Genomic DNA, 72,089 nt, shown 5'->3' on the forward strand with positions numbered 1-72,089 from the left:
ACACCTGGGTAGAATCACCATTCCGTTAGCCAGCTTGATGGCTTCCTCACATGAAGAATTCAATACCCCGAGTGAGCATCATTATAAGGTCCTTCACCAACATTGTTCAGTAGGGGGCACTTGGCCCCTTTTAGGGGCAGCTTGATTAAAAAACAGAAATACCTTCTAACGACTTCTTCTTATGAACTGCTTGATAGATCTTCATCAAACCAGCTCTAGAGGGTCATTATAAGGTCCTTCCTCAAATTTGTTTGATTGTAGGCACTTGTAGCTAAAAAAAGAACAATCTTTAAAAGACTTCTTCTCATGAACCACTTGATGGATCTTCATCAAACTTGGCCTGTAGCATCATTAGAAGGTCCCCTCCCAATTTTATTTAAATGGTGAATAGTTGGTTCCTTTTGAGGGCCACTGGGGCTAAAAATAAAACACCTTTTAACAACTACTTCTCATTAACTGCTCAATGGATTTTCATCAAACTTGGTCTGTAGCATCATACAATCCTTAACAAAATTTGTTCAATGGGGTGCCCTTGGCCCCATCTAGGACCACCGTAGTTAAAGCTAGAAATGCCTTTTAAAGGCTTCTTCTCATGTACCACTTGATTGATCATCAAACTTGATTTGTAGCATGATAAGGTTGTTAACAAATTTTTTTCATTTGGAAACACTTGCCCCTTAGCCCATTTAAGGGGCTGTCGGAGGTTAAAATAGAAATACCTTGAACTAACTTCTTGTCATTAGCTTGTCTGTAGCATCATTATAAAGTCCTTTACCATGTTTATTCAGTTTGGGGCACTTGGCTCCTTTTTGGAGTCACTGAAGCTTAAAATAGAAATACCTTTAAAGTACTTCTTCTCTTGAACCACTTGATGGATCTTCATCAGACTTGATCTATAACATCATTATACGGTCTTATGTCAAATTTGTTCAAATGGGGGTACTTGGGTCCTTTAAGGGAGCAGTGGAGTTAAAATAGAAATACCTTTAGATGATTTCCTCGGGGAGTTATGTGTTTTTGGTGCATGACAGTTAGATATAGATTTAAAAAAAAAAAAAAAAACAACGTTTGCTATAACGAACAGCTTAAAGAATATTCACAAAAACCTAGTTAGAAGCAAAGTAAAATGGTTAAGATTTTCTTCAGGTCAGCAACTTAGGCCATTTTGGCCTCTTGTTTGTAATTCACATTGTTACATGTGTGGGTGTAGATCCCTACCAGTGGAAATTATATTTTGACAAGCCCCCTTTTTGAAACATAAAATTTTCAAATATATTCCAGTATCTCATTTCAGTAAACCACTAAAAATATGAAATAAAATGATAGACAAAATAAACCATTACAAATAATGTCCATTGCAGGTATTGGTACCTTTAAAGGGAGACCTTTTAGAAGACAGAAACACAAACACAGAAACTTACAAATTTGCTGCTGAAGAGCATAAACAGATTGTTGAGGTATGTCTTTCCTCCAAATGTATTTTCATGATACGTATTGCAGACAAGCATGGAAAGTATTGCAGACATTTAGTACTTCATCCATTGAAGCTTTGAAAGTATTGCAGACATTTAGTGTTTAATCCAGTGAAGCATGTTAAGTATTGCAGACATTTAGTGTTTTATCCAGTGAAGCATGGTAAGTATTGCAGACATTTAGAGTTTAATCCAGTGAAGCATGGTAAGTATTGCAGACATTTAGTGCTTTATCCAGTGAAGCATTGTAAGTATTGCAGACATTTAGTGTTTCATCCAGTGAAGCATGGTAAGTATTGCAGACATTTAGTGCTTCATCCAGTGAAGCATGGTAAGTATCGCAGACATTTAGTGCTTCATCCATTGAAGCTTGGAGAGTATTGCAGACATTTAGTGCTTCATCCAGTGAAGCATGGTAAGTATTGCAGACATTTAGTGTTTCATCCAATGAAGCATGGTAAGTATTGCAGACATTTAGTGTTTCATCCAGTGAAGCATGGTAAGTATTGCAGACATTTAGTGCTTCATCCAGTGAAGCATGGTAAGTATTGCAGACATTTAGTGCTTTATCCAGTGAAGCATGGTAAGTATTGCAGACATTTAGTGCTTCATCCATTGAAGCATGTAAAGTATTGCAGACATTTAGTGCTTTATCCATTAAGCTTGGTTAGTGTTGCAGGTGCAGGGATTTTTTTATGCCCCACAGGCATATTGCAATTACGGTAAACTGTCGGTCTGTTAGTCCATCTTTGGCTTTGTTCCACAGTGCATGCAAGATTTTACCGTTTCACTTACAGCCCATATTAATGACCCAGTAAAGTCCAAACTCACACCGAAGAATGTTGTCAGCTCAATAACAAGTTTAAATTGATATACTGAAATGAATCTTGGCTTGTAGATAGCTTGTAGAAAAACTGTTGTCTAGGTCAGCATAACACCCAGCCTAAATCACTGTTAAGATTACAATCAAGGTCAACATTGCACCCAGTTTAAACCCCCTCACCATCCCGCTCAAGTTCAAGGTCACATTTCTTTGAAGGACTATAACCACAGTTACATGTCGCATTTCTTTGGAAGGAATACAACCATAGTTACACGTCACATTTCTTTAGAAGGAATACAACCATAGTTACACGTCACATTTCTTTGAAAGGAATACAGCCATAGTTACACGTCACATTTCTTTGGAAGGAATACAGCCATAGTTACACGTCACATTTCTTTGAAAGGAAAACAACCATAGTTACACATCACATTTCTTTGAAAGGAATACAACCATAGTTACACATCACATTTCTTTGAAGGACTATAACCACAGTTACGTGTCACATTTCTTTGGAAGTAATATAACCATAGTTACACGTCACATTTCTTTGAAAGGAATACAACCACAGTTACACGTCACATTTCTTTGAAAGGGATACAACCACAGTTACACGTCACTTTTCTTTGAAAGGAATATAACCACAGTTACACGTCACAATTCTTTGAAAGGAATACAACCACAGTTACACGTCACAATTCTTTGGAAGGAATACAACTACAGTTACACGTCACATTTCTTTGGAAGGAATACAACCACAGTCACACGTCACATTTCTTTGAAAGGAATACAACCACAGTTACACGTCACATTTCTTTGGAAGGAATACAACCACAGTTACACGTCACATTTCTTTGAAAGGAATACAACCATAGTTACACGTCACAATTCTTTCTTTGAAAGGAATACAACCATAGTTACACATCACAATTCTTTGAAAGGAATATAACCACAGTTACACGTCACATTTCTTTGAAAGGAATACAACCACAGTTACACGTCACATTTCTTTGGAAGGAATACAACCATAGTTCCACGTCACAATTCTTTGAAAGGAATACAACAATAGTTACACGTCACAATTCTTTGAAAGGAATATAACCACGTCACATTTCTTTGAAAGGAATATAACCACAGTTACACGTCACATTTCTTTGGAAGGAATACAACCACAGTTACACGTCACATTTCTTTGGAAGGAATATAACCACAGTTACACGTCACATTTCTTTGGAAGGAATATAACCACAGTTACACATCACATTTCTTTGGAAGGAATACAACCACAGTTACATGTCACATTTCTTTGGAAGGAATACAACCATAGTTACACGTCACAATTCTTTGAAAGGAATATAACCACAGTTACACGTCACATTTCTTTGGAAGGAATACAATCACAGTTACACGTCACATTTCTTTGGAAGGAATACAACCATAGTTACACGTCACATTTCTTTGAAAGGAATATAACCACAGTTACATGTCACATTTCTTTGGAAGGAATACAACCATAGTTACACGTCACATTTCTTTGAAAGGAATATAACCACAGTTACACGTCACATTTCTTTGGAAGGAATACAACCATAGTTACATGTCACATTTCTTCGGAAAGAATATACAGTCGAGACTGTTTTAAGAGACCGACTTTGGGAAGCAGCGAAAAAGGTCACATATGACAGGGAGTCTCTTAAAACAGTCTCACTTAACAGGATGACGCTGGTTTCATATATTTTTCCAATTGAAGTACATGAATAACGGATGCTTATATATTGGCCTCTTTTAAGGTAGGAGTGGAAAATGATTAAATACTATTTCTTTAATTGCATATTGATAAAATATAAATTTCAAATAATTTGCATCATTCGTATGATGTTGATAAAACAAATTTAAGCTCATGATCTGGCATGAAAATAAAGGGGAGCAGTAAAATATAAATGTTCCATTTGAACTCTATACACACTGAGGTTTATGATCTTTATATTTTTGTGTACTAATTGTTCATTGACATTTATTTGATTATTGACTGCATCTTTAATCTGTGTTTACTTCGTCGTTTCCTGATAAATACCGCCATATTTTTGTTTTACCAGGAATAAAGTTAATTTATGCACCGACTCCGAATTCTTCAGCGACTTTATACGCTGGTTTTCTCTAATCGAGCAATTCAAGTGCCTTAACACGCTGTTCTAATGTCAAAACAGTTCTTTTTTATGTTTTTCATCAGCCATTTTTGTAAACAAATAAGTTCTCGTCTCAAACAACTCCATGCGAGATAAAGAACGGTAACTCTATCGTGTAAAATCTTGCGAGGGAGCATCTCAAAGTCGCTGAAAACGGTCTAACTATCGATTTGGGAGCCTGATTTCACAGTCGCTTGTCGCGTAAGGCAGGGAGTTGCTTAATTCAGACACTTTTAATACTAAATTGCATCCGGAGCATAAAATAGGGTCGCATATGACAGGGAGTCGCTAAATTCAGGGGGTCGTTAAGGCAGTCTCGACTGTAACCACAGTTACATGTCACATTTCTTTGGAAGGAATACAACCATAGTTACATGTCACATTTCTTCGGAAAGAATATAACCACAGTTACACGTCACATTTCTTTGGAAGGAATACAACCATAGTTACACGTCACATTTCTTTGAAAGGAATATAACCACAGTTACATGTCACATTTCTTTGGAAGGAATATAACCACAGTTACATGTCACATTTCTTTGGAAGGAATACAACCACAGTTACATGTCACATTTCTTTGAAAGGAATATAACCACAGTTACATGTCACATTTCTTTGGAAGGAATACAACCACAGTTACATGTCACATTTCTTTGGAAGGAATACAACCATAGTTACATGTCACATTTCTTTGGAAAGAATATAACCACAGTTACACGTCACATTTCTTTGGAAGGAATACAACCACAGTTACATGTCACATTTCTTTGGAGTGTGTTACATAATTACCAAAGTTACAAGCAGAAGTCCATATGATCAAATACAGAGAGGATATATGTTTATTTCAGTGTAAGATCGAGATATAGTTCACCGAGTGAACACCATAATGCAGTATTTTCATGAGTGGCACAATCATGAGTGGAAATGTAAATTATAGTGTTCATAAGTGAAATAAATTTGCAATATTTTCACAGCTTGATCAGTTAAATATCAATTTTAAATCTCTGACATATATTTCAGTATTTCAATGAAAAGCATAAAATGAATATATGTACTGTGATTTTGTGATTCTATTTTTACAAAAATATATTTATATTTCTTTCAGCAATTGACACAGAAGAATCGCCAAATTAAAGAAGTGATTGACAAAATACGAACAATCATGTGGGAAATCAATACCATGATAGTTATGAGAAAAACTTGATAGTCATTCTTGGTTATAAGACAACTTTGAAAGAGGTTTTGAGTAACGAGAAAAGCTCAGTTTTTTCTCTGAAATATGAGAAAAGTTTGATATTTATTCTGGAAAAAACTTATTTGGTAATGATTCAGTCTACTGGTGATGTCAGTTTGCAGTCATAACCCAGTCACTGCTTTGATGAAGGATTTATGAACTGCAGTGTACAGCATGTGTATGTAGGTAAAAGAAGAGTAACAGATAATGTGGTATGGATAATGCCACTGTAGTTTTCTTCTAGATGGACCAAGCTGTTTTAATGGGTATACAATCATAACATTTATTGCAAATAAATATTGTTAAACAATGAAAAAGTAATAAATAATAAGCCTGGTTTTCCTTCTGTGTTTTCTTTGGTTTCTTAATGTAGTTACTATATCTAGGGCCTCTGCTGTCGTTCGCCAATGTCGCAATTTGTGATAGATTTCAGAATTTGGCAGAGAGTTTTGATGGTTGATGAAAATGATTGATGAAAGTTTTTTTCACGTTATTGCAATGATATAAGTGGTTATAAGCGGCTTAGCTTGGTTCTCAGTTTCATTGTAAATCAGATTTACCTACAGAGAAAAATTGATATTCAGCCCAATCAAGATCACAGTTGTTTGGTATTATGTCTTTTTATGCCCCGGCATCTAGTGATGCGGGAGGCATATAGTGATTGTCATGTCAATCCGTTCGTTCGTCCGTCCGTCCGTACAAGGTTAACAAAATGGGACCGTTTCGTCTAGCATCAATACCCCTTACTAGAATGACTCGATACTAATGCAGATGTAACCTGTGACCATTCCTCATCTTCAGACATCACCTGACCTCAGTTTGACCTTGACCTCATTTTGGACTTAGGTTGCTTATCGACAAGGATGCCACCAAGGGCATCAAGCGTTTATTGAACGCAGCTTCTTGTTTTATTATTTATTTTTAGCTCAGCTATACAAAGTATATGGAGAGCTATCCTATTCACCCTGGCGTCAGCGTCTTGCCGCATCCCCACCTTGGTTAAAGTTTTTTTTTTTACACTTTCTCTTTTTTTCTCCTTATCTCTGTAATTACTTGATGGATTTGCTTTAAACTTGAAATAGTTATTTCTCATCATCACCAACATCATCTGGCACAAGGGCCATAACTCTCATTCCAATATTTCTTGAATTATCCCCCCTTTTTACCTAGAATTTCAGGTTGAAAGTTTTGATGCACTTTCACTCTATCTCAAATTATTACTGTATGGATTTCATTCAAACTCCCACATCATATGACACAAGGTGCATAACTCTGGTACCAATATTTAATGAATTATTCCCCACCTTACTAGCAATTTCAGGTTAAAGTTTCGATGCACTTTCGCTCTCTCTCAGTTATTACTGAATGGATTTGATTCAGACTTAATATAGTTGTTCAACATCATCATTCACATCATATGACACAAGAGCCAAAACTCTTGCACGAATATTTCATGAATTATCTCCCCTTTTCACTTAGAATTTCAGGTTTGATGCACTTTCACTCTAACTCAGTTATTACTAAATGGATTTGATTCAAACTTAAAATATATGCTCCATCTTATCACCAACATGAAACAAGGTGCATAACTCTGGTACTAATTTTTCATGAATTATGCCCCCTTTTAGTTAGAATTATGTCTCCCACCACACAGTGGTGTGGGAGACATATTGATTTACTCCAGTCTGTCTGTCTGTCTGTCTGTCACAAAGCTTGTCCGCACTCTAAGTCAAACATTTCTCACCCGATCTTCTCCAAACTTGAACAAAATGTGTCTGACCATAAGACCTTGGCCAAGTTCGATAACTAGCCAAATCGGCCCAGGCACTTCTGAATTATGGCCCTTGAATTACCGAAAAATCCTTGGAGCACATGCGCTTTCGTGCACCCAAATGTACCCTATACTACTTTCGTGCACCCAAACTGTACCCTATACTACTTTTATTAGTAGTATAGGGTACGTTTTGGGTGCAAGAAAGCGCATGCATAAGTAGTATAGTGTACATTTTGGGTCCAAGAAAGCGCAGACTGACTTACAGACTGACTTACTATTTAGATGATTAGGCAGTTGTACGAGACATGCGCTTTTCTCAAAAGCATCTCTAGTTTAAGGTTAATTTTGATGCATTTTCACTATATCTTAGTTATTATTAAATGGATTTGATTCAAACTTAAAGTAGTTGTTCCACATCATATGACACAAGGTGCATAACTCTTGCACCAATATGTTATGAATTATACCCCCTTTTTGCTTAGAATTAAACTTACTTAGTGTTTTGATACACCTTATCTTTTTATCTCTTATTACTTAATATTTTTGACACAGACTCGAGCTATTGTGCAATATCTTAATCCATCATTGGAGTCTTTAAACACTCCAGTGACAGCTCCAGCTTCCTCAGATATGCCCAGTTTCACTATCCAGCATCGAAATAGTCGAGCGCATTGTTTCCTGTGACAGCTCTTGTTAATTTTCTCTTTTATGACATACATACAAACTTTCAGAAGTTAACTATGAAGCAAGATGAAACAATCAATTGAACAAACATCCCAATCTGACTAAAGTACTTGATCTTCTAAACGAAGATCTGAGAACGACCCATTCACAGTCGTCTTCTGTATATTTTGGATTTCTAGTATTGCTATTTTTATTTTCGCAAATCTATTTTTATTTGAACCAGTCAGACAACTTGTTCGAATGTCTAAGAGTAAGAAAAATGTGCAGTCAATCCAGGGCTCGAACCCGGGACCTCTCGCTTACAGAGCAAGTGCCTACCGACTGCCCTACCGACTGAGCTAACCAGCTGTCTGACATCGCTCGACATAAAAATTATAGATATCAAAAGCCAAGGCTTTTTAAAGCTTGCAGAATGTTGTAAGTTAGTTTTTGATTGGCTAGCAGAAGGGTCGTCAGAACGAGGCTATCAATAGCTCGTTGTCAGATCCTATGCGTAGCGTAATAGGATATGTACTTTAGTCAGATTGACAAACATCCATGGCTTCCATTTTAAAAATTTCTCTGGCTCAGGTGGCCCCTTAGTAGTTCCAACTACATTTTGTATTTTTCATTTGGCTAAAGTCATGGCTAAAAGTCAAAGTCATGGGAGGTCCTGATATCATTGTTTAAAAAAGGTAATTTGCATTGAATAATCATCATGAAATTTTATGAAACTAATTATTTCTTTCCTTCATTTTTTAACCATTCACAATGTTTAGCCTTTGTGAATGCTCAATGTCCGTCGTGCGGTGTGCGTCGTCCGTCTATCATCAATTTCTAAAAAAATCTTAAAAACCACTGGGCAGAATTACACCAAACTTCATAGGAATGATCCTTGGGTGGTCCCCTTTCAAAATTATTCAAAGAATTGAATTCCATACAGAACTCTGGTTGCCATGGCAACCAAAAGGAAAAACTTAAAAAATCTTCTTGTCCAAAACAGCAGGTCATAGAGCTTTGATATTTGGTGTGTAGCATCTTCTAGTGGTCCTCTACCAAGATTGTTCAAATTATCCCTCTAGGATCAAATATGGCCCCGCCCTGGGGGTCACATGGTTTACATAGACTTATATAGGGAAAATTTTGAAGTGCTCAAAGGTGAGCTTTTGTGATCGCCCTGTGTCCGTCGTCCGTCGTCATCGGCGTCAACAATTTGACTGTTAACACCCTAGAGGTCACAAATTTGAGCCAATCTTAATGAAACTTGGTCAGAATGTTACCCTCAATTAAATCTTGGATGAGTTAGATATTGGGTCATCTTGGATCAAAAACTAGGTCACCAGGTCAAATCAAAGGAAAAGCTTGTTAACACTAGAGGTCACAGTTTTGGCCCAATCTTAATGAAACTTGGTCAGAATGTTACTCTCAATAAAATCTTGGATGAGTTGATATTGGGTCATCTGGGGTTAAAAACTAGGTCACCAGGTCAAATCAAAGGAAAAGCCTGTTAACACTCTAGAGGATACATTTTTGGCCCAATCTTAATGAAACTTGGTCAGAATGTTACCCTCAATAAAATCTTGGATAATTTCGATATCGGGTCATTTTGGGTCAAAAACTAGGTCACCAGGTCAAATCAAAGAAAAAGCTATTAACACTCTAGAGGTCACAATTTGGGCCCAATCTTAATGAAACTTAGTCAGAATGTTACCCTCAATAAAGTCTGGGACAAGTTTAATATTAGGTCATCTAGCATCAAAAACTAGGTCACCAGGTCAAATCAAAGGAAAAGCTTAACACTGTAGAGGCTACATTTATGACTGTATCTTAATGAAACTTGGTCAGAATGTCTTGAGGCTGTATAGGTCAAGTTTGAATCTGGGTCAGGTGGGGTCAAAAACTAAGTCACTAGATCAAATCAAGGGAAAAGCTTGTTAACACTCTAGAGGCCACATTTATTACTGTATCTTTATGAAACTTTGTCAAAATGGTAATCTTAATAATCTTTAGGTCAAGTTCGAACCTGGGTCATGTCGGGTCAAAAACTAGGTCACTGAGTCAAATCAAAGGTAAAGCTTGTTAACACTGTAGAGGCCACATTTATGACTGTATCTTTATGAAACTCAGTCAAAATGGTAATCTTGATATTCTCAAGGTCCACTAGGGTCATGTAGGATCAAAAACTAGGTCACCAGGTCAGATCAAAGGAAAAGCTAGTTTACCCTGTATAGGCCACATTTATGGCCATATCTTAATGAAACTAGGTCAGAATGTTAATCTTGATGATCTATAGGTCAGATTCAAATCTGGGTCAGGTAGGGTCAAAAACTAGGTCACTAGGTCAAATCAAAGGAAAAACTTGTTAACATTTATGACTGTATCTTCATGAAACTTAGTCAGAAAGGTAATCTTAATGATTTCAAGGTCCAGTTTGAATCTGGGTCATGTCGGGTCAAAAAATAGGTCACTAGGTCAAATTAAAAGAAAAGCTAGTTTACACTTAAGAGGCCACATTTATACCATATCTTAATGAAATTTGGTCAGAATGTTAATCTTGATGGTCTTGAGGTCAATAGGTCAGGTGAGCGATACAGGGCCTTCATGGCCCTCTTGTTCAAATTATGCCCCTTGGGTGAAAATAGGCCCTGTCCCGGGGGTCCCAAGTTTTACATAGACCTATATAGGAAAAAAACTTTTAAAATCTTCTTGCCTGAAAGTATAAGGCCTAGGCCTTTGATATTTGGTATGTAGCATTGCCTAGTGGTCCTTTACCAAGATTGTTCAAATTATACCCCTGGGTTGAAAAGAGGTCCCTCTCGGGGTTACTCGTTATATGAGTTATATAGGAAAAATACTTCAAAAATTATCTGATCATATTTCCTAGACTGTTAATTAAAATAACCTGATGACCCAAAGTAGGGGTCATTTGACTGTAACATTGACCTACTGACCTACTTTCTTGTTTTTCAAGATACAGCCTTGAAATTTGGATGACTTGTACAGTTTTGCACACCAATCTTAAAACTTCCTTTCAGTGACCATGAATGTGACCTACTGACCTACTTTTTAGCTCACCTGTCACAAAGTGACAAGGTGAGCTTTCGTGATCGCGCGGCATCTGTCGTCCATGCGTTCGTGCGTCTGTAAACTTCTGCTTGAGACCACCCAATAGGTCACATTTTTCATGGGATCTTTATGAAAGTTGGTCAGAATGTTCATCTTGATGATATTAGGTCAAGTTCAAAACTGGGTCACGTGCGGTCCAAAACTCGGTCAGTAGGTCTAACAAGAGGACCATGATGGTCCTGAATCGCTCACCTGTTCCCACATGACCCAGTTTTGAGTATGACATCATTTTTTATACGCCCGTTTGAAAAACGGGACGTATTATGGGAACGCCCCTGGCGGGCGGGCGGGCGGGCGGGTTGGCGGGCGGGCGGGCGGGCGGCGTCCACAGACCTTGTCCGGAGCATATCTTCTACATGCATGAAGGGATTTTGATGAAACTTGGCACAGTTGTTCACCATCATGAGACGGAGTGTCATGCGCAAGAACCAGGTCCCTAGGTCTAAGGTCAAGGTCACACTTGGAGGTCAAAGGTCAAATTCAAGAATGACTTTGTCCGGAGCATATCTTCTTCATGCATAGAGGGATTTTGATGAAAGTTGGCACAATTGTTCATCATCATGAGAAGGAGTGTCATGCGCAAGAACCAGGTCCCTAGGTCTAAGGTCAAGGTCACACTTAGAGGTCAAAGGATACAAGAATGAAAACTTTGTCCCGGAGCATTTCTTCTTCATGCATAGAGGGATTTTGATATAACTTGGCACAAATGTTCACCACCATGAGGCGGAGTGTCATGCGCAAGAACCAGGTCTCTAGGTCTAAGGTCAAGGTCACACTTAGAGGTCAAAGGATACAAGAATGAAAACCTTGTCCGGAGCATTTCTTCTTCATGCATAGAGGGATTTTGATATAACTTGGCACAAATGTTCACCACCATCAAGACGCAGTGTCATGCGCAAGAACCAGGTCCCTAGGTCTAAGGTCAAGGTCACACTTAGAGGCCAAAGGTCAGATACAAGAATGACTTTGTCCGAAGCATTTCTTCTTCATGCATGGAGGGATTTTGATGTAACTTGACACAATTATACACCATCATGAGACGAAGTGTCATGCGCAGTTCCCTTCTTTAGAATTACTTCCCTTTGTTGTTACTATAAATAGCTTATATTGTAACTTTTTCATACTAGTCGTAGGGAAAAATCGAGACCACTTTTCTGTAGTACAACATGCATGCTACATCCAATTTTGAGGTGTATTTTGACCAGTCTCTACCTGGTAAAGATTTTTGTGTGGACTTACAATTTTTTTTGATTTTTTTTTTTTTTTTTTTTTTTTTTTTTTTTTTTTTTTTAAGATTAACTTCCCTTAGTTGTTACTATAAATAACTTATATTGTAACTTTTTTATAATTGACCGTAGGGAAAAACCAAGACCACTTTTCTGTGGTACAACATAGATGTTACTTTCCAATTTTAGGTGTATTTTAAGGTATCTGTACCTGGTAAGGAGTTTTTTTGTGGACTTAGAAAAACAAAACACTTAGTTATTACTAAACAACCACAAAATTAAAATTCCATTTGCAAATACAGGTGCTAGAGTAAAGAAATTTGCTGTGACGGGCGTATATTGTGACATTCTTGCACTCTTGTTCTATTATTTGAAAATAGTGACCTAGTTTTTGAGCTCATGTGACCCAGTTTTGAACTTGACCTAGATATCATCTAGATAAAAATTCTGACCAATTTTCATGAAGATCCATTGAAAAATATAGCCTCTAGAGAGGTCACAAGGTTTTTCTATTATTTGACCTATTGACCTAGTTTTCGAAGATACGTGACCCTGTTTTGAACTTGACCTAGATATCATCAAGATGAACATTCTCATTAATTTTCATGAAGATCTCATGAAAAATATGGCCTCTAGAGAGGTCACAAGGTTTTTCTATTTTTATACCTACTGGCCTAGGTCAAGTTCGAAACTGGGTCACGTGCGGTCAAAAACTAGGTCAGTAGGTCTAAAAATAGAAAAACATTTGACCTCCCTAGAGGCCATATTTTTCATGAGATCTTCATTAAAATTGGTTAGAATGTTCACCTTGATGATGTCTAGGTCAAGTTAAAAACTGGGTCACATGCTAGGTCATTAGGTCAAATAATAGAAAAACCTTGTGACCTCTCTAAAGGCCATATTTTTCAATGGATCTTCATGAAAATTGGTTAGAATTTTTATCTTGATGATATCTAGGTCAAGTTTAAAACTGGGTCACATGAGCTCAAAAACTAGGTCACTATGTCAAATAATAGACTCAAAACTGGGTCATGTGGGGACAGGTGAGCGATTCAGGACCATCATGGTCCTCTTGTTATCTCTAATATTGTTTCGCATTGCCCGTCTGTCCGTTTGAAGTCGTATCTAAGACATGGTTTGGAGTACTTAAATGAAACATAGTAGAAATGTTAACAGATTGCCATAGAAAGACAAGAATTATTGCCCTTTATACAAAAAGTATCCCAGGAATAAAAGTTTGTACATGGAAAAAAGAGAACTTTTGAGAAAACTGGAAAACTTATATTTCTCACCGAAACTGTTCATAACCATATCGAAACCTTATAGCTAAAGCTTTTAGATACTGACAGTACCAAATATCCAATATTTGTTGAGTTGAAGTTATTTAAAAAATTGTAAATATGTCCATTTGCAATTATCTATTATGAAATGTTGTATCTACTGCTTACAACTTATTTACTTTCTAATTCTTGTATCCAGAATCACATAATATGCAATCTTAAAAGGTAACAATAATAATAATGTAAGTGGCAGATACGACTTTTTTCAAGACAATATTTCTAAAGCTGACTGAAAAAATGGGTTGTAACAGATACATCCATATACGATTAAGAAAATGTCACTTTCAATTTGATAAACAGGGTTGCAGTTATAATTTTTTTGTTCAAGTTATAGCCATTTCAGTTCAGTTTCCAAAAATGTATAGGTCATGACAGGTAACCGTTGGTATATTCGGTATATAGCATCATCTAGTGGTCCTCTACCAAGACTATTCAAATTATCCCCCTAGGGTCAAATATGGCCCCGTCCTGGGGGTCACATGGTTTTTATAGACTTATATAGGGAAAAGTTTCGAAAATCTTCCTGTCCAAAACCACAGGACCTAAGGCTTTGATATTTGTTATGTAGCATCATCTAGTGGTCCTCTACCAAATTTGTTCAAATTATATCACTAGCGTCAAATATGGCCCCCACCCTGGGGGTCTTGTTGCATTATAAATCTTATTTATACACAAACCTTAACTGATAAGCCATCAATAATTTATCAATAATAATTATATTTATTGAATGTCCTACCTTTGTACTCTCGTGTTTTACCTTCTGCTATGGTGATCTCGAGGTTTTAGTACGACTATGCAATACTGAACTCTACCTTACCTAGTTTTTGAATTATCTCCCTTTATTATACAAAATAAGGCTTGTCTGGAGTATAACTTGAAAAGTATTAATGGCATTTGATTGAAACTTCACATATTCATAGAGGCCATTGGGGCAAAGTGCAGTGTCAAAGAATCATAACTCTATCTTACCTAGCTTTTGAATTATCTCCCTTTATTATACAAAATGAGGCTTGTCCGGAGTATTCAGTTCAATGAATTTTTGTTCATATATTGAATTTTAGAATTTTAACACTACACTTATTATTATTATACTTTACAATGTCATTTGCGTCTACTTGTGCTATTTGTTGTAGCTTGAAAAATGAATAAAACGCCATGCAGTTGTGTTGTTTACTTTTTTGAAAACAGAAGGTCAAACAATTACGTTGATTATTGATGTTTAAGAAATCTAACCGACACTAAATGTGACCTTCCTTTACTCAGTTTACTTCCTTCATAGCATTTGCCAACGGTAGATGTGTTCAGTTGGTCATACTTTCTAGTAATATGCAAAATACAAAAAAAGGAGTATCCTTACCAACTTGCGCTTTTTCTTCAATAGTTACTCCCATGTGCAAAACAAAGGGGAGTTTACCCCTGCCCTCTTACACTTTGTCATCCAATCTTACTTCACACGAAATGTAATTTTTCTTTCCCATCCTGCCTTGGCGCCAATTCCAAAATACAGGGGAGGTTACCAAACCTGCAGTACTCCGCCTACTTCCATCGACGCCATTTGCAAAATAAAAGCAAGGTTACTTAACCGTCCTCTTTGTTTCCATCTCATGTTACTGCCCCTATCTCCTTCGACGCCATTTCCAAAATAAAGGGGAGGTCACTCTGACAACTTTGTATCCAAAGTTACTTCCCCTACCTCCCTCGACGCCATTTGCAATATAAAGAGGAGGTAACTCTAACCGCCCTCTTTTTGTGTCCATAAAAGGTAACTGCCCCTACCTCCCTCGATGCCATTTGCAAAATAAAGGGAGGTCACTCTAACTGACATATTTGTTTCCATCCAAACTTACTTCCTCTACCTCCCTCTACGCGATTTGCAATATAAACGGGAGGTCACTCTGACATATTTGTTTCCATCCAAAGTTATTTCTCCTATTTCCCTCTACGCCATTTGCAATATAAAGGGGTGGTCACACTAACTGACATATTTGTTTCCATTCCAAGTTACTTCCCCAAACTCCCTCTACGCCATTTGCAATATAAAAGGAAGGTCACTGTAACTGACATATTTGTTTCCATCCCAATTTATTTCCCCTACTTCTCTCTACGCCATTTCCAATATAAAAGAAGGTAACTCTAACCGCCCTCTTTTTGTGTCCATAAAAGGTAACTGCCCCTACCTCCCTCGATGCCATTTGCAAAATAAAGGGAGGTCACTCTAACTGACATATTTGTTTCCATCCAGACTTACTTCCTCTACCTCCCTCTACGCGATTTGCAAGATAAACGGGAGGTCACTCTGACATATTTGTTTCCATCCAAAGTTATTTCTCCTATTTCCCTCTACGCCATTTGCAATATAAAGGGGTGGTTACACTAACTGACATATTTGTTTCCATTCCAAGTTACTTCCCCAAACTCCCTCTACGCCATTTGCAATATAAAAGGAAGGTCACTCTAACTGACATATTTGTTTCCATCCCAAGTTACTTCCTCTATCTCCCTCAACGCCATTTGCGATGTAAAGGGGAGGTCACTTATCGACCTCTGTTTCTACCCAAAGTTACTTCCCCTACCTCGCGAAGCCATTTGCAATATAAAGGTGAGGTCACTCTAACCGACGCCATTCTTTCCATCCAAAGTTAGTTCCCGTACCTCCCTCGACGCCATTTGCAATATAAAGGGGAGGTCACTCTTGCCGACCTCTGTTTATATCCAGTTACTTCCCCTACCTCTCTCGACGCCATTTGCAATATAAACGGGAGGTCACTCTAACTGAAATATTCGTTTCCATCCGAAGAAACTTCCCCTACCTCCCTCGACGCCAGTTGCAATATGAAGGGGAGGTCACACTTACCGACCTCTGTTTCTATCCAATGTTTATTCCCCTAACTCTCTCGATGCCACTTGCAATATAAACGGGAGTTCATTCTTACCGACCTCTTTGTTTCTATCCAAAGTTACTTCCCCTACCTCCCGACGCCATTTGCAATATAAAGGGGAGGTCACTACCGCACTCTTTCTTTCCATCCAAAGTTACTTCCCCTACCTCCCTCGACGCCATTTGCAATATCAACGGGAGTTCACTTACCGGCCTCTTTGTTTCTATCCATAGTTACTTCCCCTACCTCCAGACGACATTTGCAAAATAAAGGGGAGGTCACTGTAACTGACCTATTTGTTTCCATCCCAAGTTATTTCCCCTACTTCCCTCTACGCCATTTGCAATATAAAGGGGAGGTCACTCTAACTGAAATATTTGTTTCCATCCAATGTTACTTCCCCTTCCTCCCTCGACGCCATTTGCAATATAAAAGGGAGGTCACTCTAACTGACATATTTGTTTCCATCCAAAGTTATTTCCCCTACCTCCCTCTACGCCATTTGCAATATAAAGGGGAGGTCACTCTAACTGGCATATTTGTTTCCATCCCAAGTTATTTCCCCTACCTCCCTCTACGCCATTTGCAATATAAAAGGGAGGTCACTGTAACTGACATATTTGTTTCCATCCCAAGTTACTTCCCCTACCTCCCTCGACGCCATTTGCAATATAAAAGGGAGGTCACTCTAACTGACATATTTTTTTCCATCCCAAGTTACTTCCCCTACCTCCCTCGACGCCATTTGCAATATAAAGGGGAGGTCACATATATTGACATATTTGTTTCCATCATAAGGGAGTCAGTGGCGCAGTGGTTAGCAGGTTGGACTACAATGCCAGCAGTCCGGGTTCGATACCCGGTTGCGGCTGATATCCCGACTAGTGTTCAGTGCTGGGTGATATGCTTAAATTGAAACTGTTTCCAGCAGTATCGGCCTAGACTGAATGCTTGGGAGGTAAATATGACACCTGCCGTGGGCTCGGCTGGAAATAAGTTATTCCATCCATTCCAGGTGGGGACTTTCGTCGACTACTCACGTTAAACAAGAAACTTTACCTTTACCTTTTTTATCTCAAGTTACTTCCCCTACCTCCCTCTACGCCATTTGCAATATAAAAGGGAGGTCACTCTAACTGACATATTTGTTTCCATCCCAAGTTACTTCCCCTACCTCCCTCGACGCCATTTGCAATATAAAAGGGAGGCCACTCTAACTGACATATTTGTTTCCATCCAAAGTTATTTCCCCTACCTCCCTCCACGCCATTTGCAATATAAAGGGGAGGTCACTCTAACTGGCATATTTGTTTCCATCCCAAGTTATTTCCCCTACTTCCCTCTACGCCATTTGCAATATAAAGGGGAGGTCACTCTAACTGACATATTTGTTTCCATCCAAAGTTACTTCCCCTACCTCCCTCTACGCCATTTGCAATATAAAAGGGAGGTCACTCTTACTGACCTATTTGTATCCATCCCAAGTTACTTCCCCTACCTCCCTCGACGCCATTTGCAATATAAAGTGGAGGTCACTCTTGCCGACCTCTGTTTCTATCTGAAGTTACTTCCCCTACCTCTCGCTACGCCAGTTGCAATATAAAGGGGAGGTCACTCTGACCGACACCTTTCTTTCCATCCAAAGTTAGTTCCCCTACCTGTCTCGACGCCATTTGAAGTATAAACGGGAGTTCACTCTTACCGGCCTCTTCGTTTCTATCCAAAGTTAGTTCCCCTACCTCTCGACGCCATTTGCAATATAAAGGGGAAATCACTCTACCGACATCTTTTTGTATCCAAAGTTACTTCCCCTACCTCTCGAAGCCATTTGCAATATAAAGGGGAGGTCACTCTACCGACCTCTTTGTATCCAAAGTTATTTCCCCTACCTCCCTCGACGCCATTTGCAATATAAAAGGGAGGTCACTCTAACTGACATATTTGTTTCGATCCAAAGTTATTTCCCCTACCTCCATCCACGCCATTAGAAATATAAAGGGGAGGTCTCTCTAACTGACATATTTGTTTCAATCCCTAGTTACTTCCCATACATCCCTCGACGCCAGTTGCAATATAAAGGGGAGGTCACTCTTACCGACATCTGTTTCTATCCGATGTTTTTTCCACTAACTCTCTCGACGCCAGTTGTAATATAAATGGGAGTTCATTCTTACCAGCCTCTTTGTTTCTATCCAAAATTATTTCCCCTACCTCCCTTGACGGGGGCCTCCGTGGCCGAGTGGTTAAGGTCGCTGACTTCAAATTACTTGCCCCTCATCGATGTGGGTTCAAGCCTCACTTTGGGCGTTGAATTCTTCATGTGAGGAAGCCATCCAGGTGGCTTACGGAAGGTCGGTGGTTCTACCCAGGTGCCCGCTCGTGATGAAATAATGCACGGAGGAGCACCTGGGGTCTTCCTCCACCACCAAAGCTGGAAAGTCGCCATATGACCTATCATGTGTCGGTGCGACGTTAAACAAAAATAAAACCTCCCTCGACGCCATTTGCAATATAAACAGGAGTTCACTCTTACCGGCCTCTTTGTTTCTATTTTTTCTGCTACCTCCCGACGCCATTTGTAATATAACGCGGAGGTCACTCTACCGTGCTCTTTGTTTCTATCGAAAGTTACTTCCCCTACCTCCCTCTACGCCATTTGCAATATAAAAGGGGGATCACTCTAACTGACATATTTGTTTTCATCCCAAGTTACTTCCCCTACCTCCCTCGACGCCATTTGCAATATGAAAGGGAGGTCACTCTTACCGGCCTCTTTGTTTCTATCCAAAGTTACTTCCCCTGCCTCTCGACGCCATTTGCAATTTAAAGGGGAGGTCACTCTACCGACCTCTTTGTTTTTATCCAAAGTTACTTCCCCTACCTCCCTTGACGCCATTTGCAATATAAAGGGGAGGTCACTGTAACCGGCCTCTTTTTGTTTTGCCCATAAAAGGGAACTTTCCCTACATCCAACGACGTCATTTGCAAAATAAAGGGCAGGTCACTCTAACTGACATATTTGTTTCCATCCAAAGTTACTTCCCCTACCTCCCTCGACTTCATTTGCAATATACACACCGTAAAGGGGAGGTCACTCTAACCGACCTCTCTCTCTTTTCATCCAAAGTTACTTTCCCTACCTCCCTCGACGCCATTTGCAAAATAAAAAGGGAGGTCACTCTGACATTTTTGTTTCCATTCAAACTTACTTCCCCTACCTCTCTCGTACCATTGGCAATATAAAGGGGAGGTCACTCTTTCCAACCTCTTTCTTTCCATCCAAAGTTACTGCCCCTATCTCCCTCGACGCCAAATAAAGGAAAGGTCACTCTAACTGACATCTTTGTTTCCATCCCACGTTACTTCCCCTACTTCCCTCGACGCCATTTACAATATAAAGGGGGAGTCACTCTTACCGACCTCTGTTTTGTCCAAAGTTACTTTTCCTCCAACGACATTTGCAATATAAATGGGTGGTAACTCTAACTGGCCTTTTTCTTTGCATCCCAAGTTACTGCCCCTATCTCCCTCGGCATTATTTCCAATATAAATGGGAGGTCACTCTTACCGACCTCTATTTCTGTCCAAAGTTACTTCCCCTACCTCCCTCAACGACATTTGTAATATAAAGGGGAGGTCACTCTACCGACCTCTTTCTTTACATCCCAAGTTCCTGCCCCTATCTCCCTCGACATCATTTCCAATATAAATTGGAGGTCACTTTTACCGACCTCTTTGTTTCTATCCAAAGATAGTTCCCCTACCTCCCTCGATGCCATTTGCAATATAAAGGGGAGGTAACTCTAACAGGTCTCTTTTTGTGCACATAGAAGGTAGCTACCCCTACCTCCCTCGACGCCATTTGCAAAATAAAAGGGAGGTCACATACTGACATCTTTTCCATCCCAAACAAATGGGAGGTCACTCTTACCGACCTCTTTGTTTCCATCCCAAGTTACTTCCCCTATCTCCCTCGACACCACTTGCAATATAAAGGGGAGGTCACTCTAACTGACATCTTTGTTTCCATCCTTAGTTACTTCCCTCAACGCCATTTGCATCATAAAGAGGAGGTCACTCTAACCGACCTCTTTCTTTCCATCCAAGGTTAGTTCCCCTACCTCCCTCGACGCCATTTGCAAAATAAAAGGGAGGTCACATACTGACATCTTTTCCATCCCAAATAAATGGGAGGTCACTCTTACCGACCTCTTTGTTTCCATCCCAAGTTACTTCCCCTATCTCCCTCGACGCCAGTTGCAATATAAAGGGGAGGTCACTCTAACTGACATCTTTGTTTCCATCCCAAGTTACTTCCCTCGACGCCATTTGAAACATAAAGAGGAGGTCACTCTAACCGACCTCTTTCTTTCCATCCAAGGTTAGTTCCCCTACCTCTCTCGACGCCATTTGCAATATAAAGGGGAGGTCACTCTACCGACCTCTTTGTTTCTATTCAAAGTTACTTTATAAAGGGGAGGTCACATATATTGACATATTTGTTAACATCCAAAGTTACTTCCCTTACCTCCCTCGACGCCATTGGCAATATAAAGGGGAGGTAACTGTAACCGGCCTATTTTGTTTCCATTGAAGGTAACTTCCCCTACCACCCTCGACGCCATTTGAAAGATAAAGGGAAGGTCACTCTAACTGACATATTTTTCCATCCAAAGTTACTTCCCCTACCTCCCACGACGCCATTTGCAATATGAAGGGGAGATCACGCTTACTGGCCTTTTTGTTTCTATCTTAAGTTACTTCTCCTGCCTCCCTCGACGCCATTTGCAATATAAAGGGGAGGAAACTCTAAGCGGTCGCTTTTTGTGTCCAAAGAAGGTAACTTCCCCTACCTCCCTCGACGCCATTTGCAATTAAAAGTGGCGTTTACTTTAACTGACATATTTTTTCCATTCAAAGTTTCTTCCCCTACCTCCCTCGACGGCGTTTGCAATATAAAGGCGTCGAGGGAGGCAGGAGAAGTGACTTTAGATAGAAACAAAAAGGCCAGTAAGTGTGATCTCCCCTTTATATTGTAAATGGAGTCGAGGAGGTAAGGGAAGAAACTTTAGAGGCCGGTTAGAGTGACCTCCCCTTCATATTGCAAATGACATCGTGGGAGGTAGGGGAAGTAAAGTTTCTTCTCATACCTTCCTCGACATCATTTACAATAATATGAACTAAGGCAAAGCCTCAAAGCGAGCTCAAAGAAAGCGGATTTATCTAAAAAATATTATGCATCATTTATTTGTCACAAAGAAACTATTCACTAGTCACAAGAATTCAGGAGAACCTATTCACTTGAAAAAGTCTACATTTAGTGTCACCATGCCTATAACAGTGAATATCATACGTTGCAAAAGTTATGGGAAGCCGGTGTCACGGTGACGTCATTACCGCGTTCCCGTTTCTTTCTGCTTATTAATGACATTTTTTCCATTTTCTGTCAGATGCTTGATCTTTTAAATGCAAATAATATTTTTTCAAACAACTGGAAATCATTCTTTCATTATTGTTGAGTGATGAATAATTTTTTAGCAAATAAATGAAGTTCTGTATTCACTTCGGAAAGAAGTACTTCTTGTGAGCACCAGTCCGCTAGAGTACGCTTTTTTAAAAATTCCGACGAAACTTTTCAAATCCATCACAAAGTGTGAAAGTATACTTGCGTTACCGTAAAGCTCGATTCTCGAGCAGGCCCTTTGGGCCTGCTCTTTGAGCTCGCTATAAAGGGGAGGTCAGTCTTGTCAGCCTCTTTGTTTTTATCTTAAGTTACTTATCCTACTACCCTCGATGCCATTTGCAATATAAAGGGGAGGTCACTCTACCGGCCTCTTTGTTTCTATTCAAAGTTACTTTATAAAGGGGAGGTCACTCTAATTGACATATTTGTTAACATCCAAAGTTACTTCCCTTACCTCCCTCGGCGCCATTTGAAAGATAAAGGGAAGGTCACTCTGACTGACATATTTTTCTATCCAAAGTTTCTTCCCCTACCTCCTACAACGCCATTTGCAATATGAAGGGGAGGTCACTCTAACCGGCCTCTAAAGTTTCTTCCCCTACCTTCCTCGACTCCATTTACAATATAAAGGGGAGATCACTCTTACTGGCCTCTTTGTTTCTATCTAAAGTTACTTCCCCTGCCTCCCTCGACGCCATTTGCAATATAAAGGGGAGGAAATTCTAAGCGGCCGCTTTTTGTGTCCAAAGAAGGTAACTTCCCCTACCTCCCTCGACGCCATTTGCAATATAAAGGGGCGTTTACTCTAACTGACATATTTTTTCCATCCAAAGTTACTTCCCCTACCTCCCTCGATGCCATTTGCAATATAAAGTGGAGGAAACTCTAACCAGCCTCTTTTTGTGTCCATAGAAGGTAACTTCCCCTACCTCCTTCGACGCCATTTGCAATATAAAGGGGAGTTTACTCTAACTGACATATTTTTTCCATCCAAAGTTACTTCCCCTACCACCCTCGATGGTGTTTGCAATATAAAGGGGAGGTCACTCTAACTGACCTCTAAAGTTTTTTCCCCTACCTCCTTCGACGCCATTTGCAATATAAAGGGGAGTTTACTCTGACATATTTTTTCCATCCAAAGTTACTTCCCCTACCTCCCTCGACGGCGTTTGCAATATAAAGGGGAGGTCACTCTAACTGACCTCTAAAGTTTTTTCCCCTACCTTCCTCGATTCCATTTGCAATATAAAGGTGAGGTCAGTCTTGCCGGCCTCTTTGTTTTTATCTTTAGTTACTTCTACCGCCCTCGACGCCATTTGCAATATAAAGGGAAGGTCGCTCTACCGACCTCTTTGTTTCTATCCAAAGTTACTTCCCCTTCCGACCTCGACGCCATTTGCAATATAAAGGGGAGGTTAACTGGCCTCTTTTTGTGTCCATAGAAGGCAACTTCCCCTACCTCCCTCGACGCCATTTGCAAAATAAAGGGGAGGTAACTCTAAATGACATCTTTGTGTCCATCCAAAGTTACTTCCCCTACCTCCCTTGACGCCATTTTCAGAATTAAAGGTGGTCACTCTAACCGACCTCTTTGTTTCCATCCCAAGCTACTTCTCCTATCTCCGTCGACGTCATTTGCAAAATAAAGGGGAGGTCACTCAAATTTGCCACTTTTTTTGATCCAAAGTTAATTTCCCTACCTCTCTCGACGCCATTTGCAATATAAAGGAGAGGTCACTGTTACCAGTCTCTTTGTTTCCATCCAAAGTTACTTCCCCTATCGCCGTCGATGCCTTTTGCAATATAACGGGGAGGTAACTCTACCCTTTTTGTGTCCATAGGTTACTGCCCCTACCGCCCTCAATGACATTTGTAAAATAAAGGGGAGGTCACTCTAACTCATGTTTTCATCCAAAGTTACATCCCCTATCTCCCTCGACGCCATTTGCAAAATAAAGGGGATGTCCCTCTTTGTTTCCATCCAAAGTTACTTCCCCGTGTTTTTCCATAACGTTGCCAAGGATTTCAACCATCTTCCTGTTACTTGTGTAATTGTCTTGCCGACTCAAAATAAATCTTATCTTATACCATAACAATATATTCGATAGTGACGAGTTCTATACCTATTCACATGAAACGAGATTTTCATTTTTATTGGCCTTAGATAGACGCACTTTGGTTAAACTTGTGAACAAGTTCTCAGTCGGGGCCCAAATTTTCAATCGAGCAGCTTCTTACAAAATCAAAATGGAAGTGAACATAGATTTACAGAAGGAAAGAAAGTCGGCTACATTTGAAACTGAGAAATTAACAGAAATTTTGTACAATGGAAAGACAATGGTCAGACGTCGAAGATATTTACGTAAGTAATATATATTTTTGTATGTCACTGAAGAACTTTTGAGATATTGGCTGTCAAATTTGAGGTCAAAAATTAGGACGCTTCCCAACATACATTTTTAGTATTTTAAATGTAAGTCTTAGACTACCGTTCGTTCTGTTAAAACCATGTTCGGCTAACTACCGTTTGATCCACCTCATATTGATCAGTGGCCTTACTCCCAGTCCCAGTAAACATTTGACATAGGCTAGACGTTGTACAGACTGACATCGGATTAGTCGAACTAATCCGACGTATACAGTTTGTTTTATATTGTGACGGTCAAACTGTGACGTCGCGGTAGCTGCAAAGTAAAAAATTAAAAAGCAGCCACTCAGCGACAGTAAGCTTGTCTAACATCGGATTAACTTTGGATTTTGGTTGGATTTGCAAACCGTTTAGAAGTCGGAACCCATCCGGAAGTCATAAAAATTAAAAAAGATCTATACTACCATCCTGTGAGAATCCTAGAATGATATTACTATATTACTATTCATGTATATCCAGAGCTGTCACAGAAAAAACCCTGTTATGGAGTTGGTAGGTCAAACAATAGGGATCCAAAATAAATTTTTGCCAGTATTAAAACAAAGATTCATTGTTTAATAGCCATAATTTTCATCATGAATATTAATTCATGTTTTAACTGAGGAATGAAGTAAAATATTTTATAATTATTCTGACATAAAGTTCTTACCATCAGTTAATTTTCTTTTTACTGAGTCATATGTTTTATACATGTTTCTCCAATTTGTGAATCTGAATATTCAAGATTTAGTTACAAGTGCATGTCTGGTCAAAAGAGTAGAGACATCAGATTTTGAGTTATATTTTTCTATGTGCTTTGTGTCTCTCACTTTTTGTTGAAGTTTACTACCTAAACATCCATAGCTCCAGTGAAAGTATAATTTCTGTATTGTATTTGTAATTGATCATTAAATCCCCTAATTTCAGCCTCATATTTCCCAGTATTACTCAGTACTACCCAGTTATACCCTGGTTTTCCTTGTATTTCCCACTGGGCTTGGCAAATTACTCATAAAACCCAGGTTTCTGTCAGCCCAGTATCAAAAGCGCATAGGTATTAAATCTGCAGATACATTATATTGTTTCTGGGCTTTATTGAATTAAGTAATCATAGTTTGCTATGGGGCAGTGCATGGTCTGTGCTATAGTTGGAAAATAGCATGTTCAGTTATATTTTAGCAATCATTGACCACATTCTTGGTTCCAAAGAATGATTGGTCAAGTTCAATGTTCTTATATATTATCACATTGGAAGTCAACATCTTCCTTAGCTGCAGCATTATGTTACAGAGTTGTGATGCACATGTTTTTCTATTATTCTCAAATTTACTATAAAATAGCCATTGTGATGTCAGAAATGTATATTTCTAAGACTTATTTTTAAAAGATAAGTCGATCTATAAGGCAGTGTTTTCAGGGTATGCAATTATCATATACTTTGAGGTAAAAAAGAATTGAGTCAAAACATATTTTCTCTATCTACCTACTCAGCCATTATGATGACATGAGTTAAAAATATATGTAGGGTTAGCCTTGTGAAGTCTCAATCACCTGAACTTGAGTCAGATTAATGTTTTGTTTTACCAGGAAATATTGTTTATTTTTATTTGATTGAATACTTTTTCTGCAGGTTTACTATATACTCATTTGGCTAATATTGGGATGCCTTATTTTATCTGATATTTTATAGTTGTCATCCCTCTAGAGGGACAGCGACAGTCAAAAGTTATCACGCTGTCCTGAAACATCCTATATATATGCAATAAAGGATAAAAACTTAGTTGATAGATGTTGTTGATCCTATTTTTACTGTCATTCAAGACACGTTATCAGTTTGAATATTTGAAAATGAATCAAGTACATCCTTTTCATAAACATAACTTTGTCGGGTCATGAATTAGATTGTGACCAGGAATGAAGTGTTGTCAGTCTAAATTTTGCCCTGAGCGGGTATCCGAGTTACATCACGTTCTTCACTAGATACTTCATCCTAATTGTTGAACTTGAAGCTTTAAAATTTAAAGAGGCAAAGTTTGTTGTCATTGGACCAGATCCATGAATTTTATTTAGCTTATATTTTATAAAATATTTAAAGGGACTGACCTGCAGATCATACGACAAAAAAAAAGAAAAAAATTTAGATACCAGGAAATTATTGCTATATTAATTAAGAAATAAGAAGGCTTTGAAACTTAGTTACATAGAGATTTATAGATCTATATGTTATGGAAACACGTGAGAATTAGTTGTTTTTACTAATTTTTCCATTTAAATTTAAAAAAGCATTTGTTACCGGGTACAGGAAGTAAACTGCCTAATATATTCGATGGTCGTTAAGTACAAGTTCCTTCGTGACATATTATAATTGGTAAAGAGTGTTGGAATGTTTTTATTGCTGAGGCAGCACGGTTGATTCCCTGAGTCGGGCATGTTTTTGTTCTATATTTCTCATTTTTTAAGACAGTTTAGGAACAAAAACTTGTTGTTATGTTCACAATGTGACCAAATTTCAACTTTGAAGAAAGAACGTTTTTAGCCGAAATCTGTAGTCCAGTCCCTTTAACTGAAAATTATTGCATTAACATCAACAAAGATTCTGCATCAGAGACTATTAGAAGTGATATATGCTAGTCTACAGTAGACAGTTTTGTGCCCCCCAAAGTTTTTTTTTGGCGGGGGTAGGGGGGGGGAGTGCACTTAGAATTGCTCTTGTCTGTCCATCCATTCCAATTTATGTTGTTCATATCTTAAAAAGTATTTGACCCAGAGTCATTAAACCTCACACAGGATTGTTATTCAGCATGGGAAGCAGTGCACCAGGGGTTCTAATTTGGATCTCACACAGTCAGATCAGAGTTTATGGCCCTTGACTTAGTCAAAAATAGGCATAAAACGGGCCTAAGTTTGTATTGCATGTATCTCAAAAAGTATTTGACCCAGTATTATGAAACATTGCAGGAATATTATTCAGCATGTGAAGTTGTGCATCTGGCATTTTGTTAGAGATATCACTCAGTCAGACCAGAGTTATGGCCCTTGACTTAGTAAAAAAACATGCATAAAAAGTTTTGTTGCATATAGCTCAATAAGTATATGACCAAAGGTCATGAAACATCATAGGAATATTACTCAGCATGTGAAGTTGTGCACATGAGATTTTGTTCTGGATTTTTATCAGTCAGACCAGAGTTATGACCCTTGATTGTCAGAAATATGCATAAATGGGATACAAGTTTGTGTCACATGTATCTCAAAAAGTATTTGACTTAGAATCATAAAACACTATGGAATTGTTATATAGCATGTGAAGTTGCACACCTGGTGTTCTGTTTGGGATTTCACTCAGCCGGATTGTAGTTATGGTCCTTGACTTAGTGAAAAATACACATACAGTGCGTGTGTTGTATATATCTTAAAAAAAAATCACCTAGAGTCATGAAATCATGTAGGAATATTATCCAGCATGTGAATTTGTGCACCTGAGTTTTTTTCACTTTGCAAGACCAGAGTTATGGCCCTTGACTTAGTCTGAAAATGAAAGTTTGTGCTGCATGTATTTCAAAATGTACTTTACCTAGAGTCATAAAATATTAGAGAATTGTTTTATAGCCTATAAAGTTTTGCACTGGGTGTTAATACTATTTGGGATTTTACTCATCTAGGCCAAAGTTATGGCCCTTCACTAAGTGAAAAATACACATAAATTTGTTAAAGTTTGTATTGCAAACATCTTAATAAATGTTTAACCTTGAGTTATAAAACCATGTACAGTGACAGGAGTGGGGGCACACATCTAGTTCTATTTTCGCTTGAATGATATGGTTGCTAAAAAAAAGCCCTTGGTGATGTCAATCTTAAATACTTTACTTTCACAGGGATACTTTTATCAATTATTTTTTATGCAAATTCATCAAATCTGAGGCCTGTTACATTGTAATAACTGTACCATAAATCCACACTTGTGCTTCAATAAAAGGGATACTTAATTTGGGAAATATTAACTCCTTTTTTCACTTGCATAATTTATTATTTTGTTGAAATCTTCAGTTAAGATTTTCCTTTAAGAAGTCTGTATTTTGAATAATAGAGTTTGTTATGTCGTTATCTTTGTGATTGAGAGTTCAATTATCCAGATATCTTATGTAATTGCAGAAAACATCATATTTCAAGACAAATACATAAATTCATTCACTCCATGGTGGAATCGTGAACGTGATGAAAGCTACGACACTGCAGTTAAGAAGAGTGTGTACATCAACAAACTGCTACGAGATCTCAACATAACCAATGGGGTAGAACAGTTCTACATCAGAGAGTAAGTAGTCAGTGAACAGGTAAAGCTGTTTTACATCAAAGAGTAAGTAAGTGAACAGGTAAAGCCATTCTTCATTAGAGAGTCAGTGATCAGGTAAAACTGTTCTACATCAGAGAGTCAGTTGTCAGTTATCAGGTAAAATTGTTTTACATCAGAGTGGAAGTAGTCAGTGATCAGGTAAAGCTGTTTTACATCAGAGAGTAATTAGTCAGTGATCAGGTAAAGCTGTTCTACATCAGAGTGTAATTAGTCAGTGATCAGGTAAAGCTGTTCTACATCAGAGTGTAAGTAGTCAGTGATCAGGTAAAGCTGTTCTACATCAGAGTGTAAGTAGTCAGTGATCAGGTAAAGCTGTTCTACATCAGAGTGTAAGAAGTCAGTGATCAGGTAAAGCTGTTCTACATCAGAGTGTAAGTAGTCAGTGATCAGGTAAAGCTGTTCTACATCAGAGTGTAAGTAGTCAGTGATCAGGTAAAGCTGTTCTACATCAGAGTGTAAGTAGTCAGTGAACAGGCAAAGCTGTTCTACATCATAGTGTAAGTAGTCAGTGAACAGGTAAAGCTGTTCTGCATCAGACTGTCAGTAGTCAGTGAACAGGTAAAGCTGTTCTACATCATAGTGTAAGTAGTCAGTGAACAGGTAAAGCTGTTCTGCATCAGACTGTCAGTAGTCAGTGAACAGGTAAAGCTGTTCTACATCAGAGAGTAAGTAGTCAGTGATCAGGTAAAGCTGTTCTACATCAGACTATCAGTAGTCAGTGAACAGTGTGTGTTCGGGTTTAACGTCTTTTTCAACAATTTTTCAGTCATATAAATGATGGTGTCTACTTGTAGCAGTGAGCACAGTGCCAAACTTTATAGTGCTGCCTCACTGGAATATCACGCCGTAGACACGTGGCATGATAGCCCACCTAGTCACATTATACTGACACCGGGCTGACCAGTCCTAGAACTATCCCCTTAATGCTGAGCGCCAAGCGAAGAAGCTGCTAGTACCATTTTTTATGTCTTTGGTATGACGTGTAAGTAGTCAGTAAACAGGTAAAGCTGTTCTACATCAGAGTGTAAGTAGTCAGTAAACAGGTAAAACTGTTCTACATCAGAGTGTAAGTAGTCAGCGATCAGGTAAATCTGTTCTACATCAGAGAATAAGTAGTCAGTAAACAGGTAAAGCTGTTCTACATCAGAGAGTCAGTAGTCAGTGATCAGGTAAAGCCATTACACATCACAGTGTAAGTAGTCAGTGAATAATAGAGCACTTTAAAATCAGAAAGTAAGTTGTCAGTTAATATGTGGAGTAGTTCTACATCGGAGAGTAAGTAGTCAGAGAGTATGTTGAGCAGTTCTGTATAACAGAGAGTAAGTAGTCAGTGAACAAGTAAACACATTCTACATCAGAGAGTAAGTAGCCAGTCAACAGGTAAAGCAGACCTACATCAGAGAGTAAGTAGCCAGTCAATAGATAAAGAAGACCTACATCAGAGAAGAAGTAGCCAGTCAACAGGTACAGCAGACCTACATCAGAGAGAAAGTAGCCAGTCAACAGGTAAAGCAGACCTACATCAGAGAGTAAGTAGCCAGTCAACAGGTAAAGAAGACCTACATCAGAGAGTAAGTAGCCAGTCAGTAGGTAAAGCAGACCTACATCAGAGAGTAAGTAGCCAGTCAGTAGGTAAAGTAGACCTACATCAGAGAGTAAGTAGCCAGTCAACAGGTAAAGCAGACCTACATCAGAGAGAAAGTAGCCAGTCAACAGGTGAAGCAGACCTACACCAGAGAGAAAGTAGCCAGTCAACAGGTACAGCAGACCTATATCAGAGAGAAAGTAGCCAGTCAATAGGTAAAGCAGACCTACATCAGAGAGAAAGTAGCCAGTCAACAGGTAAAGCAGACCTACATCAGAGAGTAAGTAGCCAGTCAATAGGTAAAGCAGACCTACATCAGAGAGTAAGTAGCAGACATCCCAACTCTCCCGATCCGATCGGGTTTCTCCCGATTCTGGTTGTAAAACCCGATCACCCCGATCAGAAGTCTCAATCTCCCGATTAAAAAAAACAACAACAAAACAACATAAGCAACAAAAAAAAACACAAAAATTATGAAATAATCCACTTCTTTGCGCCTATCTGATACTGTATCACTACTAACGAGTCTGTAAACAACAGCTTTCTGATATTTTCGCACCTTATTCTACCCGTGCTGATTATTGTTTATTACACGTTTTAACAAAGCCAGGTGTTGATTAATGTGTCACAATTGAAATTAAAATCCAGACATTAGATATCTAATTAAATTCAATCAAATTTAGATTAGAAATTATACTGGCTTTACCTTTTTCTGTAACTTTTTGAAATCGAAAGTAGATGGTCGCCGAGTCAACCTGCTAGGTTTTAAAAAGCAGAATCGAAAGTAGATGGTCGCCGAGTCAACCTGCTAGGTTTTTAGCAGAATGGACATTGCAATCTAAAAGAACACAGATACAAGGTTGGACTGGACAGTAACCCCTACTGTGAATGTGGTGACCCAGAATCAGTAGATCATTACTTGCTGGAATGCCCAATTACAGAGAACCACAGAGAAACAATGAGAACAAATCTGATTCTAAGAACTGGTATTCGAGACTTTAATCTGAAGATGTTACTAACTTCAGGAGAAAATGACAAGTGGAAAGACATAAGACCAGTTATATTAGACGAGCTGAGCCAGTTTATTGATAAATCAAAAAGATTTGTTAAGTCAGTTCTGACCGATGACACAACCGAACTCCACATTAATGCTTAAATATAAAAGTTACAAGATTAATACAAAACACTACCTGAGAGACTTTTACATTGTGACTTTTTACCGAGGTTGGAGACGACAACGATGTGTTATTGCGGCCGGAAGGCTTCGAATCAAGATCAAGATCAAGAACATTTCTCTTCAATTATTTTGATAAGAGGAAATGTCATGGTAAATTTTTATATCACTTACTATCAAATGCTGTTAAACTGTCTTTGCATCATAACAATTTGTCAAACACATCCTTTTAACTGGAGATTTAGGCAAATCTACGAAAGTGTAACAATACCCGGACATTCAATTTTGGATAACAGAATTTTGATCAATAAAAGTATTTGAGCCAGGGGTTTTAAATACTGGTTGACAGGGATGAGAATCAAACAGTAAATTTTCTATTGCTTGAACTTTTATTCTTTTAGCTATATATATTTTGTTTTTACAGTTCTAACAGCTGTACTGTTTGTCATGTAAAATTCACCTGGGGAGTCTTCTTTCCAACAAAAGAAATAAAAGTGCAGGTTTAATTCTCAGTGGTGTTTTGAATTTAGACATAGTGCTTAAAGTGCCATAACTATTTAATTTTGCACAGAAGGCTTCATGTATTATTGTTCCAAAACATTAAAAATGCATGAATAATAAGATATAGACAAGTGAATTTTTTTAAGACTAGTGATTTTATAAGGGCAAATAAGTTTATATTATCATTAGATTTGTTAAAAGCTTTGTTATCATGAACATAATTACCGCGGTATAAAATCTCCCACTTGAACACCTCAATCTCCCACTTTGGAAAGCAAAAACTCCCACTTGGCATTCAGAAAAAGTTGGGATGTCTGAAGTAGCCAGTCAACAGGTACAGCAGACCTACATCAGAGAGAAAGTAGCCAGTCAACAGGTAAAGCAGACCTACATCAGAGAGAAAGTAGCCAGTCAACAGGTAAAGCAGACCTACATCAGAGAGAAAGTAGCCAGTCAACAGGTAAAGCAGACCTACATCAGAGAGAAAGTAGCCAGTCAACAAGTAAAGCAGACCTACATCAGAGAGAAAGTAGCCAGTCAACAGGTAAAGCAGACCTACATCAGAGAGTAAGTAGCCAGTGATTAAGAAAAGCAGTTCTACATCAGAGAGTAAGTCAGTTAACATGTGGAACAGATAAGCATTAGAGAGTAAGTGGTCAGTTGACAGGTGGAGTAGTTCTACATCAGAGATTAATTAATCAGTGAATAGGTGGAGCTGTTCAACATTAGGGAGGATATGTATGTAGCATTTCTACATTAGAGAGAATGAACTTAGTCAATATGTTGCCGACGGCCGCGCTACGCCCTTTGACGGGGAAGGCAGAGCTGGGACAAGATATTTGTTTGTCTATTTGTCTGTATCAATATCTATAACAACGCAGGTTCGATTTCTCAGCAGATGTATTCTATATAATATAGATGACCTGTAACAAATAATGAAACAACATAAATATATAATCTCATATATGTATATATATATGTGGTTATTGCAACTGACATTATGAACGGTGGTGTGACAAATGAATTAGGGACAAAGCAAACAATGACCAGACATTTCAAACCGAATATCACAACAAATATTGAATAACCAACTAAGATAATTATTACATATATGCCAAAAATATACAACAATATAGAACAATCATTTACCTGTAGAGATATATGAATGTATATCTACAAAAATGGCATTTTTACTTGCTGCACAGAAAATTGGCGTTTGTTTATTTGTATTTGAATAATGGCTGTAAAGTGAAAGTAAGTAATCGATTGGTTATGACAATCACGTGTTAGAGTTAGTAAAGAAAGGTAACCGTGCAATATCTCTAAACTACGGAGTGCTGGACTAAACTAACTTACAATGACTTACGACCAAACTACTTCAAACACTACTGATAGACAGCTAAAGTAGACTAAAGTAGACATGGAATAATTGCAATGTATGGGGAATAAGAAAATAAGTAAACACTGGTACTATTTAGTTTTAAGTACAATTTATTACTTATTAATGAATATACACCCTATGACAAATACGTGAAGCAGCTCTACATCTCAATGTAAGTAATAAGTGAGTATGTTAAGTGGTTCAATATCAGAAAGTAAAACATCAGAGGAGTAGAGCAGTTCGACATTAGAGAGAAAGTAGTCAGTGAAAATATGAAGCAGTTCATACATGGATAGTAAGAAGTCAGTTAAAAGGTGGAGCAGTTCCAATTTTAGGGAGTAAATAGACAGCAAGTGTGTGGAACAGTTCTACATTATAGAGTAAGTTGTCAGTGGATGTGTCAAGCAGTTCTGTCTTAGAGAGAGCATGATTGTGAAGCAGATCTATGTCAGAGTAAGAAATCAGTGAAAATGTGAAACAACTGACTACTACAAATTTCTTGTGATTTCCTATTTTCAGTGATTACTACCGTTGATATTTGTGATATGTTTGTTTTTTTGTTTGATTCACAATGATGATGATTGTTACAGGGCTGCTGCATGTCAGGAGAGTAACCCACTCGGTCTCCATCAGGTGATGTTTATTCCAACCATAGAGAAACAGGGAACCAAAGAGCAAATTGCAAAATATGTGGAACCAGCCAAGCAGTACAAAATTTTAGGAACATATGCACAGACAGAACTTGGACATGGTAAGAATGAGTAAATAAGTTGAATGACAGGAGCTTGAAGAAAGGTCGTGTAATGATATCCCAGTCAGTATTGATAAATAGATAACATGCCATTTACTGGGGAACACTTATTATAAACTGGTGCTTTTTAGCTCACCTGAGCCAAAGGCTCATGGTGAGCTTTTGTGACCACTCAATGTCTGTCGTCCGTTGTACGTTCTCAGTCGTCCGTCGTCCGTCAACATTTTCTAAAAAAATCTTCTTCTTAAAAACCACTCGACAGAATTGCATCAAACTTCACAGGAATGATCCTTGGGTGGTCCCCTTTCAAAATTGTTCAAAGAATTGAATTCCATGCAGAACTCTGGTTGCTATGGCAAAACCGCAAGGTGTAGAGCCTTGATATTTGGCTTGGGACATCATCTAATGGTCCTCTATGAAGATTGTTCAAATTGTGCGCCTGGGGTGAAAAGAGGCCCCGCCCCGGGGGTTCTAAATTTTACATAGACATATTGGAAAAAACTTTAAAAATCTTCTTTTCTAAAACCACAAGACCTAGGCCTTTGATATTTGGTATATAGTATTACCTTGAGGTCCTCTACCAAAATTTTTCAAATTATAACCCTGGGATAAAAAGAGGCCCTGTCCAGGGTTTCTCAAGTTTTACGCTCTAATACAAAAAAGAGCGGCCAAGATTATACTTAACAGACAGATAAGGTCACCTACATTAGAACTTTTTAATGATCTAAGATGGCTTAAATTTAGTAACAGGGTAAAATATCACACAGCTGTGATGGTTTACAAATCTATGCATAACATGGTACCAATCTACATGACTGAAATATTAAGTGTCTCAGATAATAAATTGCATAATCTAAGATCAACAGCTCACAAAGATCTTGTTTTGCGTATAACACCTCGTACAAATTATCTTAAAGATTCGTTCTCGTACTTCAGCGTTAATATTTGGAATAAATTACCTGCTGAAATTAAGGAATCAAATACATTACAAACATTCAAAAATAATATCGAACGACATTTGTTCATGTTACAGTCCAGTGCTTAAAATAATTATATTATTACAGTTTTTACGTATCATGATGTCAGTTATTTTATTATTATTTTGTATTGCTGTTGTTCGTTTTTTCTCTTTAATTATAATTACCTGATGACCCCAAGTGATTAGGGGTCACCTGACTTACCTTGACCTACTGACCTACTTTCTTGTTTTTTAAGATACAGCCTTGAAATTTGGATGACATGCACAGTTTTGCACACCAATCTTAAAACTGACTTTCAGTGACCATGAATATGACCTACTGACCTACTTTGTAATATTTTAGCATCAGTTTGCCATTTGAAACATGTGGCTCATATTACTCAGGTGAGTGATTCAGGGTCATCATGACCCTCTTGATATTAAAACCTGTGTGACATAAATATGAGTAGAAGAATACCAATTTGTGATTTCAATTTTATCTATAACAATTTTTTCCATCTTCATTAATTTTTATGTCTATTCTTTCTGTCTTGAAATTTGTTTAGAGTGGAGGGATTCAAAATTTGTGACTGTTAGGTCAAGGTCACTGTTGCCTAAAATGTAGTTGTAAAACCTGATTTTTGTTGAATTTCCACGTCTCTTGTTGGTACTAATTTCCAAGGTTTTCTTAGAACGGTTCATAAAGTTAAATAATCACTTAAGTTACTTTGAATAGAAATTCTCTGTGATGAAAATCAGAAAAAAATCAAAATTTGAAAAAAGCAGGGAATTCATGTCAAGAAAATATACAAGAAAGGAGAAGAAATAATCATAGTCTACATGTATGTGGTTTTCTCTCACTATAAAAACAACTTCCGTTTTCAAACTTAATGTGATACTGGCAGTATACAATATAAAACAATTAAAACAAATGTAACATTTCAGAATGGCTATAAATTTATAAAATGATAGCTTTGAGGAGAGGATAAAGGTTATACCAGCTGTATGTGGTTCTAAAAAAAAAAATGAGGGATTTTTTTTCGTTTTCTGTGGCCACACTACTGCTGCAGTAATTCCCATATGGAAAATATAAATGAAATTTATTCAGTATCTGTACTTGTTTATTATAAATTTCTATGTTTTCTTTGTTTTAACTCCTGCAGTGACTAGTGACAAGGTATTTTAATAGTTTGCTGTCACACACAGTTCTTGCCATTGAAGAGTAGAATAGTTGAATATTGCTGTCACAGTTCTTGTCATTGAAGAGTAGTAGTACTTTAAAAGTTGGAAAAAGAAATGATATATGTTAGCTTTAATTGTGATGTTACATGTATTACAGCAGGGTGTGTTTATTCTAGGAACATTTATTCGGGGCTTAGAGACTACAGCTACGTATGATCCAAACACAGAGGAGTTTATTATCAACAGTCCTACACTGTCATCTATGAAATACTGGCCAGGTTCTAGTAAGTCAGCATGTGCTTATTAACGACCATTTACTGTTGCATAACATGACATGTTTTAACGTGATTGTTTACCTTAAAGATATGGAAGGTAAAAAAGATATGAACTTTCTAGAAGGTAATATTGTATCAACTTCTTTGTAACACACATATTGGTAATGTAGGCTATGAATTCTGAAATATGTAAAAATAATTTTGTGACTTATGACCAACTATTTCAATGATTTTCTTTCTTTTGATATCTCTTTTTCCGCCTCAATCCAAACTGACTTTTGTTTATTTGTTCAAGACTTGAGATAGTTTTCTGGCAGTTTAATTCAGTTTCTCTCATTTGAATTGATGAATTTATCTCTAATCCATGTTATCAGTACAGTACGTTCCACTTAATTGCATATCGGTTAATCACATATCCCGGATATTCGCATACGAACTTGAAACACCGATCGATCCCTATATAATTACCTTTAAAGTTTTTCGCATAATGGCATTGAATTTTTAATCCGTCCCGCTTAATCGCATGAAACATTTGGCTAAAAGTCCACTTATTTGGTCGCAAACAGCGATAAAAATGATCAAAAAAGGGCGACAATTTACTGTGAATTACTCTAGCCGATCAGCTGTTTCACGTCGCCTAGGTGACAATCGGTGCGTGACAAATTCGTCAACGTGATTCTCACACTTGTAGCAGTTCTTATGCTACACCGCTGATGACGTTCTACTTCCTTCTTATAATTAGGACAGTACTTTCGCTATCAATTCGTCGAAAATACTTCAACAGTATTGTCGTTTACAGCTTTATTTGTTTAAAACATACACAGGTATGATTAATCACTCCATTAGTGACACATTTTCCAATTAATGTTGCCGTATTGATTCAAAGTAATAACCATTGCTCCTAGAGCAGCCTAAGCATACCGAAACAGATGCCATATACGTGTTTTCGGATAAACGAATAGCCCGGTTATTCGCATATTTTACTTTGACAAATTGGGTATGCAAATAAGCGGACTCCACTGTATTTATGAAAATCTCTTCTTTTTTTTCTTCAATTTTTAATGCAAACAACTTTTGTCTTGTTTCTGTAATGTTCTTCATGAAGTGTTGTATGTTTTTAGAGTTTGAACAGACCTTAAAAAGTCCTTGAAAAAAAAACCTGAAAAACTACTTAAATTCTGAAAAAGAAATCTGCTTGAAATTCAACAAACTTCTTTGGTCTGTCAGCAACTTTCTTGTGGAAAAACTATTTAAAGAAGAAATAGAAAAAGGGAAGATAATTTGAAAGAAAATAGTGATATTTTGTCACTTAACAATCTGGTTTGCTCCAATAGTGGTCATAGGAAATAGCATTTTATCGCAGTTTACACATAGTGCAATTTCTACTAACACCGATTTTTGAATAGTCAAGAAAAATAGTTCTTTAAAAAACATAAAAAGTGCTTGAAAGTCCTTAAAAAGTACTTGAATTTTATCTTAGATATTCTGTATGAACCATATTTTCACTGTAATGTGCACTTGTTAAGAATACTTACATTATGAGGCTTGTTGTATTTCAGTGGGGAAGACGTGTAACTATGTGATACTGATGGCCCAGTTATACTCTCAAGGCAAACGTCATGGTATACATGCATTTGTGGTGCAGATCAGAAGTTTGAAGGATCATACACCATTGCCAGGTATTACTATCTGATCTTTGTAAGTATGTGTCAGCATGTCAGTGCAGTAATTGGCTAATATGTAAAAACACTTTTGCCACTCCTCACAGTTTCTATAATGTTCTCTGCAGTTTTAGGTTTCAAGGTTAAACTAAACATGTATACAGTTACCCTGAATTTATAACATGGAATGCTTTTCAGTTCTACTGTATGGATGATAGGGTTAAAGAGGAAATAGAAAAAAAACCCTGTTGCTAGGCAACATTTTCATGTTTATGTTGATTTATTCCTCATTGTAGCCAATAAAATTTGAAATTTTCAAATTGTTAGAACAAAGCTTTGGTGACGTTTTACATGCCATTATTCTATGTAGAAATACTGTTGAAAAGGCTCTGATAAAGCAGTTGCTATGACTACCTGTGAACACTTGAAGATGTTCTGAGTATGGGCTATTTCAGGTATATCTGTAGGTGATATAGGGAACAAGTTAGGCTACGGTGGTATGGACAATGGATATCTTATGTTCAACAATTACAGGGTTCCTAGAGATTCTATGTTGATGAGATATGCTAAGGTTTGAATACAGTTGATTGTAACCCATAGTAAAGCTTGTATCCATAGTTACATAATTTACCTGTTATCTGCAACCAGTCTTACCTCTCTTGTGTAACTATGCTCTTAGTGGACAGTGCTAGTGTCTGTAGTGGTCAGTTTTAGTGAGCCCTGTAGCTGACTGCAGGTTAAACCATATTTAATTTTGCATGCTGCCAGTTGTTTTTTTTTTTCAGCTTTCCCCTGAAATTTTTAGCTCATCTGAATTTTGAAAAAAATCTACAAGGTATTGTCGTCACTTGATCTTCGGTGTTGGCGTTGGTTAAAATTTTTCTTTGATCCACCTTTTCTCAAAAATTATATGAGCTACAGCTATGAAACTTTGCACAATTGTTTGTCATCATTAATTGACTTAGTAGGCCAAAAACCACAACTCAGATGTGCATTTTGTCATAATTATTGCCCAGTTTGTATTTAGAAAATTTGAGTTTCTTGGTTAAAATTTTTGTTTAGGTCTGCCTATTCTCAAAAACTATTAGAGCTACAATTTTGAAACTTTGCACACTTGTTCATCATCATTTGATGACTATGTAGACCCAGAACCATAACTCTTACCTGCATTTTGTCAGAATGATGGCCCTTTTTGTATTTAGAAATTCTGAACTATAACTCTTTTCTTACATACTAATCAGCACTTGCGGACGAGCGAATACACCTGTAGGCGCTGCCCTTGTTATGTCCCTAATGTTGTGTTATTGTACCCTCTGAACAACAAAGTTGTACGGGGGGTTTACAGGTTTCAGGTTGTCCATCGTCTGTCTGTTTATCCGTCCTTCTGCCTTTCTGTCTGTGGACACAATCTTGTGCACACCATCTCTCCTCATCCCCTTGACACAATTTAATGAAACTTCACACAAGTGATCAGTAACAACAGTAGTTGTGCATGGGGCATGTTAGGTTCTTTCAGAAAAAAAGATTGCAGAGTTACGGGACTTTGTTTTTGTTACTATACTATATACATAGACACAATCTTGTGTGCACCATCTCTCCTCGTCCCCTTGACACAATTTAATGAAACTTCACACAAGGGATCAGTAACAACAGTAGTTGTGCATGGAGCATGTTAGGTTCTTTTAGAAAAAAAATTGCAGAGTTATGGGACTTTGCTTTTTGTTAATATACTATGTACATACAGTCTGCATATGCAGTCTTGTGCGCGCCTAATCTTCCGAACTCTTGCAAACAATTTTTATGAAACTTCACACAAGTGATCAATACCTACCCTAGTTGTGCATGGTGCATGTTACATTCTTTTAGATTCTGCAGAGTTATGGGACTTTGCTTTTTGTTAACATACTATGTACATACAGTCTGCACATGCAATCTTTTGGGCGCCTAATCTTCCGAACCATTGCATGCAATTTAATGAAACTTCACACAAGTGATCAGTACCAACCTTAGTAAGCTGTTGTGCATGGTGTTAAATTCTTTTAGATAAATATTCTGCAGAGTTTTAGGACTTTGTTTTTTGTTACTTTACTGTATACAATAAGTCTATATACATACAGTACACATAATTATGCAATTTTGTGTGCATCAAATTGCAATGTACTGTGTCAGTGCGTGTGTGTGTGTGGGGAGGGGTGGAGGGGAGGGGGGAGGGGAACTGTTCAGTCAATAGTTAAGTCTGTCACATTTTCAGAAAAGAGGAAATGTGAGTGTTGCATGTGTCAGTTGGTCGCCATATATGTACCCCACTGGTTTTCAATGAGTAATTCACGAAAACTTTGACCAATAGCCATAACACTTAATTGCATGATTGTTTATCATGGTAAATAGATGAATTATATTATTTTTTGGTGATTAGAAAACCCTTTGGAAGCATAGAAGAGGGCCAAGCAATATAATTGCAGAATAGTTTTGACGGAATTTTGAGAGGTAATAAAATGTCCAACATAAATGTACCTCATGCCATTTGTCCAAGTACAAACATTGTTTGTAACTCCCAAAAGCACACTTTTAAAACTTGTTACAGTTGAAAAGTCCGTAAGAAGATTCTTTAGAAGCACAGAAAATGTAACAAATCAAAATGATAGCAAATTCAGTTTGAGTCTGTTCGTTGTGCAACACTGCTCATACCTCCCTTGTATCAGTTTACACAGATCTCTGAAATACATAACACAGTTTATGATAGAAAGATGAAGCTTTGCTCTGACTTGCACCAAACATCTTATCAATAAATGAAATCCAGTTTTAGCTCACCTGGTGAGCTTTTGTGACTGCTTGATGTCCGTCGCCAGTCGTGTGTTGTGTGTCATGTGTTTGTCAACATTTTCTTAAAAAAATCTTCTTTTTGAAAACCACAGGGCAGAATTACACCAAACTTCACAGGAATGATCCTTGGGTGGGCCCCTTTCAAAATTGTTCAAAAAATTGAATTCCATGCAGAATTCTGGTTGCCATGGCAACCGAAAGGAAAAACTTAAAACAATCTTCTTGTCCAAAACCGCAAGGCATGGAGCTTTGATATTTGGCTTGTGACATCATCTAATGGTCCTCTATGAAGATTGTTCAAATTATTCCCATGGGGTGAAAAGAGGGCCTGCCTCGGGGATCACAAGTTTAACATAGACTTTAAAAATCTTCTTATCTAAAACCACAAGACCTAGGCCTTAAATATTTGGTATGTAGCATTGCCTTGTGGTCCTCTACCAAAATTATTTAAATTATAGCCCTGGAGTGAAAAGAGGCCTTGCCCCAGGGAGTCTGAAATTTTACATAGACATGTATAGGGAAAAAAAATTTTGCCTGAAACTGCAGGGCTTAGGCTTTTGATACTTGATATGTTGCATTGCCTTGTGGTCCTCTACCCAAATTATACAAATTATGCCTCTGGGGTGAAAAGAGGCCCTGCCCGGGGTGTCCCAAATTTAACGTAGACTTATATAGGGGGAAAAAAATCTTCTTGTCTGAAAGTTCAAGGTCTAGGCCTTTGATATTTGGTATGTAGCATTGCCTAGTGGATCTCTAGCAAGATTGTTCAAATTATGTCCTTGTAGTGAAAAGAGGTCGCGCCCTGGGGGTAACTTGTTATACGAGTTATATTGGAATATCAGATCATATTTCCTAGGCTGTTTAAATATAATTACCTGATGACCCCAGGGGATTAGGGGTCACTTGACTATGACCTTGACCTACTGACCTACTTTCTTGTTTTTTTAAGATACAGCCTTGAAATTTGGGTGACATGAACAGTTTTGCATACCGATCTTAAAACTGACTTTCAGGGACCCTGAATTTGACCTATTAAACTTGTGGCTCATATTTCTCAGGTGAGCAATCCAGGGTCATCATGACCCTCTTGTTCTGTAATGTTCTCAAATCTCTTGTTGGTTTTTCTACTATGATATGTACGTACAAGACAAAATATGATGGTTTATGATTGAACACCTAGAAGATAATGTAAAGGAAGAGTGTTATATATCCTGCTATTTTCCCTTGCTTTAAGGTTGAGAAAGATGGCACATACCTTCCTCCACAAAATGCAAAAGTTGCCTATGGGTCCATGGTTTATATACGTGCCCTTATAGTTGGGGATTGTGCTAGGTCTCTGGCTCAAGCATGTTGTATAACAACCAGATATAGTGCAGTAAGAAGACAAACTGAAATAAGACCCGGGTATGATTTTAGCACTTTTGTATCAGCTATGTGTAATGTAAAGCAATTTGTAAAGTTTCTAACCAACTGACAAGCATGGTTACTTGGTTAAAATGAAGTGGTATGTATGATCAGGTACTTCCTAAGCTCACCAGGTTGTTTTTGTGATAAGATCTCATCCTTCCAGCTGGTAAGTATCTTTTGTTTTGTATGATTTAGTAGGTCTGAGACAAGTACCACACATTCTATTCTTGACAAAGATAGATGTAAACATAGAAGTTTAGACAGGTAATGTATTGATTAACTATTTGTGAATGTTTGTCTGGAAATGGTTCAATGCATTGGCTGTAGGAAAATTGTTCTGCAGATTGGTATCTGACTTGGCTGTAGGAAAATTGTTCTGCAGTTTGGTATCTGACTTGGCTGTAGGAAAATTGTTCTGCAGATTGGTATCTGACTTGGATGTAGGAAAATTGTTCTGCAGATTAGTGTTTGATTTGCAAACCAGTTATCTAGTTTTTTTATGTTAGATTAATTGTCGCTCTTGTTGCTCCTTGCTATCATTTATTTATTATATTAGTATGTTCCATCTTTCTCAGTCTTTGTCCAGTAAAGTGGATAAATTATATATCAAGAAATGTCAAAAAGTATGTGCTTAACCTTTGCTTGTTGTTGGGAGCCTGTGTGTTGAGCTAGACCTAATGAGATGAATGTGAAAATGCCATATGTAAATAGTTTAAGACAATTAGGGCAAGTGAATATGTCTTAATTTGTTCAAAATATTTTATAAGTCAGTGTAGATATACTTTTTATTACATTTAACAGTTTTTAGCTCCACTATTCGGAGAATAGGGGTGCTATTTTACTTACCCCGGCATTGGCGTCAGCGTGAGCTTTCTTGGTTAAAGTTTTTTGGCAACCTTTGTTTTTCTTCACATTAACATTGTTCAGCATGCAAACAAAATATGTTCAGGGACTGAGCCCATTATACCCAAGGTCAAGGTCACCAAGGTGTTATACTTAGGTTAGTTTTAAGGTTAAAGACTTTTTTTGGCAACCTTTGTTTTTCTGTCATATCTTTGTTACTATTGCTTATATCTTACTGTAAGTTGACATAAACATTGTCCAGCATACAAACAAAGTATGTGCAGGGGCTGGGCTCATTATACCCAAGGTCAAGGTCCCCAAGGTGTTATATTTAGGTTATTTTTAAGGTTAAAGTTTTTCAGCAACCTTTGTTATATTCAGTCATATCTTTGTTACTATTGCTTATATCTTACTGTAACTTCACTTACACATTGTCCAGCATACAAACAAAGTATGTGCAGGGGCTGGGCCCATTATACGCAAGGTCAAGGTCACCAAGTTGTTATACTTGGAATTATTGAAAGCTTCGTTTATAGACATATCTTTGGTACTTTAAAAGATAATGACTTGAAATTAAATATATTTCTTTATAATCATCATCTGCATGTGTGGTTACATTATCCCCATAACTCTGATTGTATTTATGCCCCTTTCATACTTATATGTTTTTTGGCAATCTTCGCTTTCTGGATATAATTTGAGTTTAGCAAAGTCTTTATATTTTATGTGCATGTAGTTTCCTGGACTGTTTTTTCAGATTTAATTTAATTCCATCAAAATAAAGAATGTCAGTACCTCTTCCATACTTGAGCTTTAACCCCTCTGAGTAGTAGGGTCTTTTTATATCTTGGTGTATCTTACTTTTAAAGTAGAGGTCTCTTATTGAGACATATTAATTCATTTTACTGTCAAATCGCCGAATAATGGAGCGTGCTGTCTTACGGACAGCTGTTGTTATTGATACAGACATTAAAATTGGTAAGAAATTTGAGTATGAGCTGTAATTGTCTTTAAAGTAGCAAAAAAGTCTGTCTCATATTTAGATTGAGAAAGATGGTACATACACACCACCAGCAAACCTTAAAATAGCCTATGGATCAATGGTGTATTTACGTGCCATGATTGTTGGGGGTTGTGCACAGGCTCTGTGTCTGGCTTGCACCATTGTAACAAGGTACAGTGCAGTGAGGAGGCAGTCAGAGCTCAAACCTGGGTAATTTTTGTCTTATTTGTTTATCTGAGAAGTGTGTAAGTATACAGTTATAATATTTACTAAGTAGGTAGAAGAAGTTATAACCCAGGGGTTTACCCAGCATTTAGACTTAGGATAAGTAACAAATTCTTTTGACATTCAGTTAATAGGAGAGAGCAGTGATAAGCCATTTACATCCAAATAAGACTTAGCAAGAAGATATATGTTTTTGTTGTGTCATTAATTGTCTGTATGTTCCATCTTTCTCGAAACCACTTGAAATATTTGCAGAGTTACTGTTCTTTATCCTTTCCTGAGATTTCTGTAATAAGAAATATAAAATGTAATTTATCTAATATTCTAAAAGAGCCATATTTTAGTTCTCACTTGGTGTAATGAATGACAGTTTGTTTTATAAGTCTTAAAAGAATTATTATTGTTTACATATTTCTAAGATATATTTATTTCTGTCTTCTGTTTCCGAAGTCTTAGACATTTTAAGATGTGTTGGTTTGTGTGAAGTTAATCAGTATTGTCTTCTTATGAGAGAATACAGTTAATTACTGTGTAGAAAGTTTTATTATGTCTCCCCCCCTCTGGGGGAGACATTGTTTTTGCCCTGTCCGTCCACCCGTCCGTATGTCACACTTCATTTCCGATCAATAACTGGAGAACCATTTGATCTAGAACCTTCAAACTTCAAAGGGTTGTAGGGCTGCTGGAGTAGACGACCCATATTGTTTTTGGGGTCACTCCGTCAAAGGTCAAGGTCACAGGGGCCTGAACATTGAAAACCATTTCCGATCAATAACTAGAGAACCACTTGACCCAGAATGTTGAAACTTCATAGGATGATTGGTCATGTAGAGTAGATGATCCCTATTGTTTTTGGGGTCACTCTGTCAAAGGTCAAGGTCACAGGGGCCTGAACATTGAAAACCATTTCCGATCAATAACTTGAGTACCACTTGACCCAGAATGTTGAAACTTCATAGGATGATTGAACATGCAGAGTAGATGACCCCTATTGATTTTGGGGTCAGTCTATTAAAGGTCAAGGTCACAGGGGCCTGGTCATGTAAAATCATTTCTGGAAAATAACTTGAGAATCACTTGACCTAGAGTGTTGAAACTTAATAGGATGGTTGGACATGCAAAGTAGATGAGCCCTATTTATTTTGAGGTCACTTGATCAAAGGTTAAGGTCACAGGAGCCTGAACAGTGACTGGAGAATCACTAGATCAAGAGTGTTGAAACTTAGCGGGATGACTGGACATGCCAAGTAGATGATCCCTATTGCAGCCAACCATCAGTGTCTCTGACTTTCACTTCTGACCCCTATTGACTTATTGCCTATAGGACTTTGCATTGGGGGAGACATGCGCTTTTTTACAAAAGCAATTTCTAGTTTCTGTTTGTTGATACTCAGTGTCATAATAACGTGTAGTTGACAACATCAGATTGATCATTCTCATTGAGTGTAATGGAGTGTAATCTGTATGTTAAGGCATACCAAATATTCTTTGCTATAATATGATTTTTCATTTAAGAATAAAGTACAAATTCAGTCAGTAGTATTTGAAGTTCTTATAAAATAAATAGGTAGAGAAAGATGGATCGTATGTTAGAACCTCCAGTCCAAAAGTTACTTACGGTACAATGGTATATGTACGCTCCACAATAGTAGGCAAGGCTGCCACTGCTCTCTCATATGTTGTTACTATAGCAACCAGATATAGCGCTGTTCGGAGGCAGACAGAAATAAAACCAGGGTAATATTTTAATCTATTTTCCTTTATCAGACATTGTGACAAGACAATATATATTCAACAGTTACAAGTGGCAGTGTTAATTTGGCTTTCAGCTTTATCTGTTATCATAATGTAACATTTCAAAGAAATGTATCAGCATGGATATGACCTGTTTCCTCAGTGTAGTGATTGCATAGGTTTTAGTATTTTGACTTTTTACATCATTTTAAAATCTTTTAAAAATAATTTTTACATTGAATTTACACACCTGGAAAGTGGTAGATTAAAACAAATTAGATAACATAAAAGTAGGAGATTTTATTTAGTTTAGTTGCTTTTGTGTATCACAATGACAAGTTTAACATATACGTGAAATGATCTGCTACTAGTCTAAATAGTTCATGTTGTTTAATTATTATATTTTCAACTGTGTTGTTATATGTAACTTCAGTGGTGAGGAGCCGCAGGTGATAGACTACCAGACACAACAAGAGAAAATATTTCCGTTGTTGTCTGCCGCGTATGCATTCCTGTTTACTGGAAATATGATGGTACAGGAGTATACGAGAATTAATGCTGATATGGAGAAAGGCCGCTTTGATGAGATGCAAGTTGTAAGTGGTCATTTCAAGTAAGAAAAAGTTTTTATGAAAAATCAGGATCCAGTAGGAGTAGCAATGTTTTTGATGTACATTTCCACATCAGTGTTGTGTTTGAACAGTGTTATTATTAACTAGGATGTGTGCTAAATTCACAATAATTTTTCTTGTGAAATTCTCCTACAGATACTTCTTCCTTATGTATATTTGATTCCACTCCGCTTCAAATTATTTTCTGTGATTAAAATAGTAATGTTTTTATTTTTCAGTATTTGTTCAGATTTCAGTGTTCTGTCATCTTCAGTGTGTTTAAAAATACTTGTTAACTTGTAAGTTGGAATGCCTTAACAGTATGTGAAACTTGTTTTTCTGACTTATGTAACACAAGTAATTCTTCATTTCAATTTCAAGTCTTAGGAACAGAGGTTTTATATATAATAGACATGGAGGATGTTACTAACCATCTGTCATTCTCCCTCTTTATGATAAATCTCTTTTAAACAAGCTTGCAAGTATTGCTTGTTGTTACAGCCTTATGTATTGCCTGCCTGCCTAGCTCAATAGAGAGATAGCGGGGTTGTTAGTTTGATCCCAGGATAAGGCTTATGTTCTCCTTGATGATTGATAAAAGACATTGTGTTTCCACTTCTAATTTTTGTTGGGAAATTGGCAGTTACTTGTGGAGAACAGGTTTGTTCAGAGACTATGAACACATGTTTGGTCATCTGCCCTCTGTTACTTGTTCACCCTTTTGATTGTGTATTACAACTTCATGCATTAGCTGATTGTTTGTACAACTTCTATTGATTGTGTGTTACAGCTTCATGCGTGTACAACTTCTGTTGATTGTGTGTTACAGCTTCATGCGTTAGCAGATTGTTTGTACAACTTCTATTGATTGTGTGGCCCACCCGCTTAGCTCAGTAGGTAAGAGCGTTGGTCTACGGATCTTGGGGTCGCGAGTTCGATCCTCGGGCGGGGCGTATGTTCTCCGTGACTATTTGATAAACGACATTGTGTCTGAAATCATTAGTCCTCCACCTCTGATTCATGTGGGGAAGTTGGCAGTTACTTGCGGAGAACAGGTTTGTACTGGTACAGAATCCAGGAATACTGGTTAGGTTAACTGCCCGCCGTTACATGACTGAAATACTGTTGAAAAAACGGCGTTAAACCCAAAACAAACAAATCTGTTGATTGTGTGTTACAGCTTCATGCATGTACAACTTCTATTGATTGTGTGTTACAGCTTCATGCATTAGCTGATTGTTTGTACAACTTCTATTGATTGTGTGTTACAGCTTCATGCGTTAGCAGATTGTTTGTACAACTTCTATTGATTGTGTGTTACAGCTTCATGCATGTACAACTTCTATTGATTGTGTGTTACAGCTTCATGCATTAGCAGATTGTTTGTACAACTTCTATTGATTGTGTGTTACAGCTTCATGCATGTACAACTTCTATTGATTATGTGTTACAGCTTCATGCGTTAGCAGATTGTTTGTACAACTTCTATTGATTGTGTGTTACAGCTTCATGCATGTACAACTTCTGTTGATTATGTGTTACAGCTTCATGCGTTAGCAGATTGTTTGTACAACTTCTATTGATTGTGTGTTACAGCTTCATGCATGTACAACTTCTATTGATTGTGTGTTACAGCTTCATGCATTAGCAGATTGTTTGTACAACTTCTATTGATTGTGTGTTACAGCTTCATGCATGTACAACTTCTATTGATTGTGTGTTACAGCTTCATGCATTAGCTGATTGTTTGTACAACTTCTGTTGATTGTGGGTTGCAGCTTCATGCATTAGCTGATTGTTTGTACAACTTCTATTGATTGTGTGTTACAGCTTCATGCATTAGCTGAATGTTTGTACAACTTCTATTGATTGTGTGTTACAGCTTCATGCATTAGCTGAATGTTTGTACAACTTCTAGGGGCCTCCGTGGCGGAGTGGTTAGAGTCGTTGACTTCAAACCATTTGCCCCTCATCGATGTGGGTTCGAAACCTCATTTGGGGCGTAGAATTCTTCACGTGAGGAAGCCATCCAGCTGGCTTACGGAAGTTCGGTGGTTCTACCCAGGTGCCCGCTCGTGATGAAATAGTGCACGGAGGGGCACCTGGGGTCTTCCTCCACCATTAAAGCTGGAAAGGCGCCATATGGCCTAAAATTGTGTCGGTGCGACGTTAAACCCAACAAAATAAAATAAATAAATAAATTGTACAACTTCTATTGATTGTGTGTTACAGCTTCATGCATTAGCTGATTGTTTGTACAACTTCTATTGATTGTGTGTTACAGCTTCATGCATTAGCTGATTGTTTGTACAACTTCTATTGATTGTGTGTTACAGCTTCATGCATTAGCTGATTGTTTGTACAACTTCTATTGATTGTGTGTTACAGCTTCATGCATTAGCTGCTGGTTTGAAAGCATTTTCCTCGGATACTGCAAGTAATGGAATAGATAAATTACGGATGGCATGTGGTGGACATGGTTACTCACATGCCAGTGGTATCCCAAAGATTTGGGCAAACATCACACCTGCATGCACATATGAAGGGGAGAACACTGTTATGTATCTGCAGTGTGCAAGGTAATGTTTAATAGCATATTTATAATGGAAACTAGTGGTATTAAAATGAATTTTGTTCATAAGACTTTACACTTTGTGAAACTGGTAACGTAATCACAGAAGATGAAAACTAGCAGAGCTTTATTAGCTGAAATTAAAAAAAAAACAAATTTAGCTAAGTATTTGTTTACAATTTGTAGAATCTTGTATATTGTATTTTTAATTATCATTGATTGCAGGTATCTGGTGAAACAGTATGCCCAGGCAGCCACTGGACAGAAACTTGTAGGGTTTATGTCCTACCTTAACAATCCAGTCAAACAGAGAAGTGCACTAAATGATGCACTCAGTATGTCAGACCTGATTGAGGCGTATGAACACACGGCTGCAAGGTATACACTAATTCTGTTTTGCAGTGAAAATTTCAATGGTTGCTGTTTTTATTCAATTTGTTATATATTTCTGTTTGTAATTTGATCAAGCTTGATGGATATCAACACATAAGTAAATTTTAACTTTACAGCCACCTGTTATAAGCAGGTACTTTTAAGCTGACAACCGATATTGAAATTTTACTCCTATTTTCCCCTGTTACCTGTTTCCACTTGGCTTAAGTGGACACATTGTGTCATTCCCTTGCCTGGCTGCTTAAAACAGGTTTGGCTGTGTATTTGATGCCAGCTCGAAACAACAGTAATAGAGGAGTACACTAGTAGAATATATGCAACTCGTCAAAATGTGCAATGGCTTCTTACAGCAATCAGTCCAAGAATAGTTGTAGATTTTTAGGTTTAATTGGAAATTATTTAATAATAATTCAAGAACTTATTGTGTTGTTCAAAACTGCCAAAGAGCAAATATTTGTGATCAGTAGTGACTAATGTTGAATAATCACAAGTCAAAAGGCATATTTATGCCTCCTACCACACATGGGGTCAGACACATATTGATTTACTCCTGTCTGTGTGTGTGTCTGTCTGTCACAAATCTTGTCAGCACTCTTAAGTCGAACATTTCTCATCTGATCTTCACCAAACTTGAACAAAATGTGTTTGACCATAAGTCCTCGGCCAAGTTCAATAACTAGCCACTTTGGAGTTATGGCCCTTGAATTACAGAAAATCAGCCTTTTTACTCTTGTCCGCACTCTAAGTCAAACATTTCTCATCCGATCTTCACCAAACTTGAACAAAATGTGTTTGACCATAAGTCCTCAGCCAAGTTCAATAACTAACCAAATCGGCTTAGGCACTTTGCAGTTATGGCCCGTGAATTACCGAAAATCAGTCTTTTCATACGCCCGTTTGAAAAACAGGATGTATTATGAGAACGCCCCTTGTTAATATAAATAGCTTATATTGTAACTTTTTCATTACTAGTCAAAGGGAAAAATTGAGACCACTTTTCTGTAGTACAACATGCATGTTACATCCAATCAATCTTCACCAAACTTGAACAAAATGTGTTTGACCATGACAGTCCTCAGCCAAGTTTGATAACTAGCCAAATCAGCCCAGGCACTTTGGAATTATGGCCCATGAATTACCGAAAAAATCGGCCATTTTACTCTTGTCCGCACTTCAAGTCGAACATTTCTCATCTGATCTACTTTTACTTTGACGAGTATGTCGTAAACAATCCTCGGGTAAATGTCTGAATGAAATAATCAGTTTTGTTCGCATACCTATGTTTATTGTTGATGGAGCCTCCATAAACTACACGAAAGTTGCAGTTCAGTACTGCCACATGCACATAACTACAGATCAGATCGGACAACAATGGTGTCTTTTTGGCGACATAGAGTACAATTTACATTATCGTGTGCATAATTTAATCGTTGAGCTGACCCACGAATACCACGAAAATTAATCCCCCACGAATAATAATGATTTCACAGTAGATGTTCAACCTTATCGTCTACATCATGTGACACAAGGTGCATAACTCTGACACCAACTTTTCATGAATTATGCCCCCTTTTACTTAGAATTTAAGGTTAATTTTGATGCATTTTTGCTATAACTCAGTTATTACTAAATGGATTTGATTCAGACTTAAAATAGATGTTCCACCTTATCACCCACATGTGACACAGGGTACATAACTCTGACACCAATTTTTCATGAATTGTGCCCCCTTTTACTTAGAATTTAATGTTAATTTTGATGCATTTTCACTATATCTCAGTTATTTAATTTAACTTCACATTATTCCTCAAGACCAGATGACATATTGAACACATCACCTATGCCTGATGGTCAAAGGTCAAGGTCACAATTCAAGGTCAAAGGTTAGATATTTGGTTTTTGCTCCATAACTTCTATGTGCCTGAAAGGGTTTTAACATAACTTTGGATTATTATTCTTCATGTCAAAGGATGTGTCACATACATCACCCATGCCTGATGTTTAAAGGTCAAGGTCACAATTCAAGGTCAGATATAGGGTTATTGCTCCCAAACTTCTATGACTTCAGAACACTTGGGCATAGGAGCCTCAAACTGGGTAGGGAGGTTAGTCATGACCGTTATATGACCTCTTTTGATTTTACAGTCACCAGGTCAAAGGTCAGTGACCTTCCGCATTATAATAAAGTACTGAAAAACAGTTGGACTTGGGATTAGCCAAGTTGACTTGAAAAGTCCTAGAATTTTGTATTGACAGATCCGTATGTACCCTGCCTTCACTTAAAAAAAACAAACAACTTCCTGTATCCAGTACCTGGTGGGGTATTAATCACTTTCAGGGATAGCTCTAGTTTGTCTTATCTATTTCTTTCTCTTGTCTGAAATCTGTGGTAATATTTTGACCCCATACTGCTATCATTTCTTCGAATAGTGGAGCGGGCTGTCAGCAGACAGCTCTTGTTTTAAAAATAAAAAGTCAAGGAAATAGAGGTATGGGAGGTTTAAAATCTGCCAGGAAAGCTACAGGATAGAAGTATCGGCAAGGAGAGTAGCGGGATAGAAGTGTGTGAGTTTTAAAATCGACAAGGAGAGTAACTGGATAGAAGTTTGTGAGGCTTAAAATCTGCCAGGAGAATAACTGGATAGAAGTATGTGAGGTTTAAAATCGACGAGGAGTATTATTAGCGGGATAGAAGTATGTTAGGTTTAAAATCTGCCAGGAGAGTAACCAGATTTTAAAATTGTTTTGATATGACAGCCATCATAATTATGTTGGACAGCTTTGGTGGTTGAGACATTGCCTTACCCTGAAGTCTTTTATTATGGTATTCATACACAATAGGTTTTATGAACCATATTTTTAAATTTCAGGAAAATGGGACTGGAAAAAGATATTTGGGCACATTTTGGAGCACTTTTTGAACAAACCTTGTAAATGATAAAGAATTTGAATAAGGAGTCTGTGTCAAACTGGTTTTTCTTTGAAAACAAGTGTGTGAATTTCTTGCTGAGAGACTGGTACTAGTGGCCACAGCTACAGTTTCTGACTGGTACTAGTGGCCACAGCTACAGTTTCTGACTGGTACTAGTGGCCACAGCTACAGTTTCTGAAGGAGAAAAGCGGGCAGTCATGATGTTTGTCACAACCTAAACTTTGTTTCATTATTCACCTAGCTGATGATTGCAATAAGGTCATTTCTACTTACTCACTTTCAGATTGATCAAAGTGGCAGCAACCAGGATGCAGTCAATGATGAAAGGTGGAATGAGTGTTGAGGAGGCTAGAAACAAGTGTGCTGTACCAATGGTTTATGCTGCCAAGGTTAGTTAAAGGTTAAGCAATAGAACATTTTAACAGAATGATAATGTTAGAAATGTCTATTTAGTTGAAAGGAATAGTTATAGTACCGGTATGTCTACCAGTAGGGTTGTTAGATGTCATTTTTAGCTCGACTATTCAAAGAATAGTCTAGGTATTTTACTCACCCTGGCGTCGGCGTCACACCTTGGTTAAGTTTTTGCATGCAAGTACATACAGCTATCATTTAATAGCATATAGCTTTGAAACTTATCTTTTCTTTTTCTAGGTCAATTACCAACCTCACTGGGTCAAGTTCCATAACTCTGACATGTATTTTGGGTATATTATGCCCCCTTTTGGACTTAGAAAATCCTGGTTAAAGTTTTACATGCAAAACTAAGACAGATATTGAATTGAATTCATCTGTGTCTTCGGGGTTATAAAACTAGTTGATAGCACCAAGTCCCGTAACTTTGACCTGCATTTTAGCCAAATTATGCCCCCTTTTGGACTTAGAAAATCCTGGTTAAAGTTTTGCGTGCAAGTACATACAGCTATTACCAAAAGGCATATAGATTTGAAACTTAATTTTTCTTTTTCTACATCAATTACCAACCTCACTGGGTCAAGTCCCATAACACTGACATGTATTTTGGGCATATTATGCCCCCTTTTTGGACTTAGAAAATCCTGGTTAAAGTTTTACATGCAAGTTTCTATCTCCAAAGCTAATGCAGATATTGAATAGAAACTTTACATGTGTCTTCGGGGTTATAAAACTAGTTGATAGCATCAAGTCCCATAACTCTGACCTTCATTTTAGCCAGATTATGCCCCCTTTGGACTTAGAAAATCCTGGTTAAAGTTTTGCGTGCAAGTACATACAGCTATTACTTAAAGGCATATAGATTTTAAACTTACTTCTTCATTTTCTAGATTAATTACCAACCTCACTGGGTCAAGTCCCATAACTCTGACATGTATTTTAGGCAAATTATGCCCTCTTTTGGACTTAAAAAATTCTGGTTAAAGTTTTACATGCAAGTTACTATCTCCAAAACTAATGCAGATACTGAATATTAAAACTTCACATGTGCCTTCGGGGTTATAAAACTAGTTGATAGCATCAAGTCCCGTAACTCTGATATACATTTTGGTCAAAATATGTCCCCATTTGAACTTAAAACTCTTGATATTTAACATTTTTGGTAATATTTTTCTGCTTCTGGGACAATATTTGAATAGTCGAGTTTGGCTGTCTTAGGGACAGCTCTTGTTTGAATAAAGTTTGTCTGGGCTGCCTCGTAACTTCATAGGAGTGATCAGAATATTCATGCAGTGTTGCAGTTATACTATGCATTTCCAGCCTTTGAAATTCTTGTTCAGACAACTCTTGAGCTTCTGCATAATTATTAACAAATCTTGATATGATATGATTTAGTATCAAGACTAGTTTTACATACCTTCATCAATTTAATGTACTTGAATTTTTACAGACGCCACTAATATTCTGTTAACTATTGGTGTTATCCCATACTGTTTTTTAAAATAAACTGTTTCACAAACATTGTATTGTTTAGCATTTTTGTTTGTACATCTCACAACACTTTGCTGTTCTATGGCAAGATGCTGTATATCCCTTTTTACTTCCATTCAAATAACGTTGTAAAGGTTGTTACATTTTCTGCTCCAGTTAACATTTCATTATAGTAGAGTTTCACTTAAGACAAACCTGTGGGGTGTTGCACATTCCTTTCACTTTCATTTGAATAGACATATACCGAAATTTTGCCTGGTTGTAGTCTGTGTTTCTTTGGAATCTTTTTATATCTTATATTTACTATTATGAATCTTTAGTTTTTGTATTTAACGTTTATTAGCTCAACTATGCAAAGAGTCTGCGACATTGTCCCGATTTGGGAAAGTTTTTGTTTGTAAGCTGGTATCTCAGTAACCACTTGTGGTAATGGAGTGAAACTTCACACACTTATTCACTGTGATAAACTAACTTACATTGAACAGGTTCCATAACTCTATTTTGCTTTTTTAACAAATTGTGCCCCTTTTTACAAATTTTTGACAAGGCTGTTGAATAGTCGAACACTTCTCTTAAGACATTTTGTTGATAATCTCTTGTTTGTGTATGTAATATTAAAACATTCTATTGGTACTAGGCTCACTGTCAAGCATATGTTGTGAAGATGTTTAACACAGTGGCTAACAGACCAAGCCTTGACACCTCTGTTGCAAGGGTGCTCCAGACATTATGCAAGCTGTATGCTGTTTATGGAATTAACCAGAGACTTGGGGAATTCATACAGGTTTGTCATATTTCTACTGTAGCTTAAACTTGTTAATCTGACCCTTGCATTGCAGTTTATATAGTTAATCATTGGGTACTTTATATTTAACAAACATTAAACTTACATGGCAAACAGTTGTCTCTTGTTTCCTGGAATCAACATATTTAGTAATCACACTGGCCTAAAGTTTATCTTTGGTACAAAACATTTCATGTTTCAGCTATACATTCTTAATGATGCAATGGATTCCAGTTAAACTGTATGCAAAGGTTAAGTAAGATATGAAAGAATGTCAGTCGCAAGCACTATATCCTTTCTGTCAAGGTCACAGTAAAGAGCACTTCCTTTACTTACACATGACTGCTTTTGTTTTGGTTCAGTTGTTAGGAGAAATTTCAAGACATTTATTTGAAAAATGAAAACTGCGCAGATAGTTGTATGTTTAGCTAAAATATGCATATATGTAATTCTTTCAGTGTTTATCAGTTGTTTTCAGTATCACATAAAATCAGTAAAATGGAGACAAACGAATGATTTAACTTGAATACTGGTATACTTTCACTAAATTGTTGAAAGAACTTTTCATCATAACTAGTTTTACTAATCCGACCTTCTTTCTAATGTTAATATTGACAATTGTTCTCATTTACCAGGATGGTTTCTTGGATGGTCAACAAGCTGATATGATCCTGAACAAAACACTTTCATTGTTTGCTGAAATCAGACCAAACGCTGTTGCCCTCGTTGACGCCTTTGACTATCCAGATGAAATCTTACAGAGCTGTATCGGACGTTACGATGGCAGAGTATACGAAGCCCTGTATGAATATGCCAAAACTTCACCGCTCAACAAACAAGATGTAAGTCACTAAAGAATAATATATGAAAACCTAATTAAATAGTCCAGAGATTATCACAATTATCAGTTAAAATGTAACATGTATAATGTAGTGCATGGTGAAACAGTTAAGTCCTTTTCAATAGTCAGTTGTAGATTATGCAGTGTATATAATTTGCTCTTAAAGATGCATTATGACTTGCAGAATATAACTTCCGATTTTTCAGAGGTTCTTGGTAACAATTTGCATATGTTTGACATTTCAGGTACATGATTCGTATTACACAACGTTAAAGCCATTGATGAAAGGTGAACTCAAATTTGATACTCCTACAGCAAGACTGTAGGAGTGGAACATGTTGAAAACATTCAAAAGCGTTAGGAATAGTGTTTCTGCAAAATCAAGAACACTTTAACAGAGATCTGGAAATGTTCACATGGCTACTTTATAGATTGTTGCAACATCTGTACAGCCTTGCACACCTTAAACTATTATTGGAACATCTGAATTCGCTACGTGTCTTCGTGTAGCATGTATGTCTTCTTAAATGAATATTGAAACATCTTCACGGCCAATCATTATGAGACTGTATGTTTACTTCAGTCATTTTTGAAAAAGCCATGTTTTTACATGATAAGTTAATTGCAATTTGTTATGCTGTGATAAGAACATACATTTTTATTCCTTTGTATGAATATGTATTCTGTATTGCAATAAATAATTCTTCATGATAAAGTAATTGCTAATACACGTCGCTGTCTTTGAGTAGACACTGTTGTATACATTACAAACAGAATCAAGTGCAGTGATACCTAATTACTTAATATTCCGTTAGAAGGGAAAATGTGAGAACAAACCCTTCAGATATCAATTTAAATAATCAGTATGATTTGATTTATGTTATAGCATCAAAAGTGACTCGCTAGATGACATCCAATTCATATAGTTCCTGCACTGAGTCATCTAACAAGGTAAAAAAATAGTACAAGCATAATGTATATTATTCAACAAGGTCAATTACTGTACTAAACTAATTGTTTATAACATATATGATGGAAGTACAGGTTACTTCAGAAAGATAATTTTACTTGATCTTGATAGAATGCCAAAATCAGTTTATTAAAATCTTGATGACCTGAAGTTAATATTTCTGTTGATTGAATGAATACAGTTTGGGTATTAGTGATCAATCAACAAAATAGATTGATAGGTGCACATATAAGTTTGTTATACTATACTAAGTGTTCAGCAACATTTTTCATTGTACAAAGATTGAACATTCGAAAAGTCTAGAATAGTTGAGATGTGTGAAAGGTGTTTATTGTGGAATGATTGGACTGTGATATGTTATAATAAAAAAAACAACATCACCTTGTTTTACTGCTTCATACATAGATGTAACATTTGCAGTTTTAAGGTAGTTTTGAATGTTTGGAACAAAAATTTGAGTAAATCACAAATTTTCAAGAACATTGAATGTGTTCAAAGGATTTCCGCTGGTAAAAAGGATAAAATCATAATTATAGACTGATTCGAAAAATTTATATTGATAAATTTTATAATAGGAGTCTATGGTAAAATCACAGTTTTGATGGCACTCGCATATAAATATATTTCTATTACTTTTGAGATATTTTCCAATGATAAAAAGATCCTCTAAATTAAGTTGACTTTGTGATGTAAATAAGATTTATTCATGTGTCATAAGTTTTGGTTATGTATTTAGTCATATAAAAAGGTAAAAACGTATTTTAGTAATTAAATCAAACATTGCGGTTCATTCCTGGATTGGTTTATGTTTCTCTATGGCAGGTACAGGCTTTATTTTATGTTTTATGGATAAATGATGTTAAGTCTTGACTTCCAGATTTCGAATATGCAAAACTACCTTAACAAATGTGTAATCAGACAATTTTTAAACAGCTTCTGTTAATCTGCTAATTGATAATTTGATGATATTGTTACATTTTTGTTATATCTTTTATCTGTGTAACTGATAATAATGAAATAATTATTTATTGAAAGAAAGAAAATATTTCAAAATATAAAATATAAAACAGTAGAAAAACTTCATTCAGCTTTGATTTATTTTAGTATCGCTATATCTGATCTCAGGTAAATTCTAGCCCAACTGTTTGATTTTTTTTTAGCTCATCTATCACGTAGTGACAGGACGAGCTTTTGTGAACACGATAGAGACCACATTTTGTATTTGATTTTAATCAAACTTGCACTCAACTTGTATTGGCATAACATCTCGGTTCCTTTCAAAAACTGGCCAGATCCCATCATGGGTTCCAGACTTTGCAATTTTTGGCTTGTGAACAAGATAGAGACAACATTTTGCAATCAACTTTAATCAAACTTGCACACAACTTGTTTTGGCATAATATCTCGGTTCCTTTTGAAAACTGGCCAGATCCCATCATGGGTTCCAGAGATATGGCCCCTTAAAGGGCCATAATTTGCCATTTTTGGCTTGTGGACACGACAGAGACCACATTTTGCAATCATTTTATTATCCCCCGCCGATGAAATTGGGAGGGGGGTATTGAAATGGCGTTGTCAGATCGTCAGTCCGTCCGCAGCCATTTCTCAGTAACTACTTGGTAGAATTTCATGAAACTTAAAATAAACATGAACCAACATATTGCGATGATGCCCGTCAAGTTTTTTTTGATAGGTCAATTTCCCTCGGAGTTATTGCCCATGATTTAATGAAAAATGTCCGTCTGCAGCCATTTCTCAGTAACTAGCAGGTAGAATTTCATCAAACTTGAAATAGACATGAACCAAGATACTGCGATGATGCCCTTCAAGTTTTTTTTCGATTGGTCAATTTTCCATATAGTTATTGCCCTTTAATTGTTTAAAAATCCACAGATCTGTACATAACAAACCAACCAATTGGAAGAATTTCATTAAACTTCTTCCATTCTTTTCCATGAACATTTATTTTTTTTTTCTTTTTCATTTTTCGTTTTCTATCAATATTTATAATAACATGTAAACTGTTGTATCCTCACCCCACCCCCCAACCCCCACTCAAACAAACCATTCATTTTCTTTTAATTTGCTTTGACTAATGAAATTATTTGCTTCTTGGTAACATCTTCTTAACTTTTTGCTGGATATATTTTTTTTGCCGTTCCTCAACTCTGACCCTTTCGGCGGGGATTCCAATTCATCGAATTTGCTTGTTTAAACTTGCAAACAAGTTGTACTGGCATAATTTCTGGGTTCCTTCTGAAAACTGGCTGGATCCAATCATGGGTTTCAGAGTTTTTGCCTCTTAAAGGACCAAAATTTGCTATTATTTTTGCTTGTGAACACGATAGAGACAACATTTTGCAAGCAACTTTAATCAAACTTGCACACAACTTGTATTTGCATAATATCTCGATTCCTTTCAAAAACTGGCCAGATCCCATCAAGGGTTCCAGAATTATGGTTCCTTAAAGGGCCAGAATTTGCTATTTTGGCTAGTGCAGTCATATCCTTAGGACGGCCAGCACATATTTATGCAATCTCGCCAGGCATATGTATGTTTTTGACAACACAGAAAATGACGTCACTCGACCTTCAGCTATTTCTGGAAGTAAATAAAATGAAAGTAGAAATGCTAATCTTGAAAACGAAAGCCGCATTTTGATTCGTAGATAGTCAGGGGTCATGCGCAGGGGTCACATAGTGACAAGGTGAGCTTTTGTGATCACCCTTCGTCCGTTGTCAGTCCGTCCGTCTGTCCATCAACAAATTCTTGTCTGCACGATAGTGGTTTCATTTATGATTTTATTTTAACCAAACTTGCACACAACTTGTATCACCATAGATCTCAGTTCCTTTCTTGAACTGGCCAGATCCCATTATGGGTTACAGAGTTATGGCCCCTGAAAGGGCCAAAATTAGCTATTTGACCTTGTCTGCACAATAGCAGCTTTATTTATAACTTGATTTTTACCAAACTGGCACACAACTTGTATCACCATAAGATCTTGGTTCCTTTCTTGAACTGGCCAGATTCCAATATGGGTTCCAGAGTTATGGCCCCAGAAAGGGCCAAAATTAGCTATTTTGACCTTGTCTGCACAATAGCAGCTTCATTTATGATTTGAATTTAATCAAACTTGCACAAAACTTGTGTCACCATAAGATCTTGGTTCCTTTTTTAAACCGGCCAGATCCCTTAATGGGTTCCAGAGTGTCTGCACAATAGCAGCTTCATTTATGATTTGATATTAACCAAACTTGCACACAACTTGTATTACCACAAGATCTTGGTTCCTTTCTTGAACTGGCCAGATTCCATCATGGGTTCCAGAGTTATGGCCCCTTATAGGTCCAAAATTGGCTATTTTGGCTTTTGCAGTCATATAGATACTTCATTTATGATTTTATTAGATACAGTCTTCCAAAATATCTTCAACAACAATAAATCTTGGATTCCATGACAAACCAGATCCAGTTGTAGGTTCCAGAGTTATTTTATATCTTATTACCTCCCCAGATTGTAATCAAAATGGATTTATATCAGTAAGTACTTATAGGACTTATTTGAAATTTCATTATTGTCATTAGTTGGACTGAGCCAGTCAGGGTAGATAACTATGGACTGATTTTATGTCAAATTACCTCCCTTTATTTCAAATTAAAATGGGCATATCTCCGTAACTAATGAAGATACTGATCTGAAATTTCATTTATGTCAACAGATTTATTTGGCAGATCCTTCTTTTGTTCACTTACAATAATTTTTTTTTGTTTGTTTGTTTGTTTTGGGTTTAACGCCGTTTTTCAACAGTATTTCAGTCATGTAACGGCGGGCAGTTAACCTAACCAGTGTTCCTGGGTTCTGTACCAGTACAAACCTGTTCTCCGCAAGTAACTGCCAACTTCCCCACATGAATTATCAGAGGTGGAGGACTAATGATTTCAGACACAATGTCGTTTATCAAATAGTCACGGAGAACATACGCCCCGCCCGAGGATCGAACTCGCGACCCCGCGATCCGTAGACCAATGCTCTTACCTACTGAGCTAAGCGGGCGGGCTACAATAATTTTTTTTTTTTTTTTTTTTTTTTTTTTTTTTTTTTTAATTACTTCCCTTTTACATTACTATAAATAGCTTATTTTTAGTAACTTTTTTATTATTGGCCGTAGGGAAAAACCAAGACCACTTTTCTGACGTGGTACAACATAGATGGTACCTCCAATTTTTAGGTGTATTTTGACATATCTGTACCTTGTAAGAATTTTTTTTCTTTTTGGTTAAATTTCTTCCCTTAGTTGTTCCTGTCCTTTGGACTTAGATATTTTTTCTGAGGACCTTCTTGTCCTCAAGTGCAATGATAACAGGTGAGCGATATAGGGCCATCATTTTTTTTTGTTTTGCTATTGGGGAGCCAATTTTCAGCACTTTAAATTACCTGGGCTTTAGTACAGCATGTCAGCTTTTAATCTATGAAAAAATATTTGAGCTCTGGAGGTTACATTCTACCAGTTCAATTCCTTATTTATTTCATATTAATAACAAAACATTCAGACCTCATTTTCAGCACTTTAAAGCATTTCAATGATATAAAAACCATATATGGTCATTTAGTATAACATGTCTTGTTATCAAAAATAGAAAAATATTGACATGTTATGTTGAATATAAGAAAAATAATCTGTTCTGAGAAACATCACCCTCTAAAAATGCCCCCATGAAAACAGCCGTTTAGCAGTTACGCGTAGGTAGACATTTTTCGCAAAGAATAAAACTTATTCCAAGAAATTTACCATGAAAATGGTCTAGATCTATTCTCAATACTATAAGCAATAAACATAAGCCAAAAATTTAACTGTCACCTCCTCATGTCACTCATTATACCAGATTTCATCCATAGCATGGAACTACGTTTTGGACTACTTCACATGTAACTCTGAGTAGTCACTTCCGGTTTGGTGTAATCCGTCCCGGATAAACAGAAATCCCACAGGGGTCCATAACGGACCAAGGGTACATTGATAATTTTGGAACTTCATCAAATCGTTCAAAATGTCATTTTTGATGTTGTCTGAGAGTGTCAGTATATGCCTCAGATGTAAGATATAACCCTGTTTGAGAGCTGCAGACTTAGACATTTCAGAAATATTTTCAAAATAAGTTTCGTGTAATAAATGTTGTTTCTACGGAAGCGTGAAAGGGCCATCAGACGCTAATACGTTTTAGTACGTTAAGGCTGCGGAAAGGATATAGAGACTTCATTTATGGTTTGATTTGATACAAACTTGCAAAATGTCTTCAACAACAATAAATTTTGGATTCCATGAAGAATCTGTCAGATCCAATCATAGGTTCTGGAGTTATTTTACATCTGATTACCTCCCCTGATTTTAATCAAAATGAATTTGTATCAGTAAGTACTTATAGGACTGATTTGAAATTTCATTATTTGGACTGAGACAATCAGGGTAGATAACTATGAACTGATTTTATGTCAAATTACCTCCCTTTATATCAAATTAAAATGGGTATATCTCTGTAACTAATGAAGATACTGACCTGAAATTTCATTTATGCCATCAGATGGACTTGGACAATCAGTGAAGATACACATTGACTGAAATTATGACAAATTACCTCCCTTTATTTTTTATGTAAATGAATATATACCAAGCAGCTTCTAATGAGATTGGTTTGAAACATTATTTATGTCTTCCATGGTAAGAAATTTCTACTTTTACCTACTTTTCAAAGATATTGTTGTAAAGGCTTGTACTCTGTATCTTCTACATGCATATACCAATGCATGATTACCTCCCCTGATTTTAATAAAAAATGGATTTATCTCAGTAAGTATTTATGGGACTTATTTGAAATTTTATTATTGTCATTAGTTGGACTGAGACAATCAGGATAGATAACTATGGACTGATTTTATATCAAATTACCTCACTTTGTTTCAAATTAAAATGGGTGTATCTCAGTAACCAATGAAGATAATGATTTGAAATGTCATTTATGCCATCAGATGGACTCGGACAATCAGGGTTGATAACTTTTGACTGAATTTATGACAAATTACCTCCCTTTATTTTATGTATTACTAAATTAATTTACCTCAGCAGCATCTAATGAGATTGGTCTTAAATGTTATTTAAGTCTTCAAGGGTTAGGAGTAGTCATGCTAGTACAAAAATGCAGCATTTGAGCCAAGGACCCTCAAACTTGGTATGGAGATTGGCCATGACTAATATGTGACCCATAGGTCAAAAGGGACTGTTACAAAAAATATTTATCTTGATGATATTTACAGTGTATGGCTATGTGATCTGTGTCAAAACTTGATCTTATCATTAAGAGCAATGGTACTCAGGTTAAGCGATATAGGGGCATCATGGCCCTCTTGTTTCAAACAGAAAGCTTTTGTTGTCACCATTGCATGGGCGTTAGCACTTGTGTATGAATCACAAAAGTGTTGCATGTAAGCAGGTTTCACGAAAACTGCATGGCCAAACACTTTCAAACTTCACACATCTAGTCCATTAGGATCTCGCTACTACTAGTTTTATCTTTAAAGTTTTGCAGTTTGGCAGGTTTCTCAAAACTGTTAGGGTCAATATACTTTCAAACTTCTCACATATATAAGATGACCTTGCAGGGCAAGTAAGTTACATTACTCTATCTTTTGTAAATTATTTTGTCAAAGTTATGCCCTTTATAAAATTTAAGTTGGAAATTTTGGTATAAGTTTCGCATGTAAGAAGGTTCCTCAAAAACTGCTATGCCAAATGCTTTTAAACTTCACGTATGTCATCGGCACCATAAGATGACAAGTAACAATACTTGAGCTTGTATTTTTTTTAACCAAAATATTTTGTGAAAGTTTTGCATATAAGCTTCCTTGACCTAATGTTTTCAGATTCGCTCGAATTTGTCTTCTTGCAATGACCATGTGGCAAGATTTATGATGTGGCAAGTTTCATAAATCTTGCTTATACTTGGACCAAAATATGCCCATTTTAGCTCACCTGAGCACAAAGTGCTTAAGGTGAGCTTTTGAGATTGCCCTGTGTCCATCGTCTGTCTGTCCGTCATGGTCAACAATTTGACTGTTAACACTCTAGAGGTCACAATTTTGACCTAATCTTAATGAAACTTGGTCAGAATGTTACCCTCAATAAAATCTTGGACAAGTTTGATTTTGGGTCATCTGGGATCAAAATCTAGGTCACCAGATCAAAACAAAGGAAAAACATGTTAACACTCGAGAGGTCACAATTTTGGCTTAATTTTAATGAAACTTGGTTGGAATGTTACCCTTAATAAAATCTTGGAGTTCGATATTGGGTCATCTGGGTGTCAAAAACTAGGCCTACAGGTCGAATCAAAGGAAAAGCTTGTTAATACTCTACAGATCACGATTTTGGCCCAATCTTGATGAAACTTGGTCAGAATGGATAAGTTTGATATTGGGTCGTCTGGGGGCAAAAACTAGGTCACCGGGTCAAATCAAAGGAAAAGCTTGTTATGGCTGAAGAGGCCACGTTTATGACCATATCTTAATGAAATTGGTCAGAATGTCAGTCTTGATGATCTATAGGTCAAATTCAAATCTGGGCCAGGTGGGGTCAAAAACTAGGTCAAATTAAAGGAAAAGCTTGTGAACACTGTATGTTCATCTGTATGTTCATGAAACTTAGTCAGAATGTTAATCTTGATGATCTTCAGATCAAGTTTGAATCTGGGTCATGTGGTGCTAAAAACTAGGTCACCAGGTCAAATCAAAGGAAAAGCTAGTTAACACTTGAGAGACTATATCTAAATGAAACTTGGTCAGAATGTTAATCTTGATGATCTTAAGGTCAGGAGGTCAGGCGAGCGATACAGGGCCTTCATGGCCCTCTTGTTAACTTTTTACTAAAACATTTGTATATACGCCTTTATTAGTCCCCTTACTGGTTGAAAACCAGTTTCGGGGACTATAGGAATGCGCTTTTCCGCCATTCCGTCCGTCTGTCTGACCGCAATTTCGTGTTCGGTCAAAAACTCTGTCATCCATGAAGGGATTTTAATATTACTTGGCACAAATGTTCCCCATGATGAGAGGACATGCAATGCGCAAATCCCAGACCCCTAGCTCAAAGGTCAAGGTGGAGGTCAAAGGTCAACAGGGCTTTTTTCCTGTCTGATCCATAACTCTTCCATCAATGAAGGGATTTTAATATTATTTGGCAAAAATGTTCCCCATGATGAGACGACGTGTCATGCGCAAAACCTGGACGCCTAGCTTAAAGGTCAAGGTCACAATTGGAGGTCACAGGTCAACAAGGCTTTTTCCTGTCCGGTCCATAACTCTCCCATCCATGAAGGGATTTTAATATTACTTGGCTCAAATGTACCTCATAATAAGACGATGTGTCATGCACAATTTCAGACCCCTAGCTCAAAGGTCAAGGTCACAGCAGTCAGGTGTTAACATAGCATGAACAGGGTCTGTTTCGTGTCCGGTCCATAACTCTGACATTCATTAAGATATTTTAATATCTCCTGGCGCAAATGTTCTCCATGATGAGATGATGTGTCATGTGCAAATCCCGGACCCCTAGCTCAAAGGTCAAGGTCACAAATGGGGGTTAAAGGTCAACAAAGTTTTTTTCCTGTCCCGTCCATAACTCTGCCATCCATGAAGGGATTTTAATATTACATGGTAAAAATGTTCCCCATGATGAGACAACATGTCGTGCACAAAGCCCAGACCTTTAGCCCAAAGGTCAAGGTCACAATTGGAGGTCAAAGGTCAAAAAGGTGTTTTTCCTGTCCGATCCAGAACTCTGTCATCCATCAAGGGATTACAATATTACTTGGCATAAATGTTCCCCATGAGGAGACGACGTGTCTTGCGCAACACCCAGTACCCTAGCTTAAAGGTCAAGGTCACATTTTGAGATCAAAGGTCAAGAGGATTTTTTTCCTGTCCCGTCTGTAACTTTGTCATGCAAAACAGGATTTAGATATCATTTGTCACAAATATTCCCCTGGATAAGACAACATGTCATGCGCAAAATCCAGGCCCAAGGTCTAATGTCAAGGTCACACTTAGAGACCAAAGGTCAGACACAAGAATGACTTTGTCTGGAGCATTTCTTCTTCATGCATGGAGGTATTGTGATGTAACTTAGCACAAATGTTCACCAACATAAGACAGATTGTCATGTGCAAGAACCAGGTCCCTAGGTCTAAGGTCAAGGTCATATTTAGAGGTCAAAGGTCAAATTCAAGAATGACTTTGTACGGAGCATTTCTTCTTCATGCATGGAGGGATTTTGATGTAACTTGGACCAAATGTTCACCACCATGAGGCACCCTTGTTTTTAGAATAACGTCCCTTTGTTTTACTATAAATAGATTTTATTGTAACTTTTTTATACCTTGCGGTAGAGAAAAATTGAGACCATTTTTCTGTGGTACAACATGCATGTTACATCCAATTTTTAGGTGTATTTTGACCTACCTCTACCTGGTAAAGAGTTTCTTGTGGACTTATATTACATAGATTTTTTTCTTTTTTTTAGCTCACCTGTCACATAGTGACAAGGTGAGCTTTTGTGATCATCCTTCGTCCGTCGTCAGTCCGTGTGTGCGTGCGTCCGTCCATGCGTCAACAATTTCGTGTCTGCACGATAGTGGTTTCATTTATGATTTTATTTCAACCAAACTTGAACACAACTTGTATCACCATAATATCCCGGTTCCTTTCTTGAACTGGCCAGATCCCATTATGGGTTCCAGAGTTATGGCCCCTGAAAGGGCCAAAATTAGCTATTTTGACCTTGTCTGCACAATAGCAGCTTCATTTATGTTTTGAATTTAATCAAACTTACACAAAACTTGTGTCACCATAAGATCTTGGTTCCTTTCTTGAACCAACCAGATCCCATTATAGGTTCCAGAGTTAAGGCCCCTAAAAGGGCCAAAATTAGCTATTTTGACCTTGTCTGCACAATAGCAGCTTCATTTATGATTTGATTTTAACCAAATTTGCACATAACTTGTGTCACCATAAGATCTTGGTTCCTTTTTTGAACTGGCCAGATTCCTTTATGGGTTCCAGAGTGATGGCCCCTGAAAGGGCCAGAATTAGCTATTATGACCTTGTCTGCACAATAGCAGCTTCATTTATTATTTGAATTGAATCAAACTTGCACAAAACTTGTGTCACCATAAGATCTCGGTTCCTTTCTTGAACCAGCCAGATCCCTTAATGGGTTCCAGAGTTATGGCCCCTGAAAGGGCCAAAATTAGCTATTTTGACCTTGTCTGCACAATAGCAGCTTCATTTATGATACCACAAGATCTTGGTTCCTTTCTTGAACTGGCCAGATTCCGTCATGGGTTCCAGAGTTATGGCCCCTTAAAAGTCCAAAATTGGGTATTTTGGCTTTTGCAGCCATATAGATACTTTATTTATGGTTTTATTTGATACAAACTTCCAAAATATCTTCAACAACAATAAATCTTGGATTCCATGACAAAACAGATCCAATCGTAGGTTCCAGAGTTACTTTATATCTGATTACCTCCCCTGATTGTAATCAAAATGGATTTATATCAGTAAGTACTTATAGGACTTATTTGAAATTTCATTATTGTCATTAGTTGGACTGAGCCAATCAGGGTAGATAACTATTGACTGATTTTATGTCAAATTACCTCCCTTTATTTCAAATTAAAATGGGTATATCTCCGTAACTAATGAAGATACTGATCTGAAATTTCATTTATGTCAACAGAATTATTTGGCAGATCCTTCTTTTGTTCACTTACAATAATTTTTTTTTAATTACTTCCCTTTTATATTACTATAAATAGCTAATTTTTAGTAACTTTTTTATTATTGGCCATAGGGAAAAACCAAGACCACTTTTCTGTGGTACAACATAGATGGTACCTCCAATTTTTAGGTGCATTTTGACATATCTGTACCTTGTAAGAATTTTTTTTTCTTTTTGGTTAAATTTCTTCCCTTTGTTTTTCCTGTCCTTTGGACTTAGATATTTCTTCTGAGGACCTTCTTGTCCTCAAGTGCAATGATAACAGGTGAGCGATATAGGGCCATCATGGCCCTTTTGTTTTAAGAATAATTTTCCTTTGTTGTTACTATAAATAACTTATATGATAACATTTTTATAATCAGCCAAAACAATTCAATATGAAAACAACTGTGGGTTTTTATATATGCACATTTTAATCCAAGTGTGTTGTTATAACATATTGTATATATAGTACAATATTGTTTATACATCATTGACACAGATATCAGTTCATTATGTTATACTGCAGTAGAGAAAATTAGGTGCCTTCCAGTAGGGGACTTTGTATTGCATGGCAATACTTCATTCACTTGTTAGGTGGAAGGGTTTCAAATAGCAAGCTGTCATTAGACAACTCTTGATATGCCAGTGGAAGACTCAGAAGGCATAATAGTGTTTGAATTGTTCATCCTTCAGTCCTTACATTACACTTTCTTGTGTACACAACTCCTCTTACAGTTTCCATTAAAATGAAATAAATTTTGGTATGCATTATCAGCATATAGTGGACCTACAAATATTCTTGACTTTCAGGTCTGTTTAAATTTGCAGACTTATTACCGTGTTTGGCATTTGATATGTTACAACTACAACAGTTTCCATCCAACAGAAATAAAACCTGGTATACATCATCAACATGAAGTGGACCGTACATATTTTCAGGACATTAATTCATGTGTGATTTTTATCGAGTAATGGCCCTTTTGAACTGTAAACTGTTAGCTACTTCCAGAACATTTCGTACTCAAGTCCCACATTTTCCATTCAACTGAAAAGAAAATAAGTATACAAGATCAACATGAAGCGGACAGAGGCATGGTTTCAGGTTCGATTATTTATCAAAAGTTATGACCATGTTGTTACTTTATTATTGTGTTAAGCACTTCCAGATGACATATTGCGTACAAAGTTGTAACCATTCGTGTCTGCGATGGGCTTAACGTCACAACTTCACAGTTATAGGTCATCTGGTGACCCCTGGTGCCCCTAAGGTAATTATTTCAGGCGTGAGCTTACACCTGTGTAGAAACACCGATCGACTTTTCGTCAGTTGCTTCTTCACATTTTAGAAGTCTGCATACAACCCACAGTGGTGAGAGACAAGTTGTTCGAACCACTCTGCAATGAACGCCCCTTTTCTTCAGAACAGTATCCTGTCCTCTCAAAATTTTTAACTGTGTTGCTTCCTCATTCATTGTAATTTCTACTTCAGTAGTATACTTACTTTGATATTGAGAGCAATTTCTTACACAGTTGTAATTTGGACGCGTTTTCTTGCACAAATATATATATATATATATATATATATATATATATATATATATATATATATATATATATATATATATATATATATATATATATATATATATTAAACTTACCTGAAAATACCTTGTTCTAGTATAACGCCGAATACTTGACTCTTAGATACATATAATAGGCTGTGCTAGACGTCCAATTCCCGGGCCTCCGTAACCTAGGCACTAGGTATCTTGTGTTTTGATAAAATAACTTGTGTATTTGATGTACCGTAGATTAACCTTCAGCAAAGACAAAAGGTAAAGGTAAATTTTATTTGCCGTCACTTTGTGAAACAATTAACATAAGCTCCCTAGAGCCTTTGAGCGACCCTATTTTAAGAACAGTTAAAACCAATTATACCTTACCCCCAGCAATTTGCTGGTACCCATTTACAGCTGGATCGACTGAGGCAATCGTGATAAAGTGCCTTGCCCAGGGACACACCGCAATGGGAGTAACAAGGATTCGAACCAGGGGCCTTCATCTCCATAGGAAAGCGTCTTAGCCCTCTCGACCACTGCGTCCATTCATAGACAATAGGAATCTTATTTATAACACTAATATTAAAGCACTACCCAGTAAAATATAAAATTGAGTTTGAAGCGTCATAATTACCGAAAAATGATATGAGAGATACTGTATATACACTAGATACCTGCAGTATAGGAGAGATACTGTATATACACTAGATACCTGCAGTATAGGAGAGATACTGTATATGCACTAGATACCTGCAGTATATGAGAGATACTGTATATACACTAGATACCTTCAGTATATGAGAGATACTGTATATACACTAGATACCTGCAGTATAGGAGAGATACTGTATATGCACTAGATACCTGCAGTATATAGATACCTGCAGTATATGAGAGATACTGTATATACACTAGATACCTGCAATATATGAGAGATACTGTATATACACTAGATACCTGCAGTATAGGAGAGATACTGTATATGCACTAGATACCTGCAGTATAGGAGAGATACTGTATATACACTAGATACCTGCAGTATAGGAGAGATACTGTATATGCATTAGATACCTGCAGTATATAGATACCTGCAGTATATGAAAGATACTGTATATACACTAGATACCTGCAGTATAGGAGAGATACTGTATATGCACTAGATACCTGCAGTATATAGATACCTGCAGTATATGAGAGATACTGTATATACACTAGATACCTGCAATATATGAGAGATACTGTATATACACTAGATACCTGCAGTATATAGATACCTGCAGTATATGAGAGACACTGTATATACACTAGATACCTGTAGTATAGGAGAGATACTGTATATACACTAGATACCTGCAGTATAGGAGAGATACTGTATATACACTAGATACCTGCAGTATAGGAGAGATACTGTATATGCACTAGATACCTGCAGTATATGAGAGATACTGTATATACACTAGATACCTTCAGTATATGAGAGATACTGTATATACACTAGATACCTGCAGTATAGGAGAGATACTGTATATGCACTAGATACCTGTAGTATATAGATACCTGCAGTATAGGAGAGATACTGTATATGCACTAGATACCTGCAATATATGAGAGATACTGTATATACACTAGATACCTGCAGTATAGGAGAGATACTGTATATGCACTAGATACCTTCAGTATATGAGAGATACTGTATATACACTAGATACCTGCAATATATGAGAGATACTGTATATACACTAGATACCTGCAGTATAGGAGAGATACTGTATATGCACTAGATACCTGCAGTATACAGATACCTGCAGTATATGAGAGATACTGTATATACACTAGATACATGCAATATATGAGAGATACTGTATATACACTAGATACCTGCAGTATAGGAGAGATACTGTATATACACTAGATACCTGCAGTATAGGAGAGATACTGTATATACACTAGATACCTGCAGTATATAGATACCTGCAGTATATGAGAGATACTGTATATACACTAGATACCTGCAATATATGAGAGATACTGTATATACACTAGATACCTGCAGTATAGGAGAGATACTGTATATACACTAGATACCTGCAGTATAGGAGAGATACTGTATATACACTAGATACCTGCAGTATAGGAGAGATACTGTATATACACTAGATACCTGCAGTATATGAGAGATACTGTATATACACTAGATACCTGCAGTATAGGAGAGATACTGTATATACACTAGATACCTGCAGTATAGGAGAGATAC

At 37.1% G+C, this 72,089-nt stretch overlaps 2 protein-coding genes across 6 annotated transcripts in view; both read left to right on the forward strand.

Annotated features, from left to right (window-relative positions):
- LOC128549263 (mediator of RNA polymerase II transcription subunit 30-like) overlaps nt 1–6,057 on the forward strand; it is an 18,316-nt gene extending 12,259 nt beyond the window's left edge. Inside the window, exons 5-6 of the mRNA XM_053525804.1 lie at nt 1,362–1,457; nt 5,587–6,057. Of these exons, the coding sequence (XP_053381779.1) occupies nt 1,362–1,457; nt 5,587–5,685 (195 nt within the window). The 3' untranslated portion in view covers nt 5,686–6,057. The remainder of the gene's footprint in view (nt 1–1,361; nt 1,458–5,586) is intronic.
- Nucleotides 6,058–24,383: 18,326 nt separating this feature from the next.
- Nucleotides 24,384–58,542, forward strand: LOC123539705 (peroxisomal acyl-coenzyme A oxidase 1-like). 5 transcript variants are annotated; one of them, XM_053526369.1, is made up of 14 exons: nt 24,384–24,549; nt 28,747–28,909; nt 34,180–34,340; nt 36,657–36,764; nt 38,315–38,434; nt 38,872–38,987; nt 42,474–42,643; nt 46,885–47,047; nt 49,451–49,641; nt 49,860–50,012; nt 53,243–53,348; nt 55,502–55,648; nt 56,284–56,490; nt 56,735–58,542. In XM_053526369.1, exons 1-14 carry the CDS (start codon nt 24,435–24,437, stop codon nt 56,813–56,815), a joined length of 2,001 nt encoding a protein of 666 aa, XP_053382344.1. In that variant the 5' UTR covers nt 24,384–24,434; the 3' UTR covers nt 56,816–58,542. The 5 variants fall into 5 exon arrangements, with proteins under 5 accessions (XP_053382344.1, XP_045180373.2, XP_053382345.1 ...); XM_045324438.2 differs by lacking the exon at nt 42,474–42,643 and adding an exon at nt 44,533–44,702; XM_053526370.1 differs by lacking the exon at nt 42,474–42,643 and adding an exon at nt 46,285–46,454.
- The last annotated feature ends 13,547 nt before the right edge of the window (nt 58,543–72,089 follow it).

Source organism: Mercenaria mercenaria, chromosome 16 (assembly GCF_021730395.1).
Source record: "Mercenaria mercenaria strain notata chromosome 16, MADL_Memer_1, whole genome shotgun sequence".
Lineage (NCBI taxonomy): Eukaryota > Metazoa > Mollusca > Bivalvia > Venerida > Veneridae > Mercenaria > Mercenaria mercenaria.

Bases quoted from the DNA above. Each gene is read 5' to 3' on its own strand.
- LOC123539705 (XM_053526369.1), top strand. From the start codon at position 24,435: ATGGAAGTGAACATAGATTTACAGAAGGAAAGAAAGTCGGCTACATTT. The intron at 38,435-38,871 runs GTATTACTATCT...GGGCTATTTCAG, and splicing joins GGATCATACACCATTGCCAG to GTATATCTGTAGGTGATATA. The intron at 56,491-56,734 runs GTAAGTCACTAA...TTGACATTTCAG, and splicing joins CACCGCTCAACAAACAAGAT to GTACATGATTCGTATTACAC.